General features: G+C 39.0%; 3 long non-coding RNA genes across 3 annotated transcripts in view; all 3 read right to left on the bottom strand.

The window, feature by feature from the left end:
• The window catches only part of LOC115275383, a 10,803-nt gene extending 3,713 nt beyond the window's left edge, over positions 1-7,090 (bottom strand). The window contains exon 1 of the long non-coding RNA XR_003901526.1: positions 6,915-7,090. This is a non-coding gene — a long non-coding RNA (uncharacterized LOC115275383). The remainder of the gene's footprint in view (positions 1-6,914) is intronic.
• Positions 3,624-6,409, bottom strand: LOC115275384. Its single transcript, XR_003901527.1, has 2 exons — positions 6,300-6,409; positions 3,624-3,830 (listed from the first exon to the last, which is right to left on the bottom strand). It is a non-coding gene; the product is annotated as an uncharacterized LOC115275384 (long non-coding RNA).
• Positions 7,091-34,118: 27,028 nt separating the features above from the next.
• Positions 34,119-42,097, bottom strand: LOC115275336. The gene is made up of 4 exons (XR_003901497.1): positions 41,861-42,097; positions 40,339-40,465; positions 38,718-38,788; positions 34,119-34,211 (listed from the first exon to the last, which is right to left on the bottom strand). It is a non-coding gene; the product is annotated as an uncharacterized LOC115275336 (long non-coding RNA).
• Positions 42,098-72,089: the final 29,992 nt, after the last annotated feature.

Raw genomic sequence — 72,089 nt, 5'->3', positions numbered from 1 at the left:
TGAGGTTTGCCTCTTTGCCAAAGCTGTAGACACAGAGGGTTATAGTTCATTCTCTATAAGAAAATCAGTATGGTTTTTGGAAAGAAAATGGGATTCTAAAATACAAAAAGTTGAAAAATAGATCGAATGCATGACATACTTACCCCTTTCATTTTTCAAAAGTGCTCTTGGACAAATAGTTATGATAATGGTTCATTATCAAAGTCCTTGTGAGAGTCTAGTCTCATGATAGTCTCAAGATAGGAAAATGGAAGCTGGCAGATGATATGTTCATAGCTAGTAGAATATTATGAAAAACAACATTGAATTGATTCTCACCAAAGATCAAACTTGTGAGCGAGAATGCTATAATCTTTTCTATTCAACTCTAGTTGAATAGGAAAAATAAAGATGTAAAACCTTATTAATTGCAAGTGCCAGAAACTCAACCAGCCCAGCTTGGATTATAAAATTTGGCTGATATGATAAAAATACTGTCTTTCTCATCATCTCTTGGTTCTGCTTCCTCTCTTTTGGCTTTATGTTGTATAAGCTTTTCCATATGTTGGCAAAGATGACCCACATAATTTCATTTTTACATTCTATCAGAGGAGAGTAAATCCCAGAAGAAGCCCTGAGATGATTCTCATGACTTGACTTAACCATGTATTTAATCCTGAATCAATAATGATGGGCCAGGGTGGTAGGGTATTCTGATTAACCAGGCCAAAATCACATTCTCTTACATGGAGCCAGGGCATTAGATGACCTCCACCCAAAGTACTTAGAGAATGAAAAAGAATGGTTTCCAAAAAAAATTGAGATTTTGTTACAAAAAAGGGGAATTCTGAGCAGGCAAATATAATGAACATTTTTTAAAAACACAAATATCTTTTAAAGCATAAAATTGAGAGAAATAATTAAGACTGATAAACTAAAGGTTCAAAAGATTTCAATAGGATAGTGGAGTAGGCTTAAACTAACCAAATTAAATTTAATTAGGAGATGGAAAATCCAACGTTGGCAGCAAAATCTCAGTTCCATATGTAATTATGAGATAATTTGCTTCAGTGGTAAATCATGAAAGTTTTAGTTGTCTATACATTCAATTATTTCTTAATTCGATTACCTAAAGAGCTAATGCACTTCTAGGCTGCTTTATGAAAACTAAACTGCCCAGCAGTATTGATCCCATTGTAACATGGACTGCTTAGGTCATTTCTGGGTGTCTGTGTTCAGTGTGGGGCACTGACAATGACAAACTAGACAACCAGAGGAAGATGCCTATAAAAAGGACAGACACTTCACTGACAAAAAAATTACTCATGTACTATATGCCAAAGTCAAATACAAACATATTCTTCATAATTCATATCCTGTTTATTACATATATTAGTAAGCTGACTATGCCACATCTGAAGAGTTACATCAATTAGCCAGTCGTTTATCTAGTTTACTCTCAGGCATTTGGTGTAAGAGAAGCAACATATACTTTGAGTAAGGTATTTATTATATAAGCTATTTATTGTCCAGGGGCAAAGCAATTCTTTAAATATATACTCTATTAAACATACATCAAATTGAGAATTCTTTTGGTCTTGATACAAAAGAAACTAGTCTTAAATGCCTTTTTAACACAGACTTACATGTTAAATATATGTGGATGAGTGTGGCTATAAATACAATGCATAAACTGCATTTGTCTAGCAAAACTTTAGAAAGTATTTCTGCATAAAAATAATTAGTGCAAAAGCATGGGGACTGTTCAAAACCATGGGAAGGACTGTGTTATCTTAGATGTTCTTGTTCTGAACCTTCTTTGGCAACACATTAACCTCTGTACTGTTGACTACAGCACAAACCAGTTTCCCTAACTTCCTGTTATCCTGCTTCTACTTCAGAGTAAAGCTTAGAGGGTGTCGGAGGGGAGGGAACTTTTTGGTACAAAGGCAATTGGCAAACAGGAAAAGCAACCAGCTTGCCGGTTATAGGTTAATAAGGACAACAGAGAAGTTCCTTAGACTGCCCTTGGGCTGCTCAGCTTCCCTTGAGGTCAAAATGTTCTAGGGAAGCTTTAATTGATTTTTACAGATAAAAAAAGTGTTTCTGCATGCCTGTAAAATAAAAGCTGGCTCAATCAGTCAACAGTTACAGAAATGTTCATGGTAGACAGAGATCTTCTAGTTGTGGGGACTTGATGAGACTGGTGAATGCACTTTGTGAGCCATAAAGATCTATAGAAATAATGTGATTGTTAGCTAAGGGAATTTCTAGGCAACTTCATATACCACATCCTTTTTAAGTCCCTATGCAGTTAAATATTTAAGCATGGATGAAATTAACCTAAAACATATTGCTTATTTTCTTATTTTTTTAAATAAAATATATTGACCAAAGTAGACTCTTTCTTAAATAACATAGCGTGATCATCATGAACACGATATTTTGAAATAACAGGCCAATGTACAATAATTACTATTTGTTGAAAGTTTATTGTGTACCAGGCACTGTGTTAAGCATTATATGCAAAACTTAGATGATTTGGTCTATAAAACAGCCTTGCAAAGTCAGTGTTATACCCATTTACCCATTTTACATATATATAAACTAAGATCTAGAAAGTTCAAGTAATTCACATGAAGTTAACCTGTAAATGGTACCCATAGAACTAGAATCTAGGTGAGCCAAAATGCAAAATCCGTGACTGAAACTTCCAGTGTGTACCTTAAGGCAGTGTTCTCAGAGCAGCGCTATGCTGGTGTTTAACAACGAACTTTTCAGAAAAAAAAGTATATAAACATGCACACATGTGTATTATAAAGTTTAGTGATATGAATACTGATATTTTTATTATAAATTCCATATAGCCACTTGACTATCACAAATTGCTTTTTAATTTTTTACCAAACTCTTATATAAACTTTCAGAAGAAAAGATAGGAGAAAATCTTTGTGACGTGGAGCAAGGTGGGCACCTGGGCAAAGAAGTTGTACAAAAGTACAATTCACAAAAGAAAAAAGTAAATTGGACTTTGAGAAAGTCAAAAACGTTTTTGTTTCAGGAGACACCATTACAAAAATGAAAAGGTAAGCCATGGATTTAGAAAATAGGTGCAAATAATATATTGACAAAGAATTTATATCCAGAACATAGAAAGAACTCTGGAAACTCAACAGTAGTAAAACAAATTCTACATTAAAAAATGGGCAAAAAAATTGACAGACATTTTACTAAACAGGCTGGAGGGATGACAGTTAAACACATGAAAACATGTTCAACACTATTTGCCATTCGGGAAAAGAAAATCAAAGCTATGATGGGATACTACTACACAGCTCTGAAGCCAAAATTTTAAACATACTGAAAATACAAGGTGCTGACAAAGATGTTGGGCAACTAAAACTCTCATACATGGCTGGTGAAAATGAAGAATGGGATAGCACTTCTACACAATAGTCTGGCATTTTCTTACATAATTAAACAGACCCTTATTACAACAGTAGCCATCTTAACTCTTCAGTGCTTAACTCTTCCATCCTTACAATGGAATATTAGTAATAAAAAGGAACAAACTAGCATATGTACAACAATGTGGACGTATTTCAGAGGCACTCTGCTGAGGGGAAGAAACCAATCTCAAAAGATCACATATTATATGATTTTATTTATATCAGATTACCAAAAAGAGAAAACTATGGAGATGGAAGTGAGTGGCTGCCAGAAATTAGGGGTGGGACAAAAGTATAACCGCAAAGGTATAGCATGATGGTTTTTCGAGATGATGGGATGCCTATGAATCCTGATTGAGGTGGTGGTTCCATTAATTTATATATGTGTTACAACTCCCAGAACTGTACACCAAAAGAAAAAACAAGTCAATTTTATTGCATATTAATATATAAAATATAATTATAATTTAAAAGTTTAAATTAATTAAAATTAAAAGTCAATGCTCAATAATATTAAAGTCTGACCTTTTGAGCAATTCAGACCTACAGCTGCCTAAGTGTTCTGAGCCTTGAAATTCTACCATGCCCTTACTTATAAAACAGAGTAGGAGACATAATGAAAAAAAAATACTTGTTTTAAGGCAAGTATTTGGGATTCTTAGATATAGGAAGAAAAAGCACTAAAAGATGAAATTTTTGACAACTTGTCTTGATACTTTCTATTTTAAAAGACTGAAGGAAGAGAGTTAGCCATGCAGTTGATCTCAGGAAAGGTGTACGAACCTTGCTTTTTGGATTTGGGATCAAGAGCTGTAGTTGGCTGGTACCCCTTCGCTTGTACTAATTCTCTGACCTGTGTTGCATCTGAATTGGGTTAGTGTATTAGAGGCTCACTAGGGATTAGACATCACTTGGTTTAAATTATTTAAAACAGAAAGAACATAGTGCAAGAAATCAGTTATACAAGTGTTAGACGCTGGAAGAGCCAAATAAGGTACAGTGAAGCAACTCAGAAAGGAACAAGAGTTGGACTCCCCTGTGCTGGAAGTACTGAGGGAAGAGGTGGTTGAATTGGAGCCAAGGACTGGAATCATGTGGCAGAGCATGGAACCACAGCAGGCCACAAAGAAAGAGTGTGAGCCCACCAGGAAGATGCAGCCCTTCTTCCTGGGAGGGATGCTGTCCAAGGCAGAAAAAAGGAGAAATACCCTGATCTTTCTCTTCTTTCTCCCTCTAATCTCTCAATAATGGCTGTCATTGGCCACAGTCATCCAGAAGCGAGCCAATGTGGGATATGAGAAAATGTAGCATGACAGGATCAACTCCCTCCTTCCAAGAGAAAGCATGAAGAATAGCTTTGTGGGAAACATGCCCTTGACCAGCTTGGTCAGCCTGAGACTTACCACAAATAAAGAGGTTACGGGGTCTGATTTTTGGGTTTTCCCTCCAGAAAATGGAGGATTTGTAATCAAGTTGGGAAGTCCTCTGTCATCTGCAACAGCTCTGGTGCCAGCCATTAGAGGGATCTATGTAGTTTGGGAGAGCTTCATAGAAGAGCCTTCAGATCCTTAGCCTTTCCCTATGGGCCACTTCAAGGAAAAGGCCCTCTGTGCAGTCTTAATGTTCTTAGGACACCCCAGTTGAGACATTCTACTTTCACAACACTTGCCTAGTGTGCTCCAAGTCATAATTCATTTTTATTACTCCCCTGTTACAAACCATACAAAACCATATGCTTTTGGTAGCTAATTGTGCCCCCACAGGTCGCTTGTTATATGATGTCAGTCCTTCTTCTTGGTGAGGAAAGCAGAATCTAGAATCCCTTGAACCTCTCAACAGCTCTTCTGTCATTTTTCCGAGCAATCTCTGATCCCTTTCCCAGTACTAACTTCCTTTAAAAATATGAAAACAGTGCTGTAGAATTCTAAACCACTCTCCATGGCCTCCCTTCCTCCAATTACTCCTGATGGAAATTTTTATGGGAGACTATCCTGATAATCGCATATACTATAGCAGAAGAAGAACTTTCTGGTTGTATCAGTCATGGCTCAGTCCTGAGCAGAGGCCATGCAAGGCACTCCAGTAGAAGGAATTTAAAATGCAGAACTAGCTACAATGGTGTAGTAAGAACTGAAAAGCCAGACAAAAGCCAGTAAGACAATGTCTTGAAGGTGCAGGGCCAGAAGGACAAAGAGAAGAATTTGGAGTTATCAGAGCCTAAGAATCAGAGTTACCCACTGGATCTAATTGATAACAACAGGAACCAGGGAGGATGTATAGCCACTGCCAGAGACCCTGGCTGAAGCTGAGAGAAAAAGGGAGAAACAGCCTGATTCCCCTTCATCCTGCTCTCTAGTCTTCCTGGTGTCTTTTATTTGACTAAAACAAGCCACGAGTCAGTTGGCAAGAGACTCTAGGAAATGAAGTTTGCAGAGGAAGGACAGGGAAAAGATTTAAGAATGAACAAACAAATGACTACGCATACTGGTTGTAATATTCATTCTAAAGTTTTATACTTTGTGATAACTCTGAGATTTCTGCTATTCCCCCACAACATTTATTGTTCCTGAAGATTCCATTCTTAATACCCCAGCCTCTTTCTTCTAGTGGTTTAAAAGGCATGCAGATGCAGAACGTCACAGGACTGGGTCTAGAGCATTAATTTAGTTTCTCATCTGATGGTAAGTCATAATTTAACAATCTGTTGTGAACTCTACCCTCCAGCCCTTATGTCTGGCCTGATACTCCCCACCCAAAAAGTGCTATGTATTAACAACCATAATATGTGGGAAGTCACATTAGTGTAAATGTTGATGGGTAACAGAGCATGCATGTCATTGTTAGCAAAGATTATACAAATTATTGATGTACCTTTCACTTGCAGTCACTGACTGATCCACTGAAGTACTTCTATAGCTTGTTGACCTCTCTTGCCTCCTTCCTGCCTCCTCCATGATCCCTTTATCTTTTCTGTTGCTCACTTCATGGAATCATTTTTGTTTCCTTGCTGATTCTAACCATTTGTGAAGAGCAGATATGACTATGGAAGTGAGTTATGTTTACTGTGAAAGCTTGTTAAAGGTTTATGAATTAACATTCTTGCTAGAATCTTGATCCATACTAATCTGTATCTCTCTGTCTATGTGTGTATGTGTGTGTGTGTCTTTAGCTTCCTTCAAATGGTATAACTTTCCCAGATTGAGTCTTTATTACTCAAGAGGGGTTATTAAATTATGCTTGTTTTACTTCTATTTGTGATCTGTTTCGTATTTGGTTTCTTCTAACTGGATTACGAGTTTCTCTGAGGGTCCCCACTCTTCTGGTACAGAGCACTGTGTCTGGTGGGCTATAAGACAAAAGAGCTCTCAGGGCTCCTGACTTGGTTGATAAGTGAGAGGAGAGAGGTAGGAGGGGCAGGAGTTAGTGATCATGAAAGGCTCTCCATCCCAAGCCAGCAGGCTACCTGACACCACCCACACTCCCTACCTTTTCTGAGAAAGAAAACCTGAAGGTGCGGGAGACAGCTCTTGCCTTGCCTTCCAGGCCCACAACTTCATTTTGAGAACTACCAGAACCACCAACTTGCTTCCATGTCTGTTGCTCCCGCTCTGTCCAAGCCACTTGGAAAATGGCAATGACTTCCTCTCAGTTATCACACTCAGTGATAAAATCACTTAGTTATCACACTGTAGATTAGTTTTGCATTGTTATGTAAATGGAATCCCAAAGCAAGATCAGTTCTGTCTCTGGAATCTTTCTCTTAACATTATGCTTATGGAATTTACCATGTAGTTGCATACACTAATAGTTTATTCATTCTTTTTGCTGGATATTATTCCATTGTTCTGACTTGTTTGAATGGATTTCTATTTCATGCAGTCGAGCAAGCCATAACTAAGGAAGACAACGAAGCATGAAACTGTCCGTCCTAGAGAAACCACAGGCATAGAATAAGAAGTCCCTGAGGGGGCCTTCCCTGTCTTTCCCTCATAAAGCTGAGACATCCTTTTCATATCCAGTGAACTTTAGAGCAATGGCAAGTTTTGCTGAGTGGGTAGAGCTTCATATGGCAACTGTATCAGGTTCTGGCACCAGGCCAAAAGATGACATTTCTTCTTTCTTATTTCCTTACCATATGGTTGCTCATATCTGAAAATCTTTCACTGCAATCTTCCATCAGCTAAATGCTTTGCAGTATTAATGGTTTGCATCCTGTAATGGTGAGCTTCAAAACTGCCATTCTCTAAAGTACTAGAGCCTTAAAGCCATGAATATTTTCATGTATTATCGAAAACCATTTACTGAGTCTTTACCAATGTTTCTAGGATTGTGGCCACTTTGTAGAGTCAAGATGTCTTTTCTCTTTTTTTCATAATTAGTTGAGAAATCTGAGTTGAGATAAAGAACTGGGTGAAGCTACTATGATTTAGGCAAAGATTACTTTCATTATGCATGTGTTTTCAAATTTACAATTCTGCTTGGTAAAAGTAGCACAGTGTGGGTGACACATACTTCTATAATGTAATTACATTCTGTTTTCCCCAAGGTAATAGCATCTTAAAGGCCTCAAGAAAATTCAAGAAGTTAGGAAATTCTATTTCCTAAACATTTCATAATTTAAAAAAATGACACTAGGGATTTCTGGGTGTCTTAGTCACTTAAGTGCCAGATTCTTGATTTCAGCTCAAGTCATGATCTCACTATTTGTAAGACTGAGCCCCATGTTGGGCTCTGAGCTGACAACATGGAGCCTGTTTAGGATTCTCTCTCTCTCTCTCTCTCTCTCTCTCTCTCTCTCTCTCTCCTCCTTCACTTATGTTCTTTTTCTCTCTCAAATAAATAAACATTTAAAAAATGACACTAAATAAATTATTCTTGAGAATATACCTGAGAGGTGGGCTGGCATTTCCAAAGCCAGTAGAAACTGAGACATGATAATGACACTACCCATTTGTCTTAATACTTTATTGAACCTTAGTTTTGAAGGCCTGCTGTTAGTCAGCTTAATCTCCTTCATCCTGCTGCAGCTCTGCTCATGGGATGCTTTGTAATCCTACTGACTTTTACGAGGAAATGGGGACATTTTCTAACTAAGATAATGTAGTATGTGAGGGTATTTACCCTGAGAAAGTATAAAAAAATGTCTGCAGTAGAGTAATTAGTGGACTCTCCAGCCCATATGGGCCAAACAAAATGGATGATATTTGATGTCTTCTACTATCTAGGCACAAATTGGCAAAATGAATTCACAGTCAGAATTCCCTGCTTTTTTTTTAAGGTAGGAAAAATCAGATACAAAGTAAAGACAAAAGAAAAAAGTAAATGGCCATTTGTCTGCTGGGGAGTAAGAGACCTACTCAAAGGTGAAGGCATATTCAAACTGGTTGATCCCATCAAGACTGACTCTTGTCCTTATTTGGCCTTTCTTCTTTCCTTCTGCTTCTGTCCCTGCATTTCCCTCCTACTTTCTCTCTCTTTGTCCTGGCCTACCATACAGACACAGGTTTTGTAGGGCTTAAGTTTACATAGTATTTTCTTCAGGTACTAGAGTAGAAAGAAATGATGACAGAAGTAACTGTAAAATAAAATTGTATTTATAATTAAAAATTAGATTACCAGAAATTACAAGTTCTGAAAGCTGAAAATGCCTCAAATATCATACAATCACAAAAAAGCAACACAATGTTTGTTAAATTAACTGCCTTATGTATTTTCCTACACATTTAGGTGTATTCCACTTACAGCCTCTTCATGTGGCAATGGATTTGGTAATGTTTTTCTTGTAAACAACGAAAGGATAATTTAGTCTTTATCTTCACATGGGTGATCAAATTTATTTTTTATTATTAATGAAATGCGTAGAACATGCCGCCTCATGCATAAACACCCTTTTTGTTTTTTTTTTTTTACTACCATGACAAGTTTGTGCTGTACACACACAGGAATTCTGATAAGTTCTATTTCACTTGTTTCCCATCAAGAAAGAAGAAAAAGTTATGTAGGTGCATTTGTCATTGTATATGCTGAGAAAAAGAGTATATTCTGATAGAACTTGCATTCTTGCATTTTTGACAGGCTTTCAATGAGAATGGAATTCTCCACTTACAACTTCACAAATCCACAGTCTATCTTCTGGCTCCCTACATTCAAGCCTTCCTTGTTTCTCCTCTACTGCCATAGCTCTAGTGTCAGGTGCCAGATACCATAGGACCATAGGTGTGGTCCTGTGACATGACTTGGATCCTGTACCTTATTACCATGATACTGGACAAGATTACATGGTGGGCAGTGAGAGTATTTCAGGGGTCCATTCCTATGCTGGGGGAGAAAATGATCACATATTGTACATTATATAAGTGACTATGAACTGCTTAACTATTTACCACTAAATGAAAATGGAACACATCCCTATTCACCTTTCCCTTATGCAGACTCTCAAAACTCCCCCGGTTCCCTAACATAAAGGGAAGTGTAATGGAGAGGAAATCAGAGTGGAAAACAGATATTAGTCTTTATTAATTATGATTACTATATCTTTCTTTGGAAAAATTTGCAAAAATCAAAAGACAAAATGAATCATTTCTGAGATCTGTCCCAGAGCTTGGAGGGACCTGTGGGAGTGAGGGCCCTGACACTCAAACTTCCTGGCAAATCTTCCTCTCTTCTTGCTGTCAGCTCCAGGCTTTGTGTCCTGTCAGCTATCTTCCAACCCCAGCATGTGAATCTCCTAGTCTCCAAGGAAGTCCAGGCCCTCTGGGAGGATGGTACCATGTGTCCTGGGGCCTGGATGCTCTGGGACAGATAAATCTGACCACACACAAAGATGAGTGTTGCTCCTGGGCTTTTCAGGTAAGGGACATGTGACTGATGGCCAGTGAAGTTGAGGCTTTGAGAGTTTGGTCCTTCAGTGTTTGAAGCTGAGAGACCCATGTAAATGGACTGATAAGAAGCTTTGTGATGTACATTTAACTCCTCAAAGTATTTGCCTTTTTTCCTCATTTGATTGTCCTGCAAGAAGACAGAACTAAAAGGTTAGATACTAGATTTTAGTTCTGAACTGCCTGTGATAGCCACATACCCTTAAAACTTCTGAGCATCGGTTACATCATCTGTTAAGAAAGTGGGTTAACTTGGTCCCCTTACCTTACTCACATTGAATTTTTCTGGTTCTTAGTGTTATGCCAGTTTCATATGTGATATTGCAATCTGTGAGATTATGTTCTAATCACTAGGTTATGCCCACTGAATATTAATAAATAAAAGCTATGAGCTATGAACCTGGCACTACATCAAGTGCTTGACATGTATGATTCCCCCACAATTCATGTCTTGGGGAAAATATATTGATCACTTCAAATGTCTCAGTCACAGTGATGCCCATATCATGACATTGGACATAAAATGTTATAAAACTGAGCAAAGTATATAATTAAATCCTCTAAAGAGATGAGTGATACTATTGTCTTCCTTATTTTGGAGAAGAGGAAACTGAGGCACAGGAAGTTTAAGTGGTGATTTGTCAAAGTCATACAGCTAATGCATGCCATAGTCATTGCCTCAGATTATTCCTGTGTCACAGATGAGAGCAATTAAGTGATTTACCCAAGATTATGCTGCCTCTAGATGTCAGAGATGGAAGCAGAATCTCATTGCCTCTAGATAATGGGACAACTAAGAAAAACCAAATATCCTGAGATAATTTCTATTTGCCACATGAAGTTGGTAATTTTTTATTCCAACAGAGAAAATTTTACCCTAGTTTTTGGATTTATCTGTTAAAAGGGGAAGATAAAAAGCTAGGAAGTAAAAACTTGATTCTGGGAGGAAATGACTTAATTTTTGAGTCTCGGTTTAACTGGTTATTTGGTTTAAAAGAAAACTTATGCAAAAAAAAAAAAAACTGGATGAAACTACTGTCCTGGCATCAAATATGAAAGAAATGGTTAATGCTCCCATCTACACCCTAGGTATCTTCCCCTTATTTAGGTAGGACTTATTGTGGTGCTCCACCAGGTGGTGCTCTAGTGAAGACATGGCACTAAAGCTCTCCAACCCCAGTGCTTATGCTTTAAAGTACTTTGAGTTGGTTAAGTGGTTGCTCCTAAGAGGCTCAGTCAAAAGCATATGGTTGCCCATTTTGCCAATAGGACACAGCTTAGAGATAGGGGAAAGTCCACAAACAAAAATCATCAGATGAAGGACAATGGTTTTAGAAAAAGGTCATTCCCCAAATATTTTCTAAGGAGGTATTGGGATAGTAGTCTTGTATATGTCCTGTGGTACTAGAATCAGGAATTTGAAGCTGTGTCTCTGCCACTAAATTGTAACTTCTTGGGAGATTTGCATACTTCTCTGGACTGCAGTGCCCTCATGTATAAAGTGTGTGTGTGGCAGGAGAGCAGTCAGTCTTTATCAGAGTTCCTCAACAGGGGATCATGGACCAAGTCCTTTGGAGTTTGTGATCCAACCTCCTAAAGTTTTGTGAAAATCTATATACATGCCTTTTTCTGGAAAGAAGGTCCATTACTTTCACCTGATTTTAGTCAGAGGCAATGAGTCCCAAAATCTAAGCCATATCTGCATGAGGTAATTTCTAAGGTCCCTCTACCTTCAATATTCTACGAAGCTATAATTTTTCTGGAAAGGAATCTATGGCTGTCAAGCTAATTGGATTAAGTCCCTGGACGAGTTCCAGCTACATCCTTTCTTATGCTCTCTCTAATGGTTTTGTTGGGGCAGTCACACCTAGGTCCAAGGAGTCCTGCAACGCCCTGTCTGGTAGATTAGGTGGCATGTCATGTGACTGACGTGGTTCATTAGGGAAAAGTTGCAAGACGAACCAGAGGAACTATAAGAGCAACATGCCAGATCCCACAGGAGTTCAGTGGTGGAAGCAGGTGCTAATTATCATCCTTTGGACGAACAGGATATGCATTTTTTGGGAGTGGGTAAGAATTTCTGGTTAGACAAGCTCCAAATTCTTTGGCCTACTTAGAAGACACTGCCAGTTCCATCAGCGAGGATGAGATTTTGTTTCCTGATGTACACCTGCTCAGCCAAGAAGGAAGGCCCAGCAAGGAAATGGGAATATTATTTTCAAAGGCATTGTCATTCTAATAAATGCTTCTTCCAAAACCAGGCTATAACTGTGAGGGAGTGTCATGGTCTCCTCCTTTCTAACTCAGGGAAAAATATCTCTTAAGTCTTTTTTACAGGAGTAGGTTTGGTAGCTGAGTAATATAATTATATAGATTACCAACAGAAACTGAGATTTCAACCTGTCCTAGATATATATTGCTTGTGAAAGGAGGGGCTTGAAAGAAGGGGCAGAGATATTGATTGGAAATGCAACCAGTGGAGAACTCCGTTATTAAACAGAGGATACTGTCCAGGTCTTGTACCCTCAGGAGAGCTTTGACCTATGGAGATGCTGGGAGTCAAGATCTGTGCTTGAGGAAAGTAGCTGGGAGATATAGGAATTACTCAAAAGTATCAGTGTTGTCCATAATGTGGACTGATTATAGGAAAGGACTTTCTTCCTAGGACCTTGGAATATCTAAGGACCTGGTTACCTTTCAGAATGTTCTGACCTACTGCCTAGGCCAATGGGTCTCAGTCCTGACTACACATTAGACTTACTCTTTTTAAAAATTACTGATGCCTTGAGGTCACCCAAACTCAATAAATTAGAATCTTTGAGGGTGGGGCCTGGGCATTGCTTTTCTTTTTTTTTTTTTTTAATCTCTCCTGATGACTTGAATATGCTGAGAACCACTGACTTGACGACTGATGGAAAATATGGGACATATTTGCCAATAACTCCCCTTCCCAATCTCAGTGTGTTTAACAACGAAAAATCTCTTTGTGCAATATCAGAACTGTGCACAATGCCTGGTACATAGCAGATGTTCAACAACCACTTACTCAATGTTTGAGTAAATTGAGTGATAGCAGAGGGAGGAAGAGGGGGCTGGTGATACCTTCCATCTAGGAGTCAATGTTTCAATTTCTTCTTTTTCATAAGAAGGCAAATGAAAAATTAGGATTTCTACTGACTATTCTTCTGCATTTGAATTTTTCTTCCTCTATTTTTTGTTTTTTCTGCTCCTTTCTCCCTTTCTCTTCTTTCCTTGATATCATGTATGTTAACTCGAGAAGGTTGTGGTAGAAGCCAAATGCATGAAAGGAAGGAGGAAGAGAAGGGCAAGATCACTATCACAGTTTCCTTGACTATTTGTCTGGAGGGAGCACCAATCTTTCTCCTCTGCTGCCATGCCAACCTCAAAGAGAAGGAGCTGTGGCTCTCAAGAAAACCATAAGGGTAGGCTCACTCCAGACTTTAGGGGAAAAACATTCCTTATGCCATGAGGGTATTCTCTCTGGAGAGTCAAGACCAGTGTTTGGAGGGAAGAGAAAAGGTAAACTTGTTAGTTTAGTCTTCAGTTCCTTCTAGTTCAAGTCTTCAGTTAAGAGGACAAAAGAAATCCTTAAGACTCACACAAGGGCCAATTCAATTCTCCAGGGGCTCAGAGACCTCCTAGAAATAGAATGTGCATTTGTCCTTTGTCCAGTATATCCTTCGGGAAGGTTTTCCTTTATGCACTTAACACAGCTTAGAAGCATGGATTCATTTATTGTCTACTTCTCTCATTACACTTATGGTTCCATGAGGGTGGAACTGTGAATATATGTCCACTATCAACTCCTAAATGCCTTATACTGACATGTGGTAGCCACTTAAAATTATGTGTTGAATGAATAAAAAGGTTAATGAATGAGATGTATCTAGTAGGGCAGTCATCTGCTGGTAGGGGATTCAGGGACTTTTTATTTGACCACATCTAAATGGAAGACATGATTAATCTTCTTCTTCTTTCTACCACGTCCTTTACGGTTTTATTTCACTGTGTAAAGCACTCTCATGCATTTACTATCCAAGGAGGCAGAGAATGAGTGGTAGAGCTTTCGGTTATCCCAGTTTGTTTTTCATTTAAAAAATTGGTTTTTTGGCTTTCCTTCCTTAAGGCAATTTACTTTTTTTTTATTAAAAAGAGAGAGAGAGAGATAGCATGAGCAGGGGATGTACAGAGAGAGAGGGAGGCACAGAATTCAAAGCAGGATCCAGGCTCCGAGCTGTCAGCACAGAGCCCAATGCAGGACTCAAACTCACAAACTGCAAGATTATGGCCTGAACTGAAGTCTGACACTTAACCACCTGAGCCACTCAGGCCCCCCAAGTCACTTTTCTTAATTTCATAAGGAGTTTTTGAGCGCCTCTAGATGTGTGGTGGGAGGAGAAAACTAGAAGGTCTAGGCTAAGTCCTGTGAACCCTCCTGGAGCCCATAGTCTACAAGGGGAGATCACTGATGGGACAATTTTGAGAGCTTTGCCAGGTTTCAGGGTACTGAAGGGACACATAGAGAGATACCTCACCCAAGTAGGAGTGGCTTCCAAGAGGATACCTGGAAGGAAAACTAGGGCAAACAATGCTGTGAAAAGCAAGGGAAGGGTCAGCTCCAAAGAGGAGAAATGCCTCTTCCTTGAGAGTGGATAGAATTGGATTGGAAAGGAAACTGAAGTTAGGTAGGTAGGTTAGGCAACCGCTGCAATAAATAATCTATAATAAAGATGGAGGCCTAAAATAAGGCAGTATGTAGGAATTAGGATGAGGGACAGATAAAGTTTGAAGGGAAAGTGAAGGAAAGAGGACTGAGGACAGAAGCTAGTGATGAGGGGTGCCTGGGTGGCTCAGTCAAGGGTGTAACTCTTGATTTTGGCTCAGGTCATGATCTCATGGTTCATGGGAAAGAACCCCACATTGGGCTCTGTGCTGGCAGTGTGGAGTCTGCTCGGAATTCTCTCTCTTTCCCTCACTCTCTGCCCCTCCCCCACCCTTGGGCCTTCTTTCTCTTTCTTTCTCTCTCAAAGTTAATAAACTTAAAAACAAAAGAAGCTAGTGATGAGACACGTTTAGGGGTAATGGAGAAATAGGAGCCCATGGGAGAGAGACTGAAAAAAAGACTCTGTAGCAGTGAGAAAACCAGGAAAAGAGAAAACCAGGAAAAAAGGAACTAGGAAGTTAAATAAGTAAACCATAAGTAGAGGGAGTGGTCAGTAGTGTCAGCTGTTGGTGACATTGGCAGAAACGATAGCAATAGTGAAATGGGGACAGAAGGCAGATGATAGGTGAGAGAAGACTAAAGTGCAGACCAATGTTTTCTAGATGCTTTGCTAAGAGAAAAAGAAGAGGTAGCATTGGTAGCTAGAGGGAGATGTAGGACCAAGGTATGGATTTTAAAATAGAGGAGTATTTTCCATTTGTATAGGCTGAGAGGAAGTGTAAAGAGAGAGATGGAAGACAGAGAACAGGGTATGTGTCTTATCCTTTTTGTACGGGTTCCATCCTTAAACACTTTTGTTATCAGCTTTAATGACTCTTCTCTCCAGCAGTTTTATAGTCTCCTACTGCAACTAAGCCTAACTTAGACTATAAGCATCAGGTAGCATCTAACCAAATCGGATCTGTTATTCCCACTTAGCAGGTTCTGATAGTTGGGTTACTTTGTCCCTTGTTTCAAGGATTCTTAATCTAGTGTTCACAGATTCCCAAAGTATTCATAGATAGAATTACACTTTCATAGAATTCATTTTTTTCATAATCAGGTTTTTTGTTTTGCACTTTTGGAAAAAATGAATCTGAGAAGGAATGTATTACTAGCTTCCCCGTCTGCCAAAGAAGTCTACGGCACAAAGATACTTTGGGTAACAGTCATGATAAGTCTTGGCCAAGGCCCACCTTTCTTGGGCCTCCTTTTGCTCACCCATTCACTGCATAGTTTCAGACTGATTGATGAAATCGAAGAAGTTGATAAACCTGAAAAGCCTTATGCTAGCAGTTCTGCAACATTGGGTAAGAATCACCTTGAGGAGACATAAAAAATTAAAAAGTCTATATTTTAAAATCTCACCCCATGTGAGCCTGATTTAGTACATTTAAGAAGATAGCTAAGAATCTGCATTTTAAAACAAGCTCAGTTTGCATATGGACAACATGAAGAAACATATTACACACGTTTTTCTGGCTTTTTTGTTTTTTTAATGTGTCCTAAATACTTTTTGGTTCTTTTAAACATTTTCAGTGACTTTGAGAAACACCAAGTCCTCAAAATTAACTCTTTTCCAAATACCTCCAAAGGAGTACTGCCATCTCTAATATTTATACACGTGTACAAACCAACTTTCACTCGTATCTGTGTTAAGTATTCTGAGAGGCTCATCACATCATGGTCACAGAACAACATACAGATCACTGGAAATGAAGGAGAAGATGTGTGTAAGGGGGCCTTGCAGAATGGAAGTGTGAGAACCCAGTCAAAGGAGGGACATGGAGACTTGGAGCACAGAGAAGCGAGGCTTTAATCAACATTCTTCCAAGAGCCAGTGTCTGATGGACGGGCACAGTTGGGGCAATCACAGCAGGCAATTTATCTTCTACTGTGCAAGTCCCTCCCCTGATTCCTCATTGGCTGAGTACTACAGAGGTTACAGCCTTACCGGGAAGTCTCCTATGCCCATGGAAGGCAAAAAATACATCCCTTGAGGTGACACAGAGACTTCAGTTCTTGGACATATGCTCATTGCAAAGCTGGTGAAAATAAGCCCGGGAAATGGAGAGAAGAACCTGGAAGTGAAGGGAGTGTCTAAGGGTTTGGAACTCCAATTGGCAGGGTGTGTGGGGGCGGGGGGAAGGTAGATGGTTCATACATATTTCCAATAGGTTTTAAACCTATTATTAACTAGACAGCATTGCCTTTATTTGGTATTTCTGAAAATGAATCCTGTCACTTCTCACAGAAGGAAAAGGGAAGGGTGTTCATTGAGAAGAAGTGTAGTTTTAAATTTTTGAAAATGGGGTGCCTGGGTGGCTCAGTCATTAAGCATCTGACTTTAGTTAAGGTCATGATCTCATGGTTAGTGACTTTGAGTCCCACATGGAGTGAGCTTGAACCCCGCCTTGGGTCAGCTCCAGCCCTGCTTGTGTTGAGCAGGAGCCCCACTCAGGTAAGCATGAGCCCTGCTTTGGTGAGTCCCAATTCTCTCTCTCTTTCTCTTTGTCTCTCCCCAACCCCCAACCACTTCTCCTGAGATTCTCTCTCTCTGCCTGTCCCTCACGTGCATGCTTTCTCTCTATCAAATAAATAAATAAATAAAAATAAAATTTTGAAAATAACAAGGTTTGTAAAAAATAGGAAATGAGTTTAAGAGAAGATAAAGTATCATCGGTAATGATGAAGGCAAAGCCTAAATAATACCTAAATTTTTTTCCAGTGAAAGAGCCACAGAAGAGACTATGAGTCCTGTAATACCAATCACCAAGCAGATTTTACAGCAGATTACTCCTTTTACCTGCTCAAATTTTCAGATGATCCCAAGGGACGTGATGTGTAAAGATGTTGCATGCTGAGGAGAATTATTAATTGCAGCACTCTGAAAATACTAGTTTGAGCTTAACCTGATGGATAAGTTTGCCAGATCTACTTAATGATCCCAAGGAACAGTGGCGTCACTAATCTCCTGGATCTGGGAAAACTTAGAGTGGGTCTTCATGGTCCTATCTTTCTGATTTGAAGAAGAAATTGATCCTTCATCTCTAAGTCATGGTATAGGCTGGCTTCTCTTCCCCGGTATGTCAGATTCCTGCCAATAAAGCTGAAATGGACTATCTGAGCACTTTGCAGCTAATTGAGGAATTTTTGAACTAGGTTTAGAAATAGAGCTAATAGGACAGAGGAAGTAAAAGACATAAAATATGTCTTAGTATCTGTGCTTAAATAAAAGTTTATATTCCAGTCATAACATGAGTTGACTCTCTGCATTTTTTGACTTTTCAATTATATTGGGTTTTAGTACACTTATAAAGATATGTCAGATGCTATACCTAACTTTGAGTTGTCTGTGATCCTTTTGTTTTCCCAAACATGGCCTGTTTTATGGAGTTCATTGAATGTTTGGTTGACCTGGTAGGTATTTGAAAGCAGCTTTTACGTTTATAGGGAATAAAAGAAGTAATAAGTGCATGTATACTACTAGATCCAACAAAACCATTTTGTTATAATGACAGCCACTAATGGACTGGAGCCATCAGTTAAACAACAGCCTATGGATAGCAAGATGAAACAGGATACATTTCTGCTACATTTCTCTGACCTAACAAACAGGACTTCAAAATAATCTTTGGGCGTGCCTGGGTGGCTCAGTCGGTTAAGCCTCCGACTTCGGCTCAGGTCATGATCTCACATTCGTGGGTTCGAGCCCCACGTCAGGCTCTTTGCTGACAGCTAGCTCAGAGCCTGGAGCCTGCTTCCGGTTCTGTGTCTCCTTCTCTCTCTGCCCCTCCCCCTCTCATGCTCTGTCTCTCTCTGTATCAAAAATAAATAAAACATTTTAAAAAATTAAAAAAAATAATCTTTGAGGTCATAATGTTGACTGGGTGGTTTTTAAAAAATATATATATTTTTAAGTTATCTCTATACCCAACATGGGGCTCCAACTCAACAACCTGAGATCAAAATTTGCATGCTCTGTCGACTGAGCCAGCCAGGTGCCCTGACAGGGCTCTTTTCTTATCAGACATTGGATTTCATTTCATGAAGCATTTTTGGATTCTCCTGCATTTCTGCCTCTTTGGACTAGGAGAAGCTATGGGCAGAACGTGCTCTTCCCATGTTCTCATGGTCCAACAGGGCTTATATTTTAATTATATACTTTTTAAAAATGGTGAGTCAAGAATACAATCTTAAGTCCCTCTGGCAGACACTTGATTGCCTCATAGTATACATCTATCTACTCTTTCTTTTTGCCCACTGAGCCCTCCTCTTGTAGATATGGAAAATGCCAAACACTTTGTTTTCCCCTGCAAGGAAGGTTGGCTAAGGGCATATCCTGGCCAGTGGGAACTGAGGAAGAAATCTGTTCATTAGGTCTCTGAGAATTTTCTTCCTTAGTAAGAGACTGATGTTTAAGATGTGATCTCTTCTTTCAGTATTTACTGGGTTTAAACCCAGTTTTGTGAGGATATGTGTTCATAATTGTGGCAGCCATCTCTTGATGATAAGAGGGAAACCAAGAGACAGACAGTGAAATAGATTCAGTGCCCTGACATGGTTTAGCTGCTCACTTTGTCTATTCTGGAAACATCTGCTTCTGGACAATTATATTATTTAGAAATTAAGGATAGTTTTCCTTCCTTCCTTCCTTCCTTCCTTCCTTCCCTCTTTCCCTCCTTCCTTCCAATAAATGTTTGCTGAGAGTATTCACTAAAGGTTAGGCATGGGGCTATTACAATGAAACATTGTTTCTGCACTTCTGGTGATTCCATTCTAAGGGAGAGACAGAAACTGATTAGGGGCTGTAATATATATATATATATATATATTTAGTTTGGTTTTGTTGGGGGTTTATGGTCAGAGAAAGCTTTTCCGGGGAAGTGTTGTTTGAGCTGCTATCTGAAGAATGAGTGAGAACTCATCAGGTGAATAGGGTTGTTCTCATTGTGCTTTTGTTAATTAATTAACTTAAAAAATAATCCCTAAGAACCAGTGAAGTTAATGAAGAGAATTACAAGAGAAAGAAAATTTACCCACTGTGTAGCTGACTATCGCTGCAATCAGTGTTGATCAGGCAGAATTTTTATCGACCCTTGTCCAGATCGTCCTACCATGGGCTTTCTACAACCTTATTGTGATCATTTTTATAAATAGAAAACATCATAATGTTTGTGGTAGCTGAGGAAGGGACACCAGTTTTCATTTGCATGTTGTGCTCATTATAAATGATCTAATAAGTTATCCTTTTTGGCTAAGAATTTCCATAATTGGTTTTAGCCCGAAGACACTTTTTTGTTTGTTTTAAACATTCAGCCATTTTGATTTATGTGAATATGAAAATATCTACTTTTTTCCTGCTTTTAATCCAATCTACAGAATATTATTTAGCACAAGGAAAACTCCAAAATAGCTGAACCTTTCCACTTATTTAGATTTCACCAAAGAGTCCCCAGGGTAGAATGAAAACATCTCCGAGCTGGGGTAATTTTACAAAAACTGCTTAGAGCTCAACAGCTATTTCTGTACTTTCGGAATTCTGTAAACATATGGGGGAAAATCTGTCCACAGTTATGTCGGAGCAGTGCCCGGGTCCTGAATTCTCCTATCGTTTCATTGTTGGGAAGGGCTGGAGCCCGAGGTTCAATGTCTGTGTTGGAAAGGCCCTGGAGATTATGCACCTTTCTGGTTTTACCCTGTTAGACAAGGTCTCCTGCCTGCCCTTTCTTACTTGAAAAATATTATTGCTTTCTTCTTCTTCCTTTCTCTCTCCTTCTCTGCCTGTTTGCCTTTTTTCCTTCCTTCCTTTCTTCACTCTTCCTCCATTTTTCTTTCCTCCCTTATCTCATTTCCAGATCTTTGTCTCATTTCCCCCAGCCCTGGTATTACCATTCTCCTGTGATTGGGAATCACCCTTCTATGTCATAGATCAAGCATATTGTTTTATAGGTGGTGATAGAGTACTTGCTGTTTACATCAGAAGGTATTGTTATGATTAATGGCAGGAAGGATTTCAGTTTACGGGTGAAGAGAGGGAATGCAGAGAAAGAAGTTAGTCTTAACTCTTAAAGACAGGGAGCATTTCCAAAGTTAAATACTCCTTCTCATGTATGCCAGGGTCCTGGCTGGTGACAACTTCAGAATATTAGCCAGTTTTCCCTTTTGACCAAGGCATGTCACTGGGCCCCATCACTGTGACCTTATATTTATACTTTCCATATTCAAATTAGTGTATAAATAATATTTTTTACATTTTCTTTAAATGAAGTTGTACACACAAGTGTACTGTTAACAGAGGTCAAAAATAATTCCATAGATACCCCTCCTGCAACATCAAACTCATGTCATTTTAACTGGATCATATAATTTCTAAGGAACTATAAAATAATATTATTTGTAAATATATGTGCTAATTTTATGACCATCACAATTATATTGCATAGTATTTTAAAATTAAAAGTGTTACCACAATCAAGGTAAATATCTAAAATATTTTGCAATTTTTAAAATCAAATGATAATACTTCCTTATTTTTTAATATTATAGGAACTTATTTAAAGCTTTTCTGGACCTCTGGAAGACCTTGATCTTGCATATTTCATGCCAGAAGTATTCTTTTTGTATTGTAAACATTGACTTGCTAATTATCTGAAATCTGAAAGGATACTGTTTGCAGGTAACTGTAAAACTCCAATAGGTCAGGCCTTTCCTATCTGAATTTTGAAAAATCTGGGCCTGTTTGGTATAATGTTTATTGAGATAAAGTATTATTTATTATGAGACAAAGTAATATTTATTAAGACAGGTAACATTTCTTTATGTATTTTTTTCAATCTTATTCTTGAAATCTCAATAACATAGCACAATCCTTAGCATATAATAGCAGTAACAGTTATTAAAAGGAATGTTTTAAGGAAGAGAAATATATTCTAGAACAGGCAGTTTTCATGAACCAAGAAAGACTCAAGGGAAACAAAAGGAATCCCAACTATGTACCTCAAATTTCTAAGTCCATGAGTTCATTTCTAGTGGCAGTATGAGACATCTTTTGCTTTGTAGGACTCAATGTGATTTTAAATGTCTTCATATTGCTTAATAGAAATTACTTATATCTACTTTACAATGTGCACTGGGCTTTAAGGAATAAAACTGAGTTTTTAAATAATGTAACCTTTTCAGTAAGTCAGATACATTTATTTATATATTTCCAAGTACTTGGTCTAGGAAGTAAAGGGGGAAGAAAAAGAAAAAAACATGAAGATATGTTGAAAAAAGATTCTTTCTCAAAAGAAAAGGGATATTCTGTACATAAATTTGGCATTGCTTTTCCAACCCGTATGTCTACAAGACCTTCAGCTTTAGAACCAGATCCAAGTTATAAGATACAAAATGAACATACAAAAATCAGTGACATTTCTAATATATAAACAATGAACTATCTGAAAAGGAAATTAAGAAAATAATTCAACTGTAATAGCAACAAAAAGAATGAAATACTTAGGAATGCACAAAGAGGTGAAAGATGTGTACACTGAAATTTATAAAACATAGATGAAGGGAATTAAAGGAGACATAGATAGAAAAACTTTCCATGTTCATGGATTGGAAACTTAATATTGTTAAAATATCCATACAAGCCAAAATGATTTATAGATTCAATGCAACTCTATCAAAATCCCAGTTACATTTTTATAGAACTTGAAAAAGCAATTTTACAATTGATGTAGAACCACAAATGACCCCCAATAGCCAAAGCAATCTTAAGCAAGAAGAACAAAGCTGGAGGCATCCCACTTCCTGATTTCAAATGATATTACAAAGCTATAATGATCAAAACAGGATGGCACTGGCATAAAATCAGACATACAGATGAATGGAACAGAAATAGGGAAGATAGAAATCAATCCACATATTTATGGTCAACTGATTTTCAACAGGGGTGGAAAAATACAGATGGGGAAAAGATAGTGTGTTCAATAAATTGTGCTGGGAAAACTGGATATCCACACCCAGAAGAATGAAATTGGACCCTTACTTCACCTTGCATAAAAAAAATCAACTCAAAATGGATTAAGGATTTAAACAGAAGAGCCACCTGGGTGGCTCAGTCTGTTAAGTATTCAACTTTGGCTCAGATCATGATCTTGCAGTTCATGGGTTTGAGCCCTGCATCAGGCTCTGTGCTAACAGCTCAGAGCCTGAAGCTTGCTTCAGATTGCATGTCTCCTTCTCTCTTTGCCCCTCCCCACCAATGTTCTGTCTGTCTCTCTCTCAAAAACAAACAAGCATTTAAAAAATTTAAACAGAAGACCTGAAGCGATAAAGCTGACTAGAAGAAATTCGTGATAGTGGTTTAGTCAGTGATTTTTTTTAGATAAAACCCCAAATGCACAGGCAAACAAAAGGAAAAAAATGAGATTGCATCACACGAAAAAGATTCTGCACAGCAAAGGAAACAACCAACAAAGTAAAAGGCAAACTACTGAATTGGAGAAAATATTTGTAAGCCATGTATTTGAAAAAGAGTTAATATTCAAGATATATAAGAAACTCAGATAACTCAATATCAAAACAAACAAACAGACAAACAAAAGCAGCAACCCGAGGAAAAAATGGAAAAGAACTGAATAGGAATTTCTCAAAAGAAGATATACAGAAATCCAACAGCTGAATGACAAGGTGCTCAACATTACTAATACAACTCAAAATTACTGAGTTATCACCTCAGAACGGTTAGGATGGCCATTATCAAAAAGGCAAAAGATGGCAAGTGTTGATGAGGGTAGAGAAAAGTGAAGAAAAGGAAACGTTTTGTACACTATTGATAGGGATGTAAATTGGTACATCCAGGATGGAAAAGAGTAATGGAAATACCGTCAAAAAATTAAAATTTAGAGGCACCTGGGTGGCTCAGTCGGTTAAGCACCAAACTTCTGCTCAGGTCATGATCATGTGGTTTGTAGGTTCAAGCCCCACATCAGGCTCTGTGCTGACAGCTCAGAGCCTGGAGCCTGCTTTGAATTCTGTGTCTCCCTCTCTCTCTGCTCCTCCCAACTTGCACCTTGTTTCTCTCTCTTTCTCTCAAAAATAAATAAACACTAAAAAAAATTTTTTTAATTAAAAAATAGAACTAGAATATGTTCCAATGATCCCTCTTCTGACTATATAACCAAAGGAAATGAAATCAATATCTCAGAGAGATATCTGCATTCCCATTTTCATTGATGCATTATTCACAATAGCCAAGATATGGAAACAACACAAGTGTCCTCTGAGAAATAATGGATAAGGAAAATGTGGAATATACATTGGAATATTACTCAGCCTTAAAAACAAAGGAAATCCTGCTATCTCTGACAATATAGATCAACCTGGAGGACATTATGCTAAATGGAATAAGACAGTCACAAAAAGGCAAATACTGCATGATCTCACTTACATGTGGATCTAAAATAGGTGAACTTGGTGTGGCTGGATTACTCAGTAGGTAGAGCATGTGACTCTTGATCTTGGGATCATGCTTTCAGGTCCTGTATTGTGTGTAGAGCTCACGAAACAAAATTTAAAAATAAAAAATAAAATAAAATTGTTAAATTCTAGAAGCACAGAGTAGAATCTTGGTTTCCAGAGGTTGAGGGTTGGGGGAAATGGGGAGATGTTGGTCATACAAGATGAGTATGTTCTGGAGATCTAATGTACAACATGGTAACTCTGGCTAACAATAATGTATTATATACTTGAAATTTGCTGAAAGGGTAGAGATTCAGTCTTCTTACCACACACACACACACACACACACACACACACACACACACACACAGACATTGCTATGTGAAGTGATGGACATTTTAATTGGCTTGATTGTGGTTATCATTTCATAGTGCTTATATATATCAAACCATTGTTCACTTTAAATAAATACATTTTTAATTTGTCAACTATACTTCAGTAGAGCTAAACAATAACAATAACAAAACTAGCCTCAAGGGCATAGTGACTAGCTGATTATTTTCCTGAGTCCCAGAATATCAAACATTACTATTTTTGTTTTAGCTCTGTATCTGTCTTTCCACAGATGTTTATCTATCAATTTCTATTCGTCTATCCCTTTACCTGTTCTCCTATCTACCTACATGCATGCATATCTGAAAGTCATAGCAATTCCATACATGAAAATCTAAAACAAAAGGGAATCATGAAACAATTCTTTAAATCAAAAAGAATACAATCTTACATTGTTGCTTTTTTTCTCATGATTTTTGAATGCATTTGTTCCAGATGGGCCTCCTATGCAGTGGGCCCTGAGATGCAAGTAATAACAGTGATAAATGCTATTGAGGCAGAGGTCAGGATGGTCTCAGAGGAAGTAGATTTCTAATCAAGTTTCTCTGGAAGGAAGGGAGGGAAAAACATTTTACAGTGAGCAAAGTTGATGGATGTATGAAAGAGTGCAGTATTTTCTAATAACACTGAGAAAGAACTTTAGGTGACCTGAATGGAGGATGATTTTAATGAAGAAGGTGAGGAGATGCTGCCAAATAGGTTCATGTTAGATTTGGAAGGACATATGAGCTATACTAAAGAATTTGTAGTTTATTTTTTTTGGTCACTCCGATTAAAAGCTCCATATGTGACTGTTGAGTCCACAATGACATGACAATCATGCATTGCACATTGTAGATGCTCATGAAATACAGTGTGTTGATCGTATGACAGATAGATGTTTTTTAAAAAGAGAGGATGGTATCAGATCAGCGTTTTATTTAGGTATACAAGAAGAAAAAATTTCAGAGAACCTTTATGGAGCAAGTAGCAGTGGCTCTCAAGCAATAATGATGAGAATTGGAAGATAAATATGCTAGCTTCCTCCCCTTCCTCAGCAGAGATGAGCCCTAGTTGCTAAAATACTTTGTATTGGTTTTTTCCTTTTCTCTTTCACTTCCTTATTTCTCCATGGGTTTTTCCTTGGCTAACCTTGCAGATAGACTGCCCAAACTTGCATCATTATCTCAAGTTCTGATTTTGGGAGAATCTACTTGAAGACAGAGTTGGAGGGTTATTTTAATGATCTATGCAGAGATTGTTAGGGCCTCAACTAAAGCAATGGACCATGGAAAATCAGAAGACAGAAACTTCTCTCATAATCTCTCCAACACATGCCCTGGTATACACAAATTTCTCCCAGTATTCTATCAAGCATGGTCTCGGTGCTGCTGTGAAGAGATTTTGCAGAAATAGTTAAGGTTCCAAATTAGGTGACTTTAAGGAAAGGAGATTATCTTGAGTGAGCCTGACCTAAAAAGGGGTTAGGATCTTCCTGGCTAGAGAGATTCAAACTGTGAGAGGAATTTGATAGGAGGGATTCCCCATCGCTAACTTTAAATATGGAAGGGCCATAGAGCTTGGAACATGGGCCTCCAAGAGCGGAAAGCAGCTCCCAGCTTGACTACCAGCAGGGAAATGGGATCTCAGTTCTACAACTCTAAGGAACTGGATTCTGTTTAGAGCTTGAAAGAGCTTGGAGGCAGATATTTCCCCAAAGCCTTCAGATGAAAACATAACCAGACTCTGATGAAAGGACTTAACTAACCCAAACTTCTTACCAAGTAAACCACAAGATAATAAGTTGCGTTATGTTTAGCCACTAAATTTTTTGGTAATATATTTTGTTGCAGCTATAAAAACCAATACATAAAGAAATGATGTTAGGTTTAAGGTATAGATAGTAGTCAAGGATTTGGTGGCTGATTGTATGGAGTAGTTGAGAGAAAAAGAGGACTGACTTTAAGGGTCTAGTCTGAATTCATAATGATACTGTTAGTGGAATACAAAATGTACAAAGAGGAATCTTAGAATAAAAAGTTATATTTTTTTAAGTTTTCCATGTTTGAGATGAAGATGTCTAACAAATGATAGAAAATAGAATCCAAGACTCAGGGAAGTTTCTTGGTTTGAAGAATAAACATTAGAAAGTCACTGAATATGTTGAAGGTTGAAGCCATGGGAGAGGATGAGAGAGCTTACCTCTCTGGTGTCAGGATATTCTTCACTGACCAGCCTCTCTGATGTTGATAACAGGGCTTTCTTGAGTGAGGAAAGACACAGAGTACTTACAGGAATGGGACTGTATTAGCTAATGTGTTATCTCTGTATTGTATTTCATCTTATTTAGAATAAAATAATTTTTAATATTCTGGCTTTGGCAGTAGTGTGTGAATGGCAGAGATGTCACTAAAACTACTGTTCCCCAATTATGAGCCTATGGTAGGTATTGTAATCAGTGTGATCATTCTTCCTCAGAACCAGTATCTTTTTCAGGGCTCCACACAGCAACGAGCTGGTTATAGTAAAACACACTTTTGCTATCCCAGGTTGGTTTCAAAACCCTATCTTTTAATAACAGATACATTGAATTGAAAAGAACTTGATTTTTTAAAAAAATATTTTGTTTCTATTTTTTTCACACGTGATATTATCTCATCTGTCTTCTGAATGATATTGGTTGACTTTCAGTGGGACTTATTAAGATGGCAAAAAGTGTAGACTCTTTGGGTGACAAGTTTTACAAAGCTAATTTAAGTGTTGGAGAAAAAAGTAATTAGAAATTGAATTCATTCAGTTTTTCAAATAGGGCTGAATAGTATTGTGTTTACAAGTCTTGAAGATCAAATATTATGATATCTAGCTCCTATACTGGGGACTAGGGGCAGTTCTGCTGTTCTAAGAATGATGACATAAAGTTAAGAGCCAACATAAATGCAAAGGAATTGATATCTTTCCAACAAAAAATGGTTAAGGATTATACAGTCATCCGTATTAATCACCCATTTGTTAACCTCACCTCATCTGCCACATCATCTCAGAAGACACTGAAAACTCTAGAACACCACCTGAGACACAATTTATATGACCCAGCCTAAAAAAAGTTTAGGCAACTCCATTTCTGGATCACAGGGTGTTAACATATTAGTCAACCCATAAAAGCTCCTACTGATTTATATGGAGTTGTATCATTGCATCACAGGCAAAGGGGCCTAAAATTGTTTTTGGAGAAATATAGGGCTCTGTCTTCAGGATCATGACCCATGAGTCACACTTAGGATTCCCAAAGCCGAGGCCAGTGGGGATGTGGAAGGACTTGGCTTAGAGACAGTGGTGTGACTCATTAGAAAAGATGAACTGGTTTTGAAAAATAACAAGAACCACCTTCTATTCTCTACCTACCTATCTTCATTCCATAACTCCCCCTCCACACACACACACACACACACACACACACACACACACACACACAAGCAACCTGGAATATTTGGAAGTATTTATGAGAGATACAAAAATATTATTATCATTATTTACTTTTAAAGTTCTTGGTCCATTTTGCTATTAGAGGTGATGTTCAAAGTTAGCTTTTGAATAACAGATTGACAAAATGACACGTGCTCTACTTTAAAAATATCACCTGCCAAATTTATACACTCAGTTGAGTAAAGTTATGACAAATTCATATGATATCCAGGCCCAACTTCCTAATCATTTAATTACAGTTTATTTATAAACTATTTATTTATATAAATATAATCATTTAATATATACTAAATTGATTAGTAATTTATAAAGCTCATTAACAAAAAGTCCAGGGTAATTGTTGTTTTCCAACAATAAATGCAGTGATAAGTGACCTGCAGGCAGAGTGGTACCTCCAGTGTGGGCAGGGTTGGCTGTCGCATATTCTCAAGTGCATGCAAGGGCACATTTGTAATCTCTGAAGAGGAAAGGTATATATGGTTTGGGCTAAAGGGAAAACAGCACTATAATTTCAGGCCACCAGTCTCTTATTTTGTGATTTCCAAAAATTAGGGTCAAATAGTTTTAATATTTTAATATTATTTTTTAAATTTAATAGTTAATATTTAATATGATTACTATTGATGAATTTTATTCTAAATTTGAGAAACTGTAGTATGAAATATCAAAAACTTGCCATTTCCTTCTTCAGTTTTTGGATTTTACGCCTAGAAATGTCATAGCAGAGAAAGAATGGAAAAATCTAGCCTCCAGGAAAGAGGAGAGTAAGCAGAGATGTATCTGACATTCTGGAAGCAAGTTCGATTCAACCCTTCTCTCCCTATAGCTAAGCTGGAGGAGGAGAAGAACAGTTTACCCACAACCACCTGTCTGCTGGCATGAACCTGTCAGAGCTTGGAGTGCCTTTTGCTCCATCCCCACCTTGTCCTCTGCAATACCCACCACGCCTCCATTAACCACTCACGGTGGAGGCATTTCCTTCCTTTCCCATTCCTTTGGTTTCCAAGGAGCATTTCTGATTTCCTCTCTTGCAGTGCTTTTTCCTCTGTATAGCTTTTAAGTCCACCTCTTATATTTTCCATCTCTACCTGAAAGATGAAAATTCTGCTACTATTATCTTGCCTGAATTTCTGCCTTAGTGGTCTTTCTACTTCTACCATTTGCCACCACCAGCCATTCTATTTCCAGAAGCCAGAAGCATAGTTTAAAAAGCAAACATGATAGTATCTTTCCTGTTTTAAACCCTAAATAACCTTATGTTGCCTTCAGCATAGCCTATAAGGCCTTAGATGACCAGCCACTCCACCCACACTGGCCTTCGGACATTTCCTCAGAAGCTGCTTCCCACAGCAAGACTTTGGTACATGCTGCTTTTTCTCTGAGCCTCTACAGACCAGTCATGTGCTCTATACTCCACTCTCACTGAGGCTGCAGCACTTAGCATGTGCTGGATACATTGTTTCCTGTTTGCCTTCACAGTTGCACTGGGAGTGCCATGAACAAGTCATGAGTTTGTCCGTGTTCTTAGGGCATAGTACAGAGTTTGCTGTGTGCATAGTAGGTACTCAATAAATACTTACTGAATCCTTCCTGGAAATGTGTTGATTGTTGTTTTCTAATCATTACCTTTCCTTATTTGACCATTTCTAGCAAAGCAGTTGCTTATATATTTAATTCAGAATTCCACTTGGTTCATAAATTATCTCTTTCTTACATTACAGCCTTTGCATTCTATCTCCTCCACCAGGACCAACACTGCTCTAGCTCTTGAGGCTAAGCAGTGAAGATGAGTTTCAGGAATTATGAGTATTTCCCCAGGGCTTCTACAGACCTTTGCAGTTGCATAGGGAAATCCCCTTCGGGCTGTCAGTAAATATTTGTGGGATGGATGGAGGGATGGCAGACAGACAGACTGAAAGATGGTGCTCTGCAGTTGTGGACAGTTTCCTTAGTGTGTTTATCTCAAAACTGTTTTCCCCTGTCTGTGAATGAACAGTTACATTCCTTATTCTCTAGGGAAACTGTGAGGCAAAACACCTACTAGAACCTGCAAAATAACTAAAACAAAAAAGAAATAGCTTCAGAAGCTTCTACCCTCAAGGCTGTCTTTAAGAGGATGAGTTAGTTTGTGTTTCTAAATACTTAAATGGTCCTTGAGGAAAAAATGTATGAAGAAAAACTCAATGACAATATCACCATCTCAGACTCCTGGCTATTGCTCTGTAGAGTTCTTTAACTATCCTTTTAATTGGTGTATTTTGAGCATGATCAGAAAGAGTTCTGTCTTCCTCTTCTAATAATAGTGAATCTTCTGCAACAGATAAAAATGTATTATCAGAGAGATGCTAAGAGCCTCACCCTATTCCGCTTGGGCTTCCTCTCTGTGACTTATGATGAAGCCTTACTGGTGAGTGAATCGTAAGCTCTTTTCCACTCTGGCTCCCAGGTAGCAGACCCTCTGCACCTTCAGACCCAGACTCCCCCAGTTTAGTCCCACTTGGCTTTTCCCAGTTTCTAAGTGAGGTTACATATACACATGGAGCCCAGAACTACTTGCTTTTTTGGAAAGGGCAAAATAGGGGATTTTCCATATTCACATTTTTCCACAGAAATGTATTCATAAGCTTTAAACTTGCCCAAGCTATGTTAATGTATGTGGTTGGCTTCTGTGCCAATTTTCATTGTGAATAAGATGCTAAATAAAAGAGTTCTTGTCTTTCCTTTCCCTCCTCCTTTCCCATAATTTTAAGTTCATAAGCCCATTTTGTAACTGAATCAGGTCTTAGGAGAGAATCAGAAACGATGTTGTTCTTACAGTGTTTGCTTTCAACCCTTGATAGGAACATGGGGCTTGTGACAGCAGCAGCTGAGGTAAACAGATGACTTTATATATAATGCTTTTTACAAGGTGGTTCAGTTCATTTCTAACCTTGGTCTTGGCATCATGGAATGAGCCAGGGAAATTCCACCTCTTAACCCTACCCTGCATCTCCTCCCTTGAAGATCCAGAAAATGTCCATTTGCCTGTGGTTTCATAGCCCTTTCGCTGCAGTAAAGCTTACATCATGCTGTACCCCCAAATACCAGAGAACCCCCCAATAGTGTCAGCAGGTGGTATTATTAGCAGTATTGTTTTAACCAAGTGACGGTGAATGTTCACAATAAGAGTTGCAACCTTTATGAGCCATGAACTGGTGTGTCCTGGCATGTCCTGGCTGTCAAGTTTCAGTGCATTTTGGTTCAAATGTTCCCTGCCTGTGTTTATTCCTGGTCACACCACACCTCCTGGGACTCTCTTTGTGGCTTTTACTTCGCTGCTGACTCAAGTTGCAGAAGACATGAGGGACAGTAGGGGGAGGTCTGCAAGATTCTGGCCTGAAGAACTAGCCCCAAAGGCTTCACACTTCTGAGATGTGGAAACCTCCTACTCCCTTTCCCTGGAAGTTTCTATAATGCCAACTAGTGGACAATATGTATGTCTAGGGGGGCATTAACATAAGTGGTACAATGAGGACCAGAAGCCCTGATATAAGGAAGAGTATGTGAACTTTCTATCAGAAGCCTGGATCCAAATCTTCTAAGGAAATACTCAGTTCCTCTATGGAACCTTGAGCACATTCTTCAGTCCTTGATTTCTTCATCTACCAAACAGCCACAATAATATAAGGTTGTGTAAAGATTATATGAGGAAATGAGAGTACAATGCGCAGTCCATGGTCCGGTACATGGCAGGACGTACCTCTGGTACATGGTAAGATGCCAAGCCTCTTTTTCTTCACAAGGGAAATGGAGATAGTAACATGGATCTTGGGGGAAAAAAACCCAACTCTGTAGGTTTCTTTGTGAAGATGAGTAAATGGCCTCACACAGTGCTGGCCCATCAGCTTGGAATGAAGGATTTCTGTTTTTAATATGAGATTTGTATGCCCTTCTCAGGATCTCTATGAAAGAATTCATCTTTTGCTTGTCAGCAAGTGTGACTACGTCATTTCCAGCCTGTGGAAATGTGGTGCTTAAGAAGGATGCTTAAGCTACCTATAAGGATGGCGCCTGAGAAGGATGGCCAGCTAAAGTAGGCCTGGAGATATGCGGTGCGAGGCTGGACCACTGAGTCTGGCTTCCAGAAGATGGACTCTCAACCTTGTATGTTCCAGTCTGGGCCTACACCATAGTTTCTGTCTGACAGACTGCTGGCCACAGGGTAAAAGCTGCAGTCTATACCAAGAGGCACCCAGGAGGAATGGCTTGGATGCTCAGTGTACCTGGAGGGTTCTTCTATCCCTGTCACCTGTCTTAGCTCCCTTCTGTCTCTGGGAGAGGCACACATGGAAGGTGTCAGGCTGGATCTTTCTGGCATACTTGGAAAGACCAGTCTGGCTTCTCCATAGTTTGCCTGTTTCTCTAATCTAGGGCTTCAGGTACATGGATCTTTGACAGTCTGGTTAAGCCTCTGGACTTTCTTCTGGGTAATGTTTTAAATCCATAAAATATAGTTTTTATATTACAAAAAATTAATTATATATCAGAAAAAATTTAATTTGCAATATAGTAATAGATGTGTTTCTGTAATAGTCTGTTAAATAGTAAGATCTAGCAAGGGACCTAAAAACTATTATCATTTTGAAATAGTCATAAGTGAAAATGGCACTATAAGATATCTCTACAATATAAAAACATCCGTCATTTTTTTTAGTGTAGAGTCATGGGTCTTGCTAATGCTTCTTCGGTTTATTGCCTATTCATAGAATTAAAGTATTTCATTCAGAGATTAGTACAAACAAGGTGAAATGTTCTCCTTGTCCAGGTTAATAAACCCAATGACAAGGACTCCTGCCTAAGCTTGCTTTCCTCAGCTGATCTCCTTGTCTCTGTGCTATTGGAGGTCCTGACTAACTTCTCATTGTCCTGCCACCTCCACATGCTCCCTGATCTTCAGTAGTGCCCCTAGACTTGTCACCCTGCTCATACCAGATCTGTCTTTGCAATCCCAGAGTTTGATAGTAGAAACTACTTTCTATTTTAGCTTCTTGAAAATGGGTGGATTGGGGTGCCTGGGTGGCTAACCTGGTTGAGTGCCTGACTTTGATTTGGACCTAGCTCATGATCTCATGGTTTGTGGGATTGAGTCCTGCATCACACCGACAGGACAGAGCTTATCTGGGATTCTCTCTCCCTCTCTGCCCCTTTCCTGCTTGTGCGTGCTCTTCTGTCTAAAAATAAATAAAGTAAACTTAAAAAAAGAAAATGGCTGGATGTATTTCTAAAACAACACTATGCACAAAAATCATGTGAAACACCTGCTGGGGTCCAGATTGCTGTCCCAGTGCCCTCAGTCTGGTTGCTGAGTGTGAGTTGGGACCTTGGTTTCTAGATTTTAAAGAAATCCCTAAATCCTTCTAAGGCAGGTGCTCTGTGAACAAAAACAGTACTTCTGCTAAGGGACAAGCCTTTTCCATTTTGAAAGCTATTGTTTTTATCACTCTGCATTCTGAATGGGAGATGAATGGACAGCCAGTGTGCAGTGGCATGAGATACAGACATGGATGCAGTTACAAAAGTATAGAAGGAAGAAAGGAAGGAGGGAAGAAAGGAGGAAAGAAAGCAAGAAAAGGAGGGAGATAAAAAGGTATTGTAAGCACCATTAAACCTATGGGAGAAGAAATTTTTATCAGCAGAATCCAGAAATAAATATAAAATCACAAGAAGAAGGATGGGTTGATTTCGAAATGCAACAAATATTTATTATGTGCCTATTATATTCTAGGTCAGGGGTTGCAAACTCAAAGCACATACAGGAACCAGGCAAGAAAGTGCTGATATAAAATATTCAGGCCCTCTGTCTTCTGTTTACCCACTTTGAAGCATGTAGTTCTGCTGTGTAAGAAAAACAAGAGGCTGGTTTTAACAATTGATACCATCAGACCTTAGTTCATAGTGTTAGGGATAACAACTGTGGAAAACTGGAGACTACGTGTCTATTGACTGTGTTTCCTATCAGTTACTAGCCATTGTATATGCAGGGAGTTTATCATATCCTCCAATTTTTCAAGAAACTGTGAAATGTTATGGGAAAGCTCTGTGAATAAATGTTGGAAACTATTCTGGTTACTATTTTTTGCATAAGGAATTAACTCAAAGCTTATTCATTTACAAACAACCATTTTCTTATTCTCAGGGACTCTTTGGGCTAGCATTCACAGGCAAAGTGGTGATGTTTCATTTGGACTCCACCATCTTCTCTGATGCCTCAGCTGGGGAGACTGGACGGCTGGGGGCTGGAATCTCTAAAGGCCTGTTTCCTTTTGTGTCTGATTCTTGAGTTGGGAAGACCCAATAACCAAGACTGCCTGTTGGAGCAACTACATGTGGCTTCCCCATGTGGCCTGATTTCCTTACATTATGGCAGCCTCAGAACAGTGGGGCTTCTTCCATGGTGGCTCAGGGTATCAAGCACCAGTATCCCCACAAATGAGAAGAAAGCTTCATGGCTTTTTATGACCCAGTCTTAGAAGTCATGCATATCACTTCAGCCATAGTATTTGGTTAAAGTAGTTACAAGCCCACCAGATTTAAATGTCTGCCTCCTGGTGGGGTGGTGACAAAATCACATTCTAGACAGGCATGTGGGCCAGGAAGTAGTGTCACACTCATCTTTGAGAAGTAAGATCTGCTGCAGTAGCTAATGCAAAGCTTCATTTTATTTTATTTTTTCAAAACTTTAGTTTACAAATAAGCATTGTGTATACCACATCATATAAAGCAAGTCTGTAGACTAGCCTGAGCAGGGGACCATTCATTTTAGACCTTTGTGCTAGGGTGTAAGAATTCAGAGATGATTAAGATTTGGCTCATCTCTTTCAGAAACAAAGTCTAGTACTGTGGGTTTTTAGAATTTCTATTAATTGCATATTCATATTTTTTGTACCCTTGTTGGAATTGAAGGGGCATTGGTGGGAGTGTGCTGAGACCAGGTGGTATTGTATATGAGAATACCCTGGAAAGTAGGTCCCCCATTCCCAGCTCCAGGAGATTTATTCTATATCCAGAGAAGGGATATGTTTGTTTGAGAGAGAGAGTGCAAGCAAGGGACAGGGAAAAGAGAGAAAAATTCCAAGTAGGCTTCCTGCTGACAGTGCAGAGGCTCGAACCCACAAACCGTGAGCTCATGACTTGAGCTGCAATCAAGAGTCAGACACTTAACTGACTGAGCCACCCATGCACCCTGGGATATATGCATTTTTAAAATGCTTTTGAGATTCAGAAACATGAGCTCCTTCCTGTTCCCTGTTGAGAAGCACTGTTCAAAACAGACTTCCACATTGTAATTGGTACTTGTGAATTCAGAGATCATTCCTATGTGATGTTACCTAAATTCTTAATTTGCTTGTAAATAACATGTAGCTCTGGATCCAGAATAACCTCTCCTTATTTCTCTCCATCCCTAGCCTTCCTCTATCCCTCATGATCGATCATTTCTAAATATATTTGGAACTTGACTTGAGGATTCAAAAATAACTTAAAAAGTATCCAGTAGCCCAGATAAGGACATGTGCTTTATAGTTCTATCATTGTTCTCCAGTCTCATTCATAGTGATAGTGGCCTTGGAAAAATTCTAGAGGGCTTCCTTCTCATCTCTTTCTCCCCAGCCACCATGTATATGGAAGGATGGAGGTAAAAATCTCTGTCTTTCATATTAATAAGGGACCTTTTTTTTCCCTCTGTTCAGTATTACTTCTTGTTGTTTTATTTACAGCCTGTTCACCAGCTCACATAATGTGCCTTGTTGGTCTGGTAATTCCATAAGGTGATTCAGAATATACCATGAATTCTGTGCCCTTCACCATGACCCTGTGGTCTAGGTATGTTGGGAAGGTTCCGGTTTATTGTCCAAACGTTAATTGTACAAACACAGTGGCCCTCCAGCAGCCCCATCCCAGCCCCCTCCACGGTGGCATTTTCCCAGGAGGTGTTCCCTAGTGCGGCCTCTGTCTGAGCTCACCTTTGCAGGTAATGGGGCAGGTATGTGGCATTAAGGAGCAGCAAGGCCAGCAAGGGTTGGTAATTGTTTAACTCTTCCAGTGGCACACCTCTGAGTACATGAATCACACCTGCAAACCTGGCAGGACGTGCTGTGCATGACTGGACGGAGGTGCTTAGTACACTTGGAGCCAAGGAATGGGTTTAGGCGGGAGCCTGGGGCTGACAGGGAGCCCAGCCCCTAGTCTGCTTGAAATCTTAGGACTCAAAATGCCTGTGCTTGAGGGAGGCAGCTGCTCCTTAGTTACGTAAAATTAACGAGTCATGTCACTTTTTGGCACCTCAGTTTCCTGTCTCTATAGCAAGAGATGAGCATATGATCCCTAAGATGCCTTTCAGTTCAGGCATGCTGTATTGCAGTGATTCTCAAACTAGGGGAACTATCAGAATCACTTGACAAGCTTTGTGGTACGCAAATCCTGGGCCCCATCAGAATTACTGATTCAGGAATTCTGGGATGGATCCCAAGAGCTTGCATTTCTAACAAACTTCCAAGTGTGGTTAAGCTCCTGGTCTGGGGACCATACTTTGTGAACCAAAGTATGTGATGTCTGGCTATGTTTTGAGGGTCTTCCTGGATCACTTTACATAGCTTCTGTGTGGTGTCGGAGGACCCCTCTGGCCGCAGAATGAGAGAGGTTTGTTTTCTGAATTTTCCCGGCCCTTTGCTGTTGTTTCTCCCACTACATTGACTATTTTTGAAACACCAGAGTTTGAAATAAAAAATCAAATAAGACATAGCTCATTTGGCCAGGCCAAGGGGCTATATTTTATTTCAACTGTATGTCTTATGGCTTGTCTAGCATTGTTTCTTGAACAATTGGAGAAGTATTTGTTGAGTGACAAATAGGCTTAGCGGAAGGGAGGAGATCACAGATAGTGTTCAAATGAGGATTACCTGCAGATTACAATTATCAGTGTCAAGGGGTCCCTCAGGCAAATCTTGCAGGACCAGACTGCCAATGTAACAAAGTGAATATGTTGTATGTCAGACTAAAGGGAATGGTGAGTCTGTGGGGAAAGGAAGAGGGCAAGTGTTTTAAAGAACTTTAAATATTTTCAGCATTGTACTGGCCAAATTGGAGCTCTTACACATTGTTACCTGTAACTGTGCCTTTCCAGGGTGCCCATTCCATAGAGACAAGAAGGAGAAGAGATGTTGGATATTTACTGAGCTTATTATTCAGCCTGTATTGCCTTTGTTCATATTGCTTGTAATTCAATTTGAAATACTTTCACATGAATAATGCGGCATATACTTGAGAGGTAATTTTCATCTTTACTATAGGAACTTAACTGCTTTAAAAATACCTCTCAGTGATTCCCACCTACTGGTATCCACACCCTTTTGTAAAACCTTAGCTTTTAATGTGGACTGAACCCAGTGATTTGCTTCCAACAAATGAAATATGGTAAAAATGAAGGGATATCACTTTTAACATTCGATTACAAAACAGTATGACTTCAGTCTTTCCTTCACTCTCTCTCTTGCTAGCACTCTCTTTCTTTCTCACTGCCTTTTCTTCCATGCTGGATGTGATACTGAGGCAAGAGACATCCACATGGCAAGGAGCTGGGGGCAGCCTCTAGGTAACTTCTGGCAGAAACTGAGGCCCACACCCTCTAGATTGAACTTAGAAGTGGATACCTCTCCAGTCAGACCTTCTAGTGAGACCGTGAACGAAGCGGATACCTTGATTATAGCCTTCTAAGAGACCTCAGAGTAAAGGAATAGCAGCTGAGTCAAACCAAGATTCTCGAGCCACAGAAACAGACAATAAATATGTGTTGTATTCAGCTGCTAAGCTTGGTGTTAATTTTTTATGCAACATTAGGTAATGAACACAAAGCTGTTTGTTAACATTGGATGTTGCTTAGAGTAGGCAGCATTTGGAAAACACAGATCATAAGACCACACTCAGTGGTGTCCAGGGGCTGGCTTGAACCAGCTCATGACAGCTGTTTTATCCATCTCCTTTAGCTCTGCATTCAGGAATGTCATGTTAATGACTTAAAATCAGTATGGTGGCAGTATTTATTCAGTGAAAATCAGGAAACACTATCATTTTGAGATCCAGTACAGATCACACCTCTGTACTTCAAAAGATAAGCCATTTATTTTTAGTGAATCTCAGAAGCCTGGTAAATTGGTGTAGTGGGTATCAGAAGCAGTGCTCCATTAGTGGAACTGGGATTCCACTGTGTTCGAGCGCCTGTGGCTTGTGTGGAGACACTATGCAGGGTTCCCCACCTTGCATGAATGGGTGAACAAGTCCAGGAGTCTGCCAACTTTTGAAAAGTCTCTTCAGCTTAGGAATAGAAATATTAGAAAGACTTGTTACCTGACTAGGGCTCACTTCTGCTACTGGAATCTTTTTTTCATTTGCTTAAAGCAAAACTTCTGGACAAGGATCTGTAGAAATATTTAGCAGAACAAAGAAAGAAGTCAAGAATTCATCCTTGGTACCTGCTTGCATATAAATATTTATACTTGGGATGAATTTCTCTCTGAGAATTGCTTTTACTGTTACATAACACCTGGTGGGGTGATTAGGGGGAGATGGGCTCATTTGCCTCTAATTAATTAATTAATTAAAGCTACCTACATTACTCAAAAAGGGAGCAGTAATTGTGCAAGACCAAACTGAATTAGGTCAGCTTGAGGTATCAATCATTAATAGCATTCACAGATATTACTATAATCCTCATTTTATAGTTGAGGAATTTGGAGTGTAGGCATGGTGGTCCTCTAACTGAGTTTATAAAGCTCACACATGACTAAATTAAAGGGCTCCAAATCAGCCCTGCCCCCAAAGTCATGTTTCTAACTTCGCTGATAGAGTTCGCTCCTCCCTTAGTGTTATAGTTTAAAAACCTTAGAGGGGAAATTCTGGAATAGGAAACTCCACAGGCTCAAATTTCACAGCCTTCCCTGACAGGAAATCCTCACCAACCTTGAACTTCAGGGTCATCTGCTGTGGTTTTACATCCCTTTTTCATTTCCAGTTAAAAAGAACAGCTCTGCTCACTGTTCCTTGCACATTCTGCCCTAAAACATCTCAACTTCCCATTGTTGCTACCTGAAAGTCTGGTCCCCAAATAACAAGTCCTACAAATTCAGATGATATTGATCCTCCTTAACTAATTGCTACCTTGGAATGTATAATATTAGAAGGTCTTATTTTTTTAAGAAAATTTGGGCCAATGCCTTAGTCTTCCCATATGAGAGCACCCCAGATATATAATTGCGGCTGCTGCCAGAATCTCTACATATAAATAACCAAATCGTAGGTGTTGAGCTCTGGGACCCACACACTGTTCCGAGGGGAAGTCATTATTTCCAGGATTTTTATTGAGTATCTGTGCGTCTCTCTGTCGGGTAGGCCTGGGAGAACTCCACCTAATTTCATGTATGAGGCATTATAGATAGAGGTAGAAACAATCAATGTTCAAACCATAGTTTTCTCTCTTAAAATCTGTATAATTCTGGACAAATTGCTTAATTGCTGTGCTTGTGTTTCTTATCTGTGAAATGGAAGTATTAATACTGCCCATCTCAAAAGTCATTGCAAGAACTAAATGAGTTAAGAAATACAAAGTGCTTGGAACAATGTCTAGCACACAGAAGTGCTCATTTATTGTTTCTTATTATGATAGGTGGTTCTGTTTTCCACTGCTGCTTCCTGGAAGTGCCCATGCATGATGGAAAGGATGTTTTTTTGCTTCCTACTTGCAGTCAGTGTTTTTTTTTCAGTTCATTCGACTTGTCTCTCATATACCAGGAGTATTGTGACAGCTAGCTGTGTCTATGTAACAAACTCCCTAAATTTAGCAACTTAAAACGACACATTTTTTTATTCTCATTTTTTTGTAGGTTGGAAATCCAGGAATAGCTAACTGGGTAGTTATGGTTTTTGGCCTGTTGTGAGGTCATAGTCAGTCTATCCTCTTGGTTGTAGTCACCTCAAGGCTTGGCTGGAACATGATCTTTTCCCAGGCTCACTCACATGGATGTTAGCAGGCCTCAGTTCCTCACAGTTCGAACCACCCCATACACTGAATATCCTGTGGCATGGCAGCTCTCTTGACCCTGAGCACGTAATGAGAAAAAGAAAGAGAATCCCACATAAAAGCTTCAATATTTTTATAACATAATATCAGAAGTAGCATCCTATAACTTCTGCCATAGTCTGCTCACTAGAAGCATGTCACTAAGTCCAACCCATATTGAAGGCCTGGGAATTAGGCTCCACCTCTGTGGGGACAAGGATCAAAAAAATAGTGAACATATCTTTAAAACCATCTCCAGTGTCTTTCACAGTCCCAAAGACCTTGGAAATCTGAGACTTCTCATGTACTTCAGAGATCAACTAGCACAGCTTCCTCAGGTGACAGATAAAGAAAGAGGAATGCAGTGACTTGTCCTGAGTCACATGCCAACTACAGAGATGGGATCCAGCTCACCTGTTACTATGTGCAACTGTATGTTTCCAAGTTATGCCGCTGGAGTTACTCCATTGATACATCATGGCATATACTGATATCCTAGCATATTGAGAGACTAGAACTTGTATGTGGTTTCTTTAGACCAATTTGCCAATAGTCACATGTGTTGTAAGCAACATGTGGCACAAAATATATATCATCTTCTCAAGACTAGGTGTGAATAAAAGAATGTAAACTATTAAGTGTTTCTATTTTGATTACATGTTGAAATGTGATAAAATGTTAGATATAGTGGGTTAAATAAAATGTCAACATTCACTTTCCCCATTTCTTCTTACTTTTTAAAAATGTGGTTCCTAGTAAATTTGAAATCTCATATAAGACTTGCATTGTATTTCTATTACACAGTGCTGCTCTAGACTAGCTCATTTGTTACATCTTTGGTCTATCAGGGCTGTGCCTGGTCTTCCAAGCCTATTTCTGGTTGAGGTTCTAGGGTCACTTAAAACAGGCTGCTCCTAGGCTTCTCTGTCCCAGCTGAAGTGATTGCAAGAGTCTGCAGAGTAGGTGTCTGTGATTTTATAAAACTATACTTTTAGATCTTCCTGAAGCATGTTAATAACTGAGAGTATCCTGGGCAACTTGTGGCAAGGGTTTCTGATGTCTATGAAGGGTCAATACCTTCCCTAAGGATTGAACTTCCACCCAAAAGCTGGCTTCCAAAATTCTCCTTCCTCTTTTGAAGGACCATGGAAGACAAAGAACCCCAGCTGGACCCATTGCATCCTGTTCCTTCACTCCTTTCTTTCTGTTTCTTTCTTTCCTTTTTCTTTTTCCTTCTCTCTCTCTCTCTCTCTCTCTCTCTCTCTCTCTCTCTCTTTCTAATAACTATGAGTCAGCATAGAAAAATTCAAAACTAGATTTGGTCTTGAAGACTATTGTAAATAAAGTGACCAATTGCACCCCCCTGGCTGAACTGAACAATTGGAAGGGTTGGTTAGTGGGGGAGTGTTGAAAGACAAACAGCGTAGGGTCTCACCATTCATTGAACAGATTTTCTGCCCCATCTTCTTCAGAGTATTTAGGAGATCTGCTTGCTTAGGATTCTTGGTTGTAATTTGTCCATGTCTGAGGAAGGTAAATCTTTCATACATGTTGATTCAAAGTGAATTAGTCTGCTTACTCTTTCCAAACAGCTTCCAGTTTTGACTCCTCTCCTTACATTGATCAATGAGTGAGCTACGAAGCCTCTTGCAGCCCTCTGCACCAAATCACCCTTCTTGTTGACATTCCAAACTGTTAAGCTCACAAATGTACTGGGAGGACAGTAGCTCGAGGACACTTATTCCCTTAGAGAGAATCCTTGACTTTCACGGTATGTGACTTCGTTATTTTCCCATCCTTGTAAGGGCTTGACATTGTTTCAGAAAATAGTGTTTGATTTGGGGAATGTCGTTTCCAGTTGCTCTCTCACTGACCCATGCCATTCAATGTCTTCATTCTCCTCAAGACCTTTTATGGAACGAGGCAGAATATTAAACAAATAAATAAAACTGCCTACAATGTAAAAGGAGGTTGGGTAGTTTGAGGATTTGTTCCCTCTTGAACACTAGAAAAAAGAAAAGGCCTGAAATCAGAAAAGCCGCTATATTCTAAATATAAACAAGAACTCTTACTAGACAAAAACCATCAGGTAAATATGGTAAATTATGAGCAATCAGTATTTGATGGCTTATGATTGGATGAAGGCACAAATCAGTACTTACACTTTTTCCAACTGCCATTGGAAATTCCACAACAGTTGTTAGGTATCATCGATGGTTGGGGCCACAAGGAACACTGAGATCTGCTAAGAAGGACTAGGAACAGACCAGAAATTGTGTTATGAGTAAAAGGGGATTTAAGTAAGGAAGATGGTTTGGGTCACAAAAGATTTCTTCCCTGCAAGAGAATTTTCTGTAAGGTGGCATTTTGTAATAACAAGTTGGGATCCGATTAGTTTTACCTTTGGTTACAAAGAGTAGAACCATGTCTGTGTCACATAATGGAGAGTATTTCAATTTACCATGACAACAAGGCAGGCAGAAACAAGTCCCTCCCTTAGACTAAGATAGTAGTTTTCAGCTGGGGGAAGTTTTGCCCAGTGGGGGACACTTGGCAATTTCCCAAGATATCTCTGATTGTCACGCCTAGGGAGGATGCTGCTGGTATCTAGTGGGTAGAGGCCAGGGATGCTTTTAAATATCTTGCAATAGGACAAAGGATTAATAGAGCTGTGGTTGAGAAAGTCTAAACTAGGGAAAGAAACACCCCTGCACTCCCCTTCCTCTCATGCCTGTGCTCTGGAGGATTCTGTATATCAAAGATTAAAAGAGATTCATAAGAATGTTCATCCCACATTCATATGAAAGTTCTTTATTGAACAAAAGACAGTTTCAAGACAAGAGAAACTAAGGAGAAATAACTAACAGTGCTATTGAAATCTCATCTAGAAATAATCATGCAAAGCCAGTATTATTAAGCCCTATAACTGAGATAAGGACAAGACTCTTCTATCCCTAATGATCAGAAGTAGTGTGGAGACCCACCTGCCTGGAATGGCTCCAGGGTGAGCAGGCAGGACAGGAAGTCCTAGAGAGATATGCTACTTCTCCACCAGTACTTCAGCTCCAGATTTTATGTTTCAAAATATTTTAGAAATGACTCAGAAACACACTTTACAGAAAAATTGTGATGCACCACTTAAAAACTTTTCAAAAGCACTGCTTATGACATTATTGCTTACTATACTACCTGGACTGTAATTTTGCCATGCTTGTGTACTCCAATCCTTTCCAGATCCATCAGCCATCCTTCTCTACCCTGCTCTGTATCTCTAGGGGCTGACCTTTATTGACAAACTCATGAAGAACCCATTCTTTAGTTTTCTAGTTCCTACCTGGCTCAACTAATAGAGGCACTGGCAGAACAGCTGGTAGGAGGGGAAAGAGATCAGGAAAGTTACTCCCCTGCCTCTACCTAGCCTTTTCACTTCTTTCCTTGGCCATTGCTCCAGGACTCCATGGTTATGGCTCCTTCCTGGTTTCAGTTCTCCCTGAGCTCTGCCAACCCTGCTTTCCCTCTTTTACCCTTCAGGTCTAAGAGTGGTTATAGCTTCCAGCTACTGCTAGTCTCAGAGTCTCAAGATCTTTTGTAGCTTCCATTAAAAGCACCCACATCTCAAAGAGCAACAGGAACCCTCATTGATTGCTGGTGGGAATACAAAATGGTATAGTCATTTTAGAAGACAGGCAGTTTCTTACAAAGTTAATCATTATATTATTGTATGATTCAGTAATTGTGTTCCAATGTATTTATTCAAATGAGTTGAAAACTCAGGTCCACACAAAAACCTGCACATGGAGGTTTATAGCAGCTTTATTCATAATTGCCCCAAAGTGGAGGCAACCAAGATATTCTTTATATGTGAATGGATAAACACACTGGTACATTGAAAACTGGAATATTATTCAGTTATTTTTTTTAATGAGCTATCAAGTCATGGAAAGACACAGAAGAAACTTGAATACATATTAGCTAAGTGAGTGAAGCCAATCTGAAAAGGCTATAAAGACCATGGTTCTAATTATGTGACATTTTGGAAAAGACAAAGCTATACAGATAAGCAAAAGATGAGCGGTTGCTAGAGGTAAGGGGAAGAGAGGAAGGGATAATAGGTGGAGCACAGGTGATTTTTAGAGCAGTGAACTATTATGATACTTCAGTGGTAGAAACATATCATTATGTACTTGTCAAAACCCATAGCATGTGCAACACAAAGGGGGAGCCCTAATTTTAACTGGATTTTAGCTAATAATGGTATATCAGTATTGATTCATCAGTTGAAACAAATGGACCACACTAATGTAAGATGTTAATACACAAAGTGTACAGGGCATAGGTATATGGGAACTCTGTCTTTTCAGCTCAATTTTTCTCTAAACCTAAAATTGCTCTAAAAAAGTGAGGTATATTAGTGAAAAATACATTAACTAAATAAAAGAGTATATATAAACATGTGTATGTTTATATAATAAAGTGAATATATACAAAGCAATATATGTATATACATGTGTCTTGTATGTATGTATATATATATGTATGTATACATACACGCACATATATATACATATATAAAGTTAAAAAAAACCTTACTCACATCTCTGTGCACAGTCTCCTATTAATTTCTCTTCAGTTAAACACTTTCCAGAGGAATTCTGTTTCTTGGCCAGTCCCTAACTATTATAACTTGAATGAAAAAGGCATTGTGAAAAAAAGAAAAGAGGTAAAATGAGGACACTAAAAATTTTGCTCATAAAATACATGTTAGAAGTGAAAATACTTGTGGGTCTTTATTTTATCAATCCTGAAAATTTAATTAACAGGCGTATGTCTCTGTTTCCTTAAAAGTATCTGGGCTTTAGCAAATAAAGAATGACAAACATTCAGGTTTACCTGGAACAATCCTGATTTGGGTCTATTTTTCTGGATGTAATTATTAACACAACTCCATTTTACTCAAAAGTATCCTGTTTGGAACAATAAATTACATTACAGTTGTACTTTTAAACCTTTTCTTGGGAGAGAAGAGGAGTTACAAAGTACTGTGAATGGAGTCAAGTCATATTTACCCCAGTTTGTCTGTTTGGACAATGTCTGGAACAAATAGACTAGACTGAGAACAAAGGTGTGTCTGCAAAGACCAAGTGTTCCAGAAACAAATAGCTTTATCAGATGAAACTATAACCTAGATCTTACAGTGATTACATGCAATTTCCGTGGTGAAAAACCAGCTTAATAGAGTCTAAGGATTTGTTAAAGTTGAACTTCAGGCCATATCAGATTATCAAGAACATGAACCACAAGGAGTGGTGCAGGAGGGGCTTTGAAGGTCATCTGTGTACTGTCTGCTCTATGGAAGAGGCAGGGAGCACACAGCCCTTGCTTCTGTACCAACATGCTGCCAGGCAGCCCCAGAAGCTAGTTTCCTGACTTGCAGAAGAGACGATGTCGAATTACCCTTCATGGTTTCCCATTCATTTAACAAATACCTACTCCAACTATTGACAGCCCAGTGAAGAATAAAGCAAGAAAGAAAATTCTATTCCTGTGGGAAGACAACCAATAAACAATTCATCAAATTAGTGAAATAATTCATATAATGGTGAATGCTATGAAGAGTATAGACAGAAAATCCTTGGATAGGAGAGAGACAGGGCTTCTCTTGAGAGATGATAGTTCATCTAATTCTGAAGAGGACAGGGAGACAGCCATGTGAGAACTTGGAAGTTCAGCCAAGGTTCCTTCTAGAATTAGGGAAACTACTGAATAAACCATGCCAAGAGGAGAGACCACAAGTGTTTGAATGATTTTTCTTGATAATAGAAAAGGAACTCAGCCTTACAAGTCATATGTGTTGGCACCCCAAGCTCTAGAAAAGAACTCTATTGGGGCATCTGGGTATCTCAATCAGTGAAGCATTGGACTGTTGATTTTTGGCTCAGGTCATGATCTGTCCATTTGTGAATTTGAACCCCACATTGGGGCCTTGCTTTCAGCGCAGAGCCTGCTTGGGATTCTCTCTCCATCTCTCTTTGCCCCTCCCCCACTTGCATGCACTCAAATGCATGCATGTATGCTCGCTCTTTCAAATAAATTTGGAAAAAAAAAAAGAGCTCTCCTGTTAGCAGTTATTTGTTATTGATCATTGTTACCATCATAACGTATCTCGAAAACTAAGCTGAATCATGTTGGCCCATTTCCTCTACTTCAAGGCTCTCTCAGCTTCTTCTAGTCACTAAGGCTGCCTAACAAATTACTCTAAAAAGCAGGTGCTTAAAACGAGCAACACATTTTGCTCATGATTCTATCATTGGAGCAGGGCTCCCTGGGAGCTCCACTTTGCTCCTCTTGCTGTAAACTAAGGAAGCTTAAAAGAGGGGACCTGAAACCATCCAAAGCCTTTTTCACCACATGTCCGCTAGTTGGTATTAGCTCTTAGCTGAGCTCTTAGATAATTCTGTTGACCAGAAAACTTGCATGTAGCCTTTCTATGTGGCCTGGACCTACCTGGCTGCTAGGTTTCCTGAGAGAGCAAACCAAATAAAAGCTATATTGTTTTGATGACCTAATTTCAGAAAACCTATCACATCACTTCTGCTATCAGTCATGGCAGTAATAGAATCTGTCCAAATTCAGGGGAAGGGAGCATAGTTCCCATCATTCATTGGAAATCACAGTGTAAGAAGAGCATGTGGATGGAATAAAAGTAGCCATCTTTGGAAAATATAATCTTCTAGAAAGCTCTATCCTTTGAGCTTCTTACCCTTCTATTTCTGTACCTTTCTTCTTTTTCCTACATTAAAAAAGCCCCATAGAGTCCATTGGGTAACTGCAGAGAGTAGAGAAATGGAAGAAACACAATGGGAAAGTACAGAATCCTCATTGGTGACCAGGCAGACAGGAAAGCCGAGAGACTCTTTTTTTAAAATATAATTTATTGTCAGATTGGCTAACATACAGTTTGTACAGTGTGCTCTTGGCTTTGGGGGTAGATTCCTGTGGTTCATCACTTACATACAACACCTAGTACTCATCCCAACAAGTGCCCTCCTCAATGCCCATCATTTTCTTCTCTCTGCCAGCCTAACCCCAATCAACCCTCAGTTTGTTCTCTGTGTTTAAGTCTCTTGTGGTTTGCCTCCCTCCCTCTCCATTTGTAACTATTTTTCCCCTTCCCTTCCCCCATGGTTTTCTGTTAAGTTTCTCAAGTTCCATATATGAGTGAAAACATACAATATTTGTGTTTCTCTGACCGACTTAGTTCACTTAGCATAATACCTTCCAGTTCCGACCATGTTGCCACAAATGACATGATTTCATTCTTTTTCATTGCCAAGTAGCATTCCAATGTATATATAAACCATATCTTCTTGATCCATTCATCAGTTGATGGACATTTAGGCTCTTTTCCATAATTTGGCTATTGTTGAAAGTGCTGGTATAAACATCGGGGTACATGTGCCCCTATGAATCAACACTCCTGTATTCTTTGGATAAGTTTCCAGTAGTGCTATTGCTGGATCTTAGGGTAGTTCTATTTTTAATTTTTTGAGGAACCTCCATGCTGTTTTCCAGAATGGCTGTACCAGTGTGCATTCCCACCAACAGTGCCAAAGGGTTCCTGTTTTTTCACATCCTTACCAGCATCTGTTGTTTCCTGAGTTGTTCATTTTAGCCACTCTGATTGGTGTGAGGTGGTATCTCAGTGTGGTTTTGATTTGCATTTCCCTAATGATGAGTGACATTGAGCATCATTTCATGTGTCTGTTGGCCCTCGATATCTTTGGAAAAGTGTCTATTCATTTCTTCTGCCCATTTCTTCACTGGATTATTTGTTTTTCAGGTGTTGGGTTTGGTAAATTCTTTATAGATTTTGGATACTAACCCTTTATCCAATATGTCATTTGCAAATATCTTTTCCCATTCTGTTGGTTGCCTTTTAGTTTTGTTGATTATTTCTTTTGCAGTGCAGAAGTTTTTTTTTTTTTTTTTATCTTGATGAGGTCCCAATAGTTCATTTTTGCTTTTAATTTCCTTGTCTTTGGAGAAGTGTTGAGCAAGAAATTGCTGTGGCTCTGGTCAAAGAGATTGTTGCCTGTGTTCTCCCATAAGGTTGTTTTGATGGTTTCCTGTCTCACATTTAGGTTTTTCATCCAGTTTGAGTTTATTTTTGTGTAAAATATAAGAAGGTGTTCTAGTTTCATTCTTCTGCATGTTGCTGTCCAGTGCCTAGAGACTCATTTATATGTAATCTATATCCTGTGTGTTGATGATAGGTATTAAATTAAAACAAGTCGTTGTCAAAGAAGTTTAGAAAACATTAAACTAAAGCAGTTTTCCATATTTCCTATCTTCTTAGAAACCTTAATATGTATGTGTACATAATCAAGGAAGGAGACATAGTAGGAAATTTTTCCCCATCTTGTTTGACCATGGAACCTATTTTACATGCAATCCTTAAAGAACTTGTGGTACCATTTAGGAAGTTCCATTTAGCCAATTGTCCTAAGACAAGTCATAATAGACACACAGAGTGGGATGTCTTGTGGGTTTGTGAGGGGCGGAAAAATTTGTCTCTTCCAAGCTGAAGTTGTGAAAGGAATGTAATGTCTCCTTTTCAACTCTGGTTGGCGGAATATTGTGCCCTATGGCACCTGAATGAAATCACTAAGCTGAGTGTGTTCAATAAATATGTTGTTTCTGGTGTGCCAGAATTCAAAACCAGAGCCCATCAGCATGAGTGCTTCAAGGGATTACCACTGATGTAACCTTTCAGAGGAAAGGCTGGTTCATCTACAAATGACTCAGGATGTGATCAATGGTAGGAAGCCAAGCCAGTGAGTAAGGAACCTTCATATGCTGCTGACTGAGCTCAGCTTCACTCTGCCTCATTTGACCAAGTTCATTACTTGAGAGTGATGAAATGACGCAAAGGAGAATATCTTCCAAGACCACAGAAATGTACATAAGTACTGTAGGTTAGAAATCTAGACTGACCTCATAATGCCAAGATTCCACGTAGAGAAAAGGGAAATACATCTGTGAAAATTAATGAGAAACACAGATATTCCATGGGAGTTCAGAACCTGGAAATTAGTAAGGCCAAGAAAAGATCTAGAGGGACATGACAGAGGGCAAATTTCATAGGAGTATGCAACATGATATTTGAGTGGAAAGGAGTTTGGTTTGCTTTCAGCAGCAGGAGGAAAATCTCCATTTCACATACTACAAAAGGAACATTTTTGCTTTTGGGGATCCTGGTGAGGCAGCACCTGGAATACCATCTTTGTATTGGCGCCTTGTTAAGGTAGGGAAGTAGATGACCCACTAAAATTTCAGTAAGAGCCAGAGGAGTGCCTTTGGGCCTAGGTACACTGATTAAATAAATCAAATCCTTTTGGCCTTCTGGGCATCTTAACTCTCAGTGATCGCCTTAGATCACATTCAGGAAGACTATGAAAACTCTGGAAGATTCCAAGGGAAATGTTCCTGCCCACAAGTATATGAAGATTGGAACAGCAAAGGAAGGAAGGAGACTATTGCTCTTGGAGAGTGTGGAATTCCAACCAGAGACCAGAGAAGACACTCCATCCTCAAGATACATTAAATTTCACATAAGGCCTCTCATGGACTGCTTGGACACATCCTGCCTCTAGACACTTCAGATTAGCTTCAGTGCCAGAGTGTTTGATGATCTTTCAAAACCCATGAATCCTTCCTGACACTGGCAAAGAATCCTGGAAAAGAGGAAATGCCATATGTTATTTAATAGGGAAATTATTGTTAAGTGGTATTCTCTTTTCTTTCAGTTGAATAAAAATAAAGTATGCCTAAAGCTTGAAACATATTTAACAAAAGCTATTTATGCTTAGCCAGAAGTTGGATTTAGGTAAATCTTTACTGCAATCAGGATTTTAATAACATGTATAAAATTTGTGACATTATTTAAGAGAATCTACTCAAACACTGAAATACTAAGTTTGCTCATTTCTGCCCTCTGTGGATCAGCTCTGAATGATTGATTTTCAACCTTCTAATTCCATATTGCTGGAATTGTTATCTGTTTTCCTATTCCCTACTTGGTAGGGGTTTCCCCCCATCCTTCTCTTCCTCTCCCTTCTTTTGTCTATACTTTTCATCCTTTTATTTCTTCACCTTCTTCCTCCCCTGGAGACACTACCCTTCATTCTATTCACCCTTGTTTTTGTTTCTAGTGTTTTCCTTTTGTCTTATTTCCTTGGTTATAAACTCCCCTTTATATGCAAGAAATTTCTTCTTCAAAGGAATCTTCTGGCAGTTGTCTTCCCATTCTGAAAGGATCTTGTGTGAATGATGAAATTACTTTATGAATACAGGTATTTTTCTCCATCAACTATTTGATGTTCATCCCAAATTCTGTAGAAGGGAATTGATGTCTATTAATCCATTTATTTAAAAATTGCAGATTACAATGTAAGTGCTAGGAAGAAATATAAAGATTGGTCTTTTTTTCCCTCAAATTCTTCAATTCTGTTGGCTGGCAGAATTCATGAAACTCAAATGTTAATTTGATGAGATGCCTTTAAAGACAGGTAGAGATTATAGCTATGATAGACCAGAAGTCAAGATATAGGATTTGAAGTTATCTTTTAGACAAAGGAGCCAATGTAATATGAAATTACTGGGTCAGAGGGAAAGAGTGATGAATGGTGTTGGAAAGGTGACTGAGGCTTTAAGTATAGGGCTTTACGTATAATAACAGATAATGAATATAGAAATGCCAACACATGCTTTGGAATCATATAGAACTGAATTTGAATCTAGACTTCTCCACACATTGGCTAGAAAATCTGATCTCTATATTGAGATTAATGAATTATCACTTACATTTCACTATCATGAGAACTAACATTTCCAATTTATAAAAATTAAATTAGGGGATGAATGAAAAATTCTTTACATGGTGTCTAGTACATGGTAAACTTTCTAATACAGAATGGCTATTATTAATATTATTATCACCCTGGGAAGCTAACACATCTATTACAGAAAAAAAAGAATGGGTTTTGCTTTTGTCTAAGCAAATCATCCTAGACAACATATAGGTATTTGGAAGAAAATGAGATCATACCTGTGTGTATATATATTTATAATAAATTGCATTGTTAGTCCCAATTTTCTATCTCTTTGTATGTTCAAGCTGTTCACCACATATACAGTATCCTCCTACTGTGGGATGCATGTAATTTCCACTCTTGAAATATGCTTTAGTTACTGGGGTTGGTAGCAGTTATGACATAGTAGGACTTGAAAAATACTTTTATTCTTTCCCCTCTGCCATCTTCATGGGCAGAACATGTCAGACCAGCCCACAATTCTCCGGAGGCCGATGAGTCACCTGGTGTAGAAACATATTATATAATAAGTGGAGACCAGAAGAACTACCCAGCCAAGTGCAGTATAGATCAGCCAGCTGTCAGCTTCCAGACATGTTTTAATGAGATTGAGTGTGACTTGTTATATAGCATTATTGTGATAATAGAGAATTGATATAATATGAAATATATATACATATGTCCATATGTGTGTGTGTATATACATACATATATATATATATATATATATATATATATATATACCATATATGTATAATCCTGGAAAACTTTAATTATAATATTTCATTTCCTGCATAGATAATTGCTATACAGCATCACAAATCTTAAACATTAAAAAAATTTTTCCAAGATAGTAAATTGTGTGTTTGTAGGGTCCTTCTTGGTAGGTAGTAAACATTTACACCTCCATGATTTTTGAAGAGGTATTTATTTGCCTTAGGAAGCTGGGCTATTATTTACAAGGCCTAGGCTAGGTGATTGTGTTGTACTGAGTATGTGTCATTGACAATGATAGTGTGGGTCAAACTATGCAATAGCAAATTATCATTGCAACACATTTTCTGTTATGCACTTTTAGTTTCTTTCTAAATTCCAAGAGAACAGGAATATTGGCACTTATTTCAATAAGACATCATCTTAATTGTCATTTGTAGAGAGAATTCCAGGTATCAAATCATTACTACAAATATGACTCCACAATCATCAATATAGTTGCCAATTTTTCTTATCAGAATTCACTCAATAGTGCACAAAATTAACAGTGTCTCTCTATCAAAATACCAAAATCACTTTTCACAAGGCTCAAACAAATAATTCTAAAATTTGTATGAAACCACAAAAAACCCTGAATAGCCAACACAAATCTTGAAAAAGAAAAAAACTTGGCGGTATCAAATTTCCAGACTTCAAGTTATATTATAAAGCAGTAGTAATCAAAACACTATGGCACTGGCATAAAAATAGACACATAGATCAATGGAACAGAATAGAAAACCCAGAAATAAACCCACAGTTCTATGATCAGTTAATATTTGACAAAGTAGGAAAGACTATACAATGGAAAAAAGTCTCTTCAAAACTGGACAGCCACATGCAAAAGAATGAAACGACCACTTTCTTACACCGTACACAAAAATAAACTCAAAAGGGTTTAAAGACATAAGTGTGAGACCTGAAGCCATTAAAATGTCAGAACATAGTGCAGGCAGTAATCTCTTTGACACTGTCCATAGCAACATTTTTCTAGATAGATCTCCTGAGGCAAGAGAAATAAAAACAAAGAACTATTGGGACTACATCAAAATAAAAAGCTTCTGCAAAATAAAAGAAACAATCAATAAACCTAAAAGGCAACCTACTGAATGGGAGAAGATATTTGCAAATGACATATCCAGTAAAGGATTAGTATCCAAAACATATAAAAAACTAATACAACTCAACACCTCAAAACCAAATAATCCAATTTAAAAATGGACAGAAGACATGAAGAGACATTTCTCAAAAAAAGACATACAGATGACCAACAGACACTTGAAAACATGCTCATCATCACTGATAATGATCACTGATGAAATGAAAATTGAAATTATTTAGATACCACCCACACTTGTCAGAATGGCTAAAATAAAAAACATTAGAAACAACTGTTGAAGAGGATGTGGAGAAAAACGAATCCTCATGAACTGTTGGTGGGAATGCAAACTGGTGCAGCCACTGTGGAAGATAGTATGGAGGTTCCTCAAACAGTTAAAAACAGAACTACACTATGATCCAGGAATCACAGTAGTGGGTGTTTACCCCCAAAATATAAAAAGAGTAATTCAAAGGGGTGTATGCATTGCAGTATTATTTGCAATAACCAAATTATGGAAGCAGCCCAATTGTCGATTGATAGATCAATGGATAAAGAAGTTGTGATGCATGTGGTATATATTCATACAGTGGAGTATTATGTAGCCATAGAAAAGAATAAAGTCTTGCCATTTCAACAACATTGATGGAGCTAGAAAGTATAATAGTAAGCAAAATAAATCAGAGAAAGACAAATACCATTTAATTTCACTCGTGGAATTTAAGAGACAAAGCGAATGAGCAAAGGAAAAAAAAAATGAGACAGAAAGAGAGAGAGAGAGAGAGCCAAGAAACAGACTCTTAAGTATACAGAACAAACTGATACTTATGAAAGGGGAGGTGGTGGGGGATGGGTGAAATAAATGATGGGTATTAAAGAGTACATATATCATGATGAGCACTGAGTAATGCATAGGAGTGTAGAATCACTCTATTGTACACCTGAAACTAATGTAACAATTTATGTTAACTCTACTGGAATTAATTGTTTTTAATGATTTTTAAATGGGCAATGTTGTGTCAGACATGGTTCAGGAAGTAGTTAGGAAAGAAAAATGTGGAGAATAGTTTGAAGCATCAGAGGGAAAGGTTTAAGATGGTAAAGAGGGGATTTTGTTGAACTGGGCAGTTTTGGAGCAGATCAAATGGGGGCATTGGATAATGCCTTCTTAGTGGATGAGTCTATACATGCAAAGCACTTAGAATAGTACCTGGCACTGAGTAAGAAAGCACTCACAAAATATTGATATGTTTTGTTTCATATTTGAAGCAAAACAAAACAAAGTGTAAGTCCCCTAGAAGTTATCCTTAAAAATGTTTTCTCCTTTATTTTGACATTTGAAACAAGCTTTTATTACATTCACAGACCCTTAATGTCATGAAAGCTACGTTAAACACAAATGCACAGCCACCATCTTTTGGTCTAATGGTCTACAAACCAATGATGAACACACAATGATATTTTCTATTTTCTCCTTTTGTTCTTCTCCTCCATGTTTAGCATTTTGACAATTACTCTTTGTGGGAAAGCCTGCCAGGACCATGGAAGATAAGTAGATGTAAAGTTGCTCCCTGCCCTCTTAGGGCTGAGACTCTTGTGTGTACTAACCAGACAGGCAAGAATGTCATGAAGGACAAATGAGTAACAGAGCAATCATTTCTAAAGAAAGAGAAATTGTAAGAAATGGGAGGAGTGCTTCATTTTAAGTAATCTTTCTCATATACAATTAAAAATTAATTTGAGAGGCGTGGTGGACAGAAACCTCGTTGGGTGTTAGTTGCTTGCTTTCTAAGTAAGAATGTAGTGGATTGAAGTATTGTTTTTAGCCCTCTGTTGGAAGTCTATATTTCATCTAAATAAATTAAGCTGATGGAAGCTCAGAGTCATCCTGCATTCTGTGGAGACTGCATTCTGCTTTTGCCACCTTGGATATCCAGAACCATATCTGTGAACAAATTCAGCTACTGTTTAGATCCTATTCTGTTTATTTTCAATTCTCTTGTCTTACATCTATAAATTACCTTAAATCCTTATTTATGAGGTGTAGGATGAATGACTAACTAATGAAAACTATAAGGAAGTCATTTATCTTCCCTACCTCTCAGTTCTCTCAATTATAAAAGAAGGCTTGGATTACGTTAAACTGAGCTTATTTTTTCCTAATGTTAATACTTAGGAATACATGAATTAAGGCAAGATTTTCCAGGAATGAAGACTAGGCTGATTTAGTCAATACTTAAAAGCACTAGACATGGAGACTTCCTATGTAAGAGCATAAATAACTTGATTTAAGGCCATGAGCAAAGTCAATATACTACAGGGTCTCAATTGTAAACACTTCCTACATGCTAGAAATCCCCCAAAGAAGACATTTATTCAGTTCTAAGGATGCTTAGAGCATATTAATGCATAAATAAAGAAATACATATAAATAAATACATTTTAAAAGTACATATATGTACATCAAATTTATTATTAGTATTTATTATGGGACATCAAGTTAATAATTCCAGTTGGACAAACTTTTAAAAAATAACCAGCAATTTTTAAGGTTTTATTGACTATATCAGACATATATTATTAGAGAAAAAATAAAGAATGTGTGCATATTCCTTATCCAAAACAAACAAACAAACAAACAAACAAACAGAACCCTAAGGTGTGCATCAGTCTTATGTCATTATCCATTATCATTTGGCAGCCAAAGCCAATAGGGACAATGTCACAAAAAGAATTTTTTTTTTCTTTTGGTGATGGTTTTTTTTGGGAGAGTAGGAGGGAGAAAAATGTTAGGTGACAAGTATGGAAAGGAGAAACTTCACCTAATGAGTGGCAACAATAATAATAGATATTTTTAAGAAATTAGTAGGGGCTGCAGAGTTAGTAAGTTTCTGAGCTGTTCTCATAACAATCACACTTTAGATTCTAGATGAAGCACATTTCTGGGCTTTTATAAATTTAATTCAGGTACATTTAGCCTGATAATCTATTTTCTCTAAATATAAGACTAACCTAATCTAAAAGAACATTGGGGTAAAAATGTAGAAGGGATAAAAAATAGTAGCATAATTAAAGATAATCGGAAAGCAGAGAAAAACATAGAGGCTTTACTCTGACATCTCACTCCAGCTTGATGTCACTTATAAGTGATTCGGATAATCATGCTCTTAGCACAAAATTAAATTTATAATTAGGGCAATCACAACTGAAATTTCTAGGTAAACAAAGGAAGGTTGCTTCTAAGCCATGAGTAAGGAATTTATTCCTCTAGGAATTAACTGATTTAATCATCACAGATAAGATTATCAGGGACTATTATGTTTCATAGTTCCAAATGCTTCACATCCATAGAACAAAAAGGTGATAAAATGTTTGAGGCAGAAAAGAATCTATACTGATTTTGGAAAGAAGCCCTGACCTGAAGTTTCTGTAGATCAGTAAAAAGAATCATCTTTCTGGATAGGAACATCACAGAGAAGAGGCATAACATTAACTGCAGCAGCATTCATGTTCAAAGGGGGTTGTCTTTGGAAACTATAAGAGAGGTTTCCGTAGCTGTGGTTCTTAGGAATATGAAACCACTATTAAGCCAGGTCAGTGGGGAGAAGAGCAGTAAAGGTATTCAACAACTCTAGTTATCTTTGGCTCTGGAATTTATTGTTTTTTTTTCCAATAAAATTGTCTTTTGCTTAATATTTAAACTTGTTTTGAAGCCTCATTAAGTAGTGAGTGAATAGTGTGTTTCCAGAATTATGTTGGGGGACTAAGCATAGACAGCCTGGTATTGCTAGATAGCATATCTGTAGGTGATAACTAATTCAATATGCTGTATTTCACCTGTGTACTGAGTATTGGAATCAATCGAGGCAGGAGGACATGTTTTAAGATCAAAATTCTGGTTGGTCCTGGGATCCTTGGATGGCTCTAACTGACTCTTGGTTTCAGCTCAGGTCATGATTTCATAGTCAGTGGGATTGAGTTCGAAGTTGGGCTCTGTGCTGACAGCGTGGAGCCTGCTTGGGATTCTCTCTCTCCCTCCCTCTCTGCCCCTCCCTGCTCTTGCACATGTTCTCATTCTCTCTCTATCTCTCTCTCTCTCAAACCAAACATTTTTTAAAAAATTCTAGTTGGTCCTCATTTCATTTTCAGTGATACTACCATTCTAAGAGATATTCAGATTAGGAATTATTTACTTTCTCTGTGTGCCCAGAAGTCCATAATGAAAAACCCAGAGAAATAATATCATGCTTCAAAGACTCCCATCCCCTGGTAATCCATCTGAAGTTTTCTCTTCTGGACAGTTGGAGATTCTGCTAACATAAATCATTTGAACCACCTGTGGGTAAATGTGAGTGACTGCCAAGATGAAATGCCTCTGTTTTCTAAACTAACCTTTCCAAGTCATACCTCTTATGCCCATTTCCCAGTGCCTGAAATATGGAGAGTTCGCGTGAATGTCTCTTTGCTACTTGGAACTCAAGGAGGTAGGAAGGGGGCCACATATTCTGACACTCTTCTAGCAGGATGAAACCAAGCCAGCCCCCCAGTCATAATGGACCACCCAGAGCCATGGGAAAGGGAAGCCACTTTGCTTGAACAATGTCACCATTTCCTGGAGGTGAAAGGGGAAATTTCTTCTAAAATTCCCTTGCTGGCCCAACAATAAAGGCTGTAGCAGTGCCTGGTTCCTTTTATTCTACCCCTTTGTTTACTTTTGATTAACATTTTACATTCTTTTATTTATTTTAGATTGCTTTAAAAAAGAAAATAGAATGGTCAGCTCCCACCCTAGAGGTTGAGAGGGAAGTAGCAGTGGGGGTTTTTGATTGGATACGTCTCTTTTCAGGGATTGGCAAACCAGCACATTCCTAGGGGGTTTTCAGAATGGTCTGGTATCTTCCAAGTTAAAAATGGGTCACCCTCTCCTGTGACTAAGGGAATAGGAGGCTACATAGATTTTCACTCACGTCTAGACTTTGATGTAAAAGAGAGACCATGGACATCACCTTGAAGGGCTCTTCAGGCTGGTGGACAGACTTCTTTTTCCTTTGTTGCCCTACTTTGATCTTATTTGCCATACAGACATATTTTTGGCCTTGCCACTTGTCTGCTTAACCTTCCCACATCTCTTCCACCAAGTGGCTTCCCATCTGATGGGAAATAAAATCTGCATTTGATGTTACCCTTCGAGATTCTACGTGACCTGGTTCTTACCTTCATCTCTCACATTACCTAATCCATCCATCTAAATCCCACCTTAAGGCCTTGGATTTATAGCTCCTTTTTCTTGGAATATTCTTTCCCCAGATCTCTTAAGCCACATCTCCAGGGTCACTTCTTTAGAGATGATTTTTTGTCCCTATCCCTCCTATCTAAACTATCCACATGATCACATCACCTGTTCTATTTCCTTTCCAGAATGTATACTGTAATTTTCTTATTTATTTACTTATTTGTTATGTTATCTCTCTTAACAAGCAGAATGTAAACTTCAAGATGGCAGGAATATCTGATATAAATGGCTGTATCTTGGGTACTTGAAATACTTCCTGGCACAAAGTCATCACTCAAAGATTTGTTGAATAAAGTAGCAAGTGAATAATACTATCATATCATTTGCACAATGTAGCCAGACTGAATGGCTTAAAATAGCCTCTTTTTATCCCTACTTGTAATAGATTCTCTTCTTTTTGCATGTAGTGTTATCCCCTACCCCTTGCTATGCCCACACATGTGTGTACTATGTCCACCTTGCCCTGCAAAATTCCATTTGTTTGTCATCATCATCATCCCTCTTGGCCATTCCAGAAAGGGTGTAGTGCTTCCTTTCCTCTTCTTAAGGTGAGAGCACTAGTCACACTGGATCATCATGTCTCCTGGAGGCAGAAACAATTCTATTTCTTTCCATCAGTAGAGTGTCCAGGGCAGGGCTTGCCTTCTCAGTTGCCTTAATACATATTTGTTGAATACATGATTGTGTAATCAGAATGTTTTCAAATATATCAACTTCATTATCTTTCCATGTTGTGCACAAAATGCCCATGATACATATTTGTTGAACATATGCATGCATAATGAGAATCATAGAATGTTTTCAAATATGTCAACTTTATTACCATTCCACATTGTACGTAAAATGCCCATGGTGTTCTACAGGAAAGTCAGGAGTCATCAGCATGGTTCTTTTCTTATCTCCTTGTTTAACCTGGTAATTAACACACTTAGAGTGCTTATGTTTTGTCAGGCTGCCGCTGAGGCCTTTGCCTGGTTAATCTCCCTCAGCAACTGCTCTAGTAGGTAGGAGGTGTTGGAACCACCACCATATACTTGATAAAAATCAAAACCAAATTGACCAGCATCACACAGTCAGTAAATTCTGGGGATGAATCCAGATAGTCACTGATGGGAGAGACTTCACTGTTAGTTAGCCTTATAGCAGGTTCGATATAAACGTCACTGGCATCTTTTTCTGTCCTTGCACACTCAGTATGGTTGCCAGTATTTTATTTTACATATATGATTATGTTATTTCTTAAAAAAAATCTCTGTGACCTCATGAAGACCGAATGAATATATTCACAGTCCCCTATTGTAGCAGTCACGCTCTTCTTCCCTGCATACTTTTCCCACCATTCCTCAACATAAGCAACCTTTCTACCCTCGCTACTCACAGCCTTTTGCTGGTTACTAAACACACCTTGAATTTTATCCTGTTGCTTATTCATCTTTTCCTCTGGGTTCTACCCATCCCTCTAGCACCAGCTCACATATGCTTTATCACCTCCTCTCAGGAGCTGCTGTGCCCCTGTTGAGGCATCCACTGCACCTGATATTGTCTTTATTATGTCTCTCACTGCTGTGAATTTCATGTGTTATTTTCTTTCTCTATCTCTCTTATAGGACAAATTTCTAAGATCAAGGTCTGGTTCTTTATGCCTATACCAGTGTGTGGGATATGCTTTGGAACATGCTATATTCTCAAAAACAAACAAGCAAAAACTTGCTAAAAAATAAAAGAACACACACACCAGAACAGCTAACATGTAAAGATGAAAAACATCAGTGTACAAGCTGACCATATTTATTGGAGGACTGACCATATTTATTCAAGCTGAATAAATCATGTGACTCAGCAATTCTCCTTCTGAGTATGTACGCTAAAGAAATAGGTGTTTATGGTCATCAAAAGACTTGTTCAAGAAGATTTAAAATAGTTTTAGCCAAACACTGGAAATCACTCAAATACCCATTAATAATAGAATGCATAAATTGTGGTGTATGCATACAAAGGAATACTATGCAGCAATGAGAATAAGGGACCAGAACTTGAATATCATGGATGAATTCCACAGATGAATATTACAAACACTAAACAACAACAAGAAGTCAGACACAGAGTACGTCTATATATCTCCATTTATGTAGAGTTTAGCACTGGCAAAATGAATCAATGGAGCTAGAAGTCTGGAGAGTAGTTACCATTAGTGGAAGTAGTAGTGACTGGAAGAGGACGCGAGGCTTCTTGGGTACTGGTAATTTTGTGTTCTTAACCTGGGAGCTGGCTACAGAGTTGTGTTTAATTTGTGTGAATTAGCCAAGCTGTCATACTTTCCCTGTGTCCATTTTGTGACCCAGTAGAAAGTAGAGGCAGTGCAAGAGGAAGGGAGGAAAGAGCAGTGAGGAAAGGAAAGAGAGAGAGGAGGAGAAATTTTATGAAATTTTACGATTTACTTCATCTCTTTATCCAGTAGAACCATAAGAACTACACCTGAGTTGGAACAAAATACTATGGAGTTAGCTGGGGAATTTTGCCAAGCCTGATTTTATATCTAAAATTATATCCAAGTGAATTCCCCATGTTTGTAGAGCCCAACATGGCTGAGAATGGATGTGTTCCTTTTAAGCATCCACATAGCCACCAGGGAGCAAATGAGCAATTCTAACTTATTCATCTTAAAACATACTTTTATTTAGGGGTGCCTGGGTGGCTCAGTTAAGTGTTCAACTTTGGCTCAGGTCATGATCTCATGTTTCATGGGTTTGAGCCCCACATAAGGGTCTGCTGTCAGCAGAGAGCCTGCTTCAGCCCCTCCCCTGCATGTGTGTGCACTCTCTCTCTTTCAAACATCTCAAAACAAAACAAAGCATACTTTTATTTAGCTTGCCAGGGGATTCCTGATTATCAATTGTGCCTGAAGGCATGATTAGGTATAGACATTTCTCCCTTTGCAGATGGTGGAAATGATGGGTGCACACATCTACTGCTAATTTGCAGTGACTGAATTTTATTCAAAACCCAGTGGTTCAGCCTGACAGTATTCATATTGCAATGGCCACATTTACCATTTCTTTACAGTAAGTCGCAAGGTTGTTGGTTGTTTTTCTTCCCCATGTCACAGAAGTGGGATTGATCTGTGTGTGTTGGCCAGGGGTAGACACGTGAAGATCAAATGTGAGCTTTGTCACATAGATGCTGGTCCTCTCCTGAGGGAAATGACTTTTTCCCCTTTTCCTAACACAAGTAAGTGAGAATTTTAGAAGTTATGATAGTGTTGAATTTCAGATCAGGTAAACCGACAAAAGAGGCCTGTTGTGAATCAGAGCCCTGTACATTTTGGCAGCTCCTTGAAAGCAGAAAGTAAGCCTCAAACTGTCAGCCTTTGTGTTTGATATTCCTTGATGTTAGTACTGGATATGAAAGAACATTGTGCATTATTTGGCTTGAAAGGTGTGTGTGTGTGTGTGTGTGTGTGTGTGTGTGTGTGTGTGTGGTCAGTACATTAGAAATAACTTGTGGATAAACAACCATTAAGAGAATCACAGGTCATAAGTCAGCAAGTAAAAATATTTGAACGACATCCCCTAGCTGCTAACCTTTTCTAGAAAGGTACACACCTTTACTTTTATAGACAGTTAAAAGCAATTGTGTCTGTCCTGTATGTTATAAGGCTCATAATTGTCTTTGGTGTGCATATGAGGCTGTGTGTTCACATATATATTCAACTGTCAAAGCCTCATCTATGAGATGAAAACCTTCAGCAATGTTTTATTAGTGGAATGCTCAGCAACTGACCTGAAGTTTTCCCTTACTGCTTTGATTAAAATTTCCCCCAAAGGTATTTAGAATGATTTGGATTCCTTACAGACATAGAATCTATCTCTTCTACTTTGTGCTTCAGTACCACTTCAAGTAAAAAATGTGCCTAGGAATTATTTGTCCTTAGTTGTTATCAGGTGAAGTGCATAAATTTAAGAATCTTTCCCATAGATTGATTTTAGCTGCAAGGGAGTGAGAGTGATAGGCTCCTGAGAGGAGAGAACTGCAAGGAGGAAGGGAGAAGGAGATTTTGGGGGGAGTGAAGAAATGTGTTAACATGTTCATAATCATTTGAGAGGAGCCAGACTCCTTTTAGAATCTGAGTAAGACTATGGATTCCTTCTCCAGAAAAAAATATATGCATGTATGTAAGTATCAAATGTTACTTAATTTGATAAAATGAAACTATCAAATGAAATCTTAGTTTGGATTCCCCCAGAACTGGACCTAGGGCAAGGATTTGAGGGCAAGTAGTTTATCTGGACAGAACAGGAACTGTACTGAGGTGATAGGAAGGGCTGATATGGTGGTGGGAGTGGGGATGGGAAACAGGTAGGCATTGAAGGATGTATTATTAAGCTACTTTCCACAAAGGTGACTGAAGCTAAGTCCATGGAGAAACTCTGAAAAATGGGCCAAAACATATACATTATTATATTCCCATCCAAAAGGCCCCAGCATCACCAGTCATTGGTTAGGGCAGACCGTGGTGAATTCATTGGCACATCTGTTGGCAGTGTGTAGGGCAAAGTGGATTCTGGCAGCTCAAGGGCAGTCATAAGGCAGAGATGCAGCTTTTAGCCATGGACTATCAGGGTGGTGTGCACAGAAATGGTAAAAAAAGAATGAAAAAAGTATAGACAGGTAGAGTTTGCTATTGATATACCTCATGATCTCTTATTCATCAGATCCCCTAAAGTCTTTCTAGACCATTTCTTAATTCTGATTGTGAGGAAAGGGACACCTAAAGGTAAGATGGCCAATTTGGAGATGACTTTACCTATTAACATCTTTGAGAAGGGCAAAGTTATATGCTCAAAAGTATTTTTAAATTGTAAAGTTTTTCCAGAAGGAAGGGATTCCATGAGTCAGTGGACACCTTCAGAAAGATTGTGAGGAGTCCTGGAGACTCTTTAAACTCCTCTGACTCACGGTGTCTCATAAGAGCCAATCACATGACCTCTCTTTATGAGAAAGTATCCGTGTAGGGAATGGTATGACAATGGACTTTATCATTCTGGAGACGAAGGGTGCCCAGGCGCATGATGCCATGAGACTCGTAGCTTCAACATCCATGTATGATGCTCTTCCTATTTGTAATCTCCTTTTCCCCCGAGCAACAAGTTGAGTCAACAAGGCAATTTTATCTCAGACTTTAGGAAACTGAGTCTAGGACATCAAGATGATGTACCAGAATCACTCAGTGAGTCACTGTCACAGTAGGAATTAGGCACTGGAACATCTATATTTCAGGGCATTCTTTAGCTCCCCAGGCCTTACCATCTCCTCCTGGAAATGGGTGTTAATAATAGCCTTGGTTCTTCCATGAGCCAGAATGACTTATTCACAACCTGGGGACAGTGTCATCCAGGAGAGCTGAGTTAACTCTTTCAGGCCATCATTCCATGACAAAGGCAAGTCAAAAAGCCTTGGAAAATGGTGGTAGTATATATGTGCATTATTCCTGTGTTCCCTGGACTGGGAGCATGACTTGTCTGACCCATTTTATACTCATGTCCCTGGCACATTGCTCTTTATAATGTCGTTGCCATTCATGGACAGGCTCAGGAACCCTGATGAGGTCCTTTGAAATGTTCAGATGAATGAAGAAAGGCAAAATACCTTTGGAAACATTTGGAAGTTTCTTACAGTTTCCTCTATATTTGTACACTTACCATCTGACCTGTAAATCCTGCTCCTGGGTATTTATCTAAGAGAGAATACGCTTAAGTTCACACACAAAAATCTGTATGCAACTGTTTACAGCAGCTTTACTTGTAATTGCTAAAATCTAGCAACAATGAATCACTAGTAGGCTACTCCTCAGAATGTTTTAAAAAATAACAAACTATAGACTGATGCAACAACCAAGGTGAATCTTTAATACATTTTGTTACATGAAAGAACTAGACACAAAAAGCTATGTACTGTGTAATTCTGTTTATATGGTCTTCTAAAAAAAAAAAAAGAAAGAAAAACTATAAGGACAGAAAACAGATTAGTGGTTCTCAGGGCCTGGGGATTAGGGGAGAAGTTGACTACAAAGGAACAGCAGGAGAGACTTTTTGGGTGAGAGAACTATTCTATGTCTTGACTATAATGATGGTTAAATGACTGTATGAATTTTGTTAAAATTCATAGAATTATACACTAGAAAAGGTAAACAAATTATCCCTCAGTAAACCTGGCCCACTGTCTCTGACCAAAAAAAATTAGAAGCAATGATAGATCATGCTGTGGTTGTGACACAGGGGAGGGGATTGGAAATAGAGGAGAAGTGTCAGAAGACGTAGAGAGAGATCTGACAGTAATATAGTAATATGTCACGGTCCCTCTTTCAGAGCCAAAACCATGGACAGTAAGAGACCAGGGGCTCAGAAGTCATGGGTTTGACCCTCTCTGGCAATTACTATATTTTCTCAAAAGCCAAACCTCCCTCCCTCCCTCCCTCTCTCCCTCTCATTCTCTCTCCCTCCCCCACTCCCTCCCCCCTTTGACACACACACACACACACACACACACACACTCACTCACTCACTGACACACACTCACATGCTCACACACACATACAGAGAATAACAAGCTTTGCGAAGTGCAAACATTTCCATTGCTGCCAAAGGTCAGGCTGAGGATGAAGCCCGAAACCTCCAATTTGTCCAGCTGTCATCTCCCAGGCTCCGTCAATACTATGAATGTCCAGTTCTATCCCGAACATACCTACAAATACATCGACTTGGAAAATACTGGCACATAAATTTAGAGAGGTTTAAAGTGGGAATGAATACCTCAACCTACGGAGTGGAAAAAACCTGTGCCCTGCTCCTTGTGGGCAACCCAACCTGTTTGAACTGCTAAAAACACTCAGGGCAAAACAAGGAGAGCTGAAAAAAATAAGCTTTTAGGAAAACAGTTCTCTCAATATTCCTAAGTTTAATGGCTCAATATTTAGCATGTGTTTCATAACTCCAGCTTTTTTTGGGTGGAGGTAGGTAGGGGAAATGGGAATATAGTAAAGGGTTTTCAAAACACTTGCTATTTGTACGGCTTCTTTTTTTATGTACCATAACGCATGCAGCCTTCTCAGGCATGGGGTCACCATGTTTCCATTCAGGGGAATGGAACACGAATGAATAAAAGTGGGAAACTGGGTTATAGGCTACCATGGAAAATATGAAGAATCCTGGAAAACGTCAGCCCAGGGTCTGACAGTGGTTCCAGGGTTACTGGAAGAACTCCTTTTCCCTCCTTCCTCCAAATACCTATCAAGATCCCTGAGCTGTAGTACTAACAATGACTTATCCGTGGGTCCTGCGCCCAAGAACCTTACAATCCAGTGGGATGGATAAAACAGGCAGATTGATCGACAGGTAAATCATATGTCCCAACAAAATGAGAGGAGAGCTGTTGCTGAGGCAGCTGACACTAGTGGAGACAGGCAGACCATGTCCTTGTTTATCTTTAGTTCTGTTACTTGCTGGCTGTGTGGCTTTGGGCAAGCTACTAAACCTCTCTGAGCCTCAAGTTTTTCATCTACCAGGTGGAGATAATGGCACCACCCAAAAATGTGTTTGAGGTTTAATGAGAAATTTATGCAAAGCACTTTGAACAGTGTCCAACACGTAGTAATTGGTCATAAGTGTTAGCCATGACAGTGATTTCATAGGAAGGGAGGGGGCTGGGCGGAGGCTTTACAGCAGCTGAGTCTTCGAGAAAGAGTAAGCACAATCTAGATAGGCAGAGTACCTGCTTGTTGGGCTGAAGGGATGTTTCAAAGAGGGGAAGAAAGATATGGAAAGGGTTGTGGGTGGGAAACAGCTAGATTAGCTTGTGTAAGGTAGTTTAGCTTACCATCAGAGGAAGGCCTCTGTGGCACCTAAGGAATGGTGGGACCTCAGTATGTAGCCCTTCCCAAATGTAGTGTGGTATCAGTTGGTGTTAAACCAGAAAGCAAGTATGAGCCACAATTTTTATTGACTTTTAACAGATTGGACTTCAAAACTTTATTTTGAAATTTTAAACCTCAAATTTCTTCAAAAGACAGTTTCCTTTGCTGTTGCTAAGAATGCTGAATCTCCCTACAAGGTCATCCAGGGACCTCATCACTCGCTATGGTTAGAGGGTTTGGGAACTCAGGAAGATGAAGATTGAAGTGCAGGCAGAAGCCAGATTGTGAAGAGTTGGGTCTTTGGAAACTTTGAAGGAGATAGGGAAATTTTGGTAAAAAAAAAAAAAATTCATGTTGGTTGACTGACATATAAAGGGAACTCTGGTGGCCTTGTGAGGAGTAAGTTTCAGTGACAGTTCCCATCAGGAGTGGGCAGTCCTGGCAGAAGAGCAAAACTGCCTGAGAAGTCTTTTATAAATATACAAAACCGTTTGGCTTTTAGGATGATAGGGTTGGGGATCATTGGGCGAAACATTGAGAAGCTAGGATGAAAAGAATCCTGAGACAGAGATTGTTCGAAGGCTATTAAAATATCACCTTGTAAACCTTCTTATTTCCCTCTACTCATGTTTCTTCAGGTTTAATTTCATCCTGTCCCACTAATATATATTAAATAATAAACTTCAGAATGTACACGAGTATTCTGAATGGCTTTCTTATACTTTATCAACTCATACATACCTTCTCTCCTCTAAACCAGAAGTTAATCTCCTTTTCACTCTGTGTGAAGTCCAGAACTGACAAGTTACCCAGGGGAGGGTGGGAAGCTTTCCACTCCTGACATGCATCTAGTGCTATGGGACAACCTCAAGCCAGCTTTCTGGTCCCACATGTGTTTCATAAGAATACTGTGATCTCATCTCTGCTTGTTTTTGGTATCTAGAATTTCTATCTGTTTTTACCCCATGTTTGTTTACTAAGTCAGGCTCACACTCACACACACACACACACACACACACACACACACACACACACTTACAAAACAAGAGTGAAATCAGGTTCAAGGAGAGTGTGGCTACCCAAAGACTTCAGGCCTAGGTAAAAAGCTAACAGCTGTGTATTGTATCTGTGATTTGGTGTGGTGGTTGTTACTATTCCTTTTTACTGTGAAACAGTATGTGGTACTGTTGTGTCATATTTAATGACTCTCAATTGAACAACCTTGGATTTTTAATGGAATTATGGTTTAATCAGTGAATATTTTTCAAGATCTGGGAGCATATTTTGGTACCCTCAGAACTTGATCCAAGACCTGCTTCAGATACCAGACACCCTATCACATTCTATGACATGTCTCTCTGAAATTCATGTAGCTTTTATTTTCTGAATGTTCATTTGCTTTGTATTAACTTTTTGTGAGTTTTAATAGCTTGCTTTCTCATTTTCATCATTACTGATAAATATTTAGAATCTGCTACATACAAAATATCATATAAGTGTTCTTTATGTGTGTTTGATTTGGAAACTTCTTTTTTAAAATCTTTTAATATTTAATTATTTTTGAGAGAGAGAGAGAGAGAGAGAAAACAACAAGGGAGGTGCAGAGAGAGAGAGGGACACAGAATCTGAAGCAGGTTGCAGGCTCTGAGCTATCAGCACAGAGCTGGATGTAGCTCTCGAACTCATGGACCACGAGATCATGACCTGAGCCAAAGCTGGGTGCTTAACCAACTGAGCCACCCAGGCACCTTGGAAACTTCTTTTTAATTCAGAGAAAATCCTCAAGAGAATAATATAACAAAGACCCATAGAGTAAGATTCCAGTAACATGTGTTAACATTTTATCATATTTTCTCAAGGTAAATAATGTATATGTCAAAATAAAGAAACATTGCTGGTAGAGTTAAATTCCTTTCACTTCCTCTGTTTTTATAGGTGGGTCATAGTTTAAGTTTTTTGAAAGAAAGATTCGAAGCTTCACATGACTTCCAAAAACATCTCTAAGTTTATGTATAACTGTGTGACTTTTTAGGCAATTACTCTTTCTAGGCCTCAGTTTCTTGATCTGTAAACTGGGAATAAAAATCACATCTATCTCAGGGTTGTTGTGGGACTCGACTCAGCTCATACATGTGCATGGTGTCTAGTAAGGTCTAAATAAATGTTAGCTGGTGTTATTCCTTTTTTTTTTTTTTGGTTATTGTTGTTAATTAATACACTTCTTCCCAGGTTCACAGTCCAGTGCAGAAGCAAACAGAAATCTTTACAACATAATGATAAGTGTTGCAGTAGAGGTTAGTGTGAAGAAATGTAGATAAGGGAGTGAACAGGGAGGTGCAGAAGGCTTCACAGAGAAGGGGTGAACTTTGATCCATTTCCTGGAGAAGAAACCTAGTTTCATCAGGTGAAGAAAGAAGAAGTTGTCCAGGCATAGAGAAAGGCCAGTGCAAAAGACAACCACACAAAATGGGCTGGTGGTGGTGTGCCTTTGGGATCCAGTATGTGGTGGATAGAAGAGAAGAAGGTGTGGCCAAGAGGGTGGGTTGGAGCATGTAAGGTTCCATGCAAAGCATAGTAGACCATAGAATGTATACTGCCATGCGTTTGTGGCTATCTGAGCATCTTTCTTTCTGGGAACTTACATTTCAAAGTTGAAGATTATTGCATTATTTATGAAAAGACTTATAAGTAATGCCCTTCCACACCCACATACCCATTCCTGTAACATTGGTAACTCACTGATATGCCTCCAGGAGAAAGACCCTCAAACCCTCAAATGCAGTCAGGCTACTATGAGTTGTGACGCCATTAACATTGATAACCAGGGCTTCCTGGGCATTGGCCATGAATTTAGAGTTCTGCAAACTTCAATGGTCCTATTATAATCTAGAAGATACAATATTGCTTCTTATGCATCTGTCACACAGCTTGACCTAGTGAGAAAGTACAAGATCTCTGGTCTCAGAGAGTGTTGGACTGCAATCCTGGCTCTGCTCAGTTGCTTATATGTCATTTGGTTCTCAGGCCCATTCTGTCTTCTTTTTTTCCCTGCTCTTGCATGAGGGGGCTGACCCTCTGGTTTGCACTACAGACTCCTTGACCCTCTGGCTTCTGTTGGGTTCAGGCAACCAGGTGATCTAACAGGAAGTAGGAAGGCAAGAAGAGAGAGAAAGTTTGGGATATTTATTCTCCCTTCTTCCAGGCTTTTCTCTCATTCTGGTGGTGGCTGTGCTCTTCGGTGGCAATAGCTCCGACTTTCACCAGTCTCCAGTGACATCCATTTCTTCCATTGTCCCCTCAACTCTGCTGTCACTAGTCCCAGTGCCTGGCCATTCCCCTTCAATTCCTTTAGCTCTGCCCACACTGCCATAAAGAACCCCTTTATTAAATTATCCTCAGTGAAATTCTTTTGAACATTTCACCTCTTTTCTGCTGAGACCTTGACCAAATCACCTATATACTATTTGTGTATTACTTTGTCCAAGGACTTTAACCTCCTGGAGTCTGATTCCCCATATCCAAAATCAGGATAGTGGTGTTCTCTACCTCATAAGGTCGTTTAGAGGAAATATATTTTTGATAATGCTTTTAAAGCTCTAGCAAGGTGCCTGACACACAGAAGGCCCTCAATAAATATTATGTACAATTGTCATTGCAGTTGTTACTAAATTGTTATTACTATATTTCATTAGAATCAAAGGATCAGATCTAGGAAGTACCAGGAACATTGCCAAGGACAACCCCATCATTTTATATTTGAGGAAACTGAGGCCCAGAATGCTTGTGTAAATTCACACAGCTAATTAGTGGTAGATCTAAGGATAGTATCAGCCTACATTGAAAGAAGGCCAGCTGTGTTTCCATCAAATCTGTTTAACTTTTTTAATTAAAGTGTTGATTCCTCGGGTGACATCGCCCACTTGTTTTAGAAATGAGTTACATAAGCCTGACTTCCTCCACTAACGCTTTATTTGCTCCCTCTGAGAAGAGCATCATAGTGTACCAAAATAAGCAAGAATTCAAGAGAAAACCCCTGTTTCATTTGCGCCTGCTCCCCGCTGCTGACTCATTCATTCCTGGGCCTCTGAGCTCCAGCCCATCAATCATCCATCCTCAGAAGAAGGCTGCTCAGCCTCACAGGCTCAGGCCCTGCTGGAGCTCAGCGGTGCCGCCCTGGGGGCTCTGCTCCACACAGGCGAGGCCGCATTCAGGTTCCCCTCTCTGCACAGAGGGTGGTACCCAGCTAATGATCACATCCCGTGACTGCCCTTTTGCTTTTTAGAATCTGTGTCAGGCCGTCCTGGGAGAGACAGAACCCAAGCACACTTTTGAAATAACTAGATAAACAGTGAACTTTGGCTTGTTGTCCTATTACTAGCAGTCAGGTCTTTCTAAGTTTTAAACAGATACACACATCGCCAAGCATTTCAGGGTGATGATGTCTACTCCTAGGGCAAGGGAAGAATTCCCTTTCTAAGCTCAAGTAACAAATGCTTAATTGCCTTTTCCCCCCCAAAACAGTAATAAACTTTACCTCCTTCTCGTTATCCAAAAACACGCTTTTGCCCGGTCTGTGTGTGTCTGTCAGTGCCGAGCTGACATTACCTGATCCTGTTGCACAGAAAGCCTGTGTTTGCAAAATGCCCAAATAAGTGGTTGATTCAGGGAAAAAAAATATTAGTCAAACCATTTGTTTCACTGAATTAACGAATCAGTTCAGGTAAAGTAGGAGAGCGTGTAGCCCAGAGGAGGCAAAGCTCCGTGTCCCGGGGTGATCTCTCCTGACTGCACTACAGGGAGGGCTGGGTTCTCAGGGCGATCCTGAAGGAGCTGCTTGGGCTCAGGGCAACATTCTCTCTCCAACAGCCTGTTCTTCACCATTTCCAGCAGACATCTGAACCCCTTCCCAGGCCACCTTCAACCTAGTCACAAGTACTTCGTCATGCATCAATGAGGCAAGAGAAAGCTAAGACCTGAACTCTCTTTTCTTTCCTGATTTGTAACATGTGATTTTTTGAAACAATGCCCCCTCACCCCCCAAAAAAAAGGTAGGGAGGTGTTTGCTGTGGCATATAAATGGCAAGGATGAAAAGGAAGTTAAAAAGAATAAAGGAAAATGGAGAAAGCTGGTGTGAAAATTTCAAAAGTAGAGAAAGGAAACTACTCCATGTAACATGCCTACTATGTGTCAGGAGTGTTCACATGGATTATCTTATTTAATTCTTACAGTAACCCTGTTAGTTCTGTGATACCAGAGTACCTTCACGCAGTGGTTTATGTTGTTTACTGCACAAGAGGTACCACAGGAGGAGGAAGGTGCCTTGGAACCTAGGCTGTGCTCTGCTCAGCATGCTGTGGACCAACCTGGAGGATGATGGATCTTTTTCTAATTTGCCCAAAGGTATGGTATTAATTTGAGGTCTCCAAAAGCAGGCTGTGAACAAGGATTTGGGTGCAGGCAGTTAATTGGGAGGAAATTCCTAGAAGCACAGTAGGGAAATGAGGTGAGAAAGGGAAGAAAGGAAGGAAGGAAGGCCAAAAAAGGGTGAGCTGATGAGTGGTTACTCTTATGAGCTACTGAGATGTAATCTCACTGTGAACACTCTGAGACACTGTGGAGCATGCCTCGGAATTGTCCTAATGGAGGGCAAAGAACCTGGCGTATTTCTTCACCCACTCCTATCCCTCATAATGTAAGGGTTGCTCTGGGGCATTAATGCCTTGGCTCCTGGGTCAAGC

The sequence above is a fragment of the Suricata suricatta genome, chromosome 12 (assembly GCF_006229205.1).
Source record: "Suricata suricatta isolate VVHF042 chromosome 12, meerkat_22Aug2017_6uvM2_HiC, whole genome shotgun sequence".
In the NCBI taxonomy this organism is placed as follows: Eukaryota; Metazoa; Chordata; class Mammalia; order Carnivora; family Herpestidae; genus Suricata; species Suricata suricatta.
The sequence above is the reverse complement of the archived record's forward strand: the minus strand, read 5'-3'. Positions and strand labels throughout refer to the sequence as shown.